This window comes from Cibotium barometz, chromosome 32, assembly GCF_041138505.1.
Source record: "Cibotium barometz isolate CiBa-2024 chromosome 32, ASM4113850v1, whole genome shotgun sequence".
Taxonomy (NCBI): domain Eukaryota; kingdom Viridiplantae; phylum Streptophyta; class Polypodiopsida; order Cyatheales; family Cibotiaceae; genus Cibotium; species Cibotium barometz.
In genome coordinates, this window is record NC_141077.1 from 5,633,776 (window position 1) to 5,704,011 (window position 70,236).

The 70,236-nt window shown below is 42.8% G+C and overlaps 2 protein-coding genes across 5 annotated transcripts in view; one reads left to right on the forward strand and one right to left on the reverse strand.

The window, feature by feature from the left end:
- LOC147619763 (helicase-like transcription factor CHR28) overlaps positions 1-6,683 on the reverse strand; it is a 13,235-nt gene extending 6,552 nt beyond the window's left edge. The window contains exons 1-6 of the mRNA XM_086825594.1: positions 6,315-6,683; positions 6,110-6,203; positions 5,120-5,976; positions 4,943-5,020; positions 4,498-4,572; positions 3,364-4,252 (exon numbers count right to left, since the gene is read on the reverse strand). Of these exons, the coding sequence (XP_086681720.1) occupies positions 3,364-4,252; positions 4,498-4,572; positions 4,943-5,020; positions 5,120-5,976; positions 6,110-6,203; positions 6,315-6,482 (2,161 nt within the window). The 5' untranslated portion in view covers positions 6,483-6,683. The remainder of the gene's footprint in view (positions 1-3,363; positions 4,253-4,497; positions 4,573-4,942; positions 5,021-5,119; positions 5,977-6,109; positions 6,204-6,314) is intronic.
- A 26,010-nt stretch (positions 6,684-32,693) lies between these two features.
- LOC147619764 (C2 domain-containing protein / GRAM domain-containing protein) lies at positions 32,694-57,148 on the forward strand. 4 transcript variants are annotated; one of them, XM_086825595.1, is made up of 7 exons: positions 32,694-32,941; positions 33,128-33,346; positions 33,471-33,524; positions 55,143-55,240; positions 56,623-56,696; positions 56,860-56,989; positions 57,097-57,148. In XM_086825595.1, the coding sequence occupies exons 2-6, from the start codon at positions 33,149-33,151 to the stop codon at positions 56,862-56,864; spliced, it is 429 nt and encodes a 142-aa protein (XP_086681721.1). In that variant the 5' UTR covers positions 32,694-32,941; positions 33,128-33,148; the 3' UTR covers positions 56,865-56,989; positions 57,097-57,148. The 4 variants fall into 4 exon arrangements, with proteins under 4 accessions (XP_086681721.1, XP_086681722.1, XP_086681724.1 ...); XM_086825596.1 differs by having other exon boundaries at positions 32,711-32,941; positions 33,072-33,346; XM_086825598.1 differs by lacking the exon at positions 32,694-32,941 and having other exon boundaries at positions 32,969-33,346; positions 57,077-57,144.
- Positions 57,149-70,236: the final 13,088 nt, after the last annotated feature.

Genomic DNA, 70,236 nt, shown 5'->3' on the forward strand with positions numbered 1-70,236 from the left:
GAGAGAGTAGTTCAGGACAGCACAATGACAGTATAAACAGTTTTTGTATTAATGAGCAAAAGCTGAACGTGTACAAGAGCTGAGAGTGATATCTCAGCAATAAGCAGAGAATGGTGATCAAGTAAGCTAAGAATCACACTCAGCTGAAAACTGAATGCACACTTTCACAAGTGAGGCACACGGCCTTTATATACATGTACATAGGGAGGTTAAGGTCTGAAGAGGTGGCTGCTCTTCTCAGGAGGTGGCTGACCATCTATGAAGGTCGCCACCATTGACATCATCATGTGCCACATCAGTATGACATCATCGTGTGCCATGTCAGCTTGATGTCAGCATTGTTAGAATTTTATGTGCATCTCTAGGGTGGGATCTGGAACGTATATTGGAGTATATGTATTTTCTCATGTTTTGGGGATTTACCAGGTCATGGGCTGCTATCGGCCAGCTTTACGGCAGTCAGCCAGCTACGTTACTTGCTTATATAAAGGCCTCCCCTCTCACTTGTTGTAACCAATCAATCCCGGCGCATATTGTCTCAAACCCATCTGCTGGCTTTTCAAACCCCTTGTAATCTCATGCTATGATAATACGACTTGATCATTGCCTGCTCTCTCCCTCTCTCTCACTCTACTTATGTCTATATGTTGATCATGATTCACTTCTCGTGCTCTTATCCATTGGATATGCTTCATAGAAGTCTTGGAGTGTTGAGATTTGAGTTTTTCAGGCGGTTTTCTTGCAACAGTGGTGTTTCTTTTGCTGTGGATATGGCTCCCCTCTATACGATATAGGAGGACAAGCTTGATTGGACACACATGGTCGCCAGAGCTTTGCGATGTCAGGTCACTTCCAATCTTTTAGATTTTGATGACCTAAGCTTCCTCCTATTGGCAGAGGAATCAGTCCTCATGACACAGGGTAGGTTAGATCTGGATCATGCCTTAGCATCAGTGGAGGAGGAGATTCGGAGTCATTGCTACTCGTGTGGGAAGACATGACATTTGTCTAAGGACTGCTTGTCCAAGAACAAGGACAAGGGCAAGGGCAAGGGCAAGTTTTCATCCAAGAAGAAGGGCAAAGACAAGACAGAGGACAGTGATACAGATACTTCTAGTAACTCATCTAGGTCTCCAAGGGCACTTCCGGCTCGGGAGGACCAAGATGGTGTTCATCTCTAGTTATACAAACAGTTTCCCCCCGTGTGCTTCCAGCCACAGGAGGCTTGTGGGCAAGAGGGAGGGCTATCAACAGCTCCTCATTTCTAGTGCATGGGAACCGTGAGGAGTCAGAGTTCCAAGCATGGAAATTCTGGCAGGTAAAGGTCAATTTTGATAGCTATGGATCGGTTGTGTTACAAATTCATTGCTTGGTGTAGTAAAAGCTATGAATTGGATGTGTTCCAAGTTCATTGTTCGAGGTTTTCTGGGATGTGATGTGTTCGCACTCCATTGTTGGGGTGAATGGGGTTCCCTGCACACTAGTGTGGGGATTCGAAGCCAAGCAGAGTTCTTTGCTATTCAGGGTGGCATTGTGTTTTGAAGAGACAGGTTGGCAGGTGCATCTTCCATAGTGTATTTAGTATCCGGCTGGTACTGGGGTGTCCATGGTCGCATCTTCTTCTTCACTTTGCTTCTTCCGACTCTTGCACACTACGAGCTGCAGAGCGGGTGTTAAAAATTTATGTGCATCTCTAGTGAGGGATCTCAACCGAATATTGAAGCATATGTATTTTCTCAGGTTTTGGGGATTAACCGAGTCATGGGCTGCTATCAGCAAGCTTTATGGCAGTCGACCAGCTACATGACTTCCTTATATAAAGGCCTCCCCTCTCACTTGTTGTAACCAATCAATCCCGGCGCATATTCTCATGTTTTGGGGATTTACCAAGTCATGGGCTGCTATCATCCAGCTTTATGGCAGTTGGCCAGCTACATGACTTCCTTATATAAAGGCCTCCCCTCTCAATTGTTGTAGCCAACCAATCCCGGCGCATACTGTCTGAAGCCCATCTGCTGGCTGTTCAAACCCCTTGTAATTTCATGCTATGATAATACAACTCGATCATTGCCAACTCTCTCCCCCACTTTTGACTCTCTCTACTTTTGTCTATATGTTGATCGCTTCCGCCTGTGCATACTTTCAGAAGCATGGCATCATCATGTGGCACATCAGCACTATACGATCTGCTTTGAGCTCTATATATGGTCCTGGAACTGCCCACCAACACCCAATGGAAAACCATGATCCTGTGCTTTTGTCAAGTGTTGCAAAATCAACCCACATTCAGGAACCAATCTCCAAGGTCCAACATAAACCAGAGTTGGTGGCGATAGCATTAGTCCAACATCATCAGATTTCATTCGAGTTCCCTCCAATGGAGGATGCATCGGATATACCCGGAGGTGTTTCTCACATTATCATGGGCAGTTTGGAAAATCCGATTTCTCGGCTTGTAGCCACATGCAGCACGCTACAAAGACCAGATTGTGATAATTGGGATGTTATGTGCTTTGCAATCACAAAAAGCCATTCCAGAACCCAAAAGCTGTAGTTGATAGGATGTGCTCTTCAACCCTAGTCTTTTCTTATAAATAATTGTAAATAAGCGATACAATTTGTTTTTGCTCCACCTATTCCATAATATTAGCAACCTGAAAACGGATAACATAAGTCACATAGCCTCTGCAATGCATGGAGTTATTGTTGAGGCTCTGTAAGCATAGTGACAGAGAACACAAACGGTTGATGTCAGCTCAACGAAAAATGTGGTCTTCATGGTCTGCTTTTAATCATTATTGGCAAAGTTGAGTAGGAATGTTGTCAATGGTATGCATTTAGAACTTCTTAAGTAGACTCTCCTGAAGTTAAGGTTTCACTATGCCTTCCAGGTTCCACCAGGCTCTTGGCAAGTTTAACTTCACAAACTCCAGAAGAGTAATAAGGTGCACACCATAAATTACTGAAGGCCCTGTACATTTACTCATCTACACACTGTAAGTAAAAGAGAATCATCCTTGGAGGGCTTGGCTGTGACTGCAGGCAAAGGACAGCAAAACTAACAGGAATAGAAATATCTAAAAATTAAAAGGATCTTTCCATATATCCACCAACAACTGTTTCTCAAACTTAATGCAATTTAAGTCGGTGTTCGCATCTTTACACATATCCCAATGATGCTGAGATTTCTGCTACTTTTTTTAATTAAAAAGACAATTAGCCGATTAACATTAGCATTAAGAGGCAGAACAGGAGTAACTACAGCATGGACTTTTAAACAAAATACAAATACTCATCGAATCAGTTTACTCTAGAACAAGCTCTGAGCGAAACAATAGGAAAGGGTAGCAGACAAGTTCTTACTCTTTGTTCGACGCAGTAAAACCTTATGCAAAATAAGCTGCAATTTTCGATAACCATAGCCAGGATCTCTTGCTATTGGTCCTTTTATTTCCGATTGAAATGATTTGTAAACAGAATATGGATCATACTTGAGAAATCTAAAATAACTGTAAAGATCATCAACTGTATTCTGTATTGGAGTCCCAGATAAACACCATCTTCGCTTCGCCCTGAGGCCCCAGCATGCACGAGCAGCCTGTGTCCTACGATTTTTGATACTCTGTGCTTCATCCAACACCACTCTAAACCATGCAACCTTTGCCAAAGGTCCAGATTTCGCATTATATCCGGTGTCCGATTCCCCTTTTTTTCCTTTTCCTACCTTTTTTTTGCTGATTACAGATGAACTTTTTTCCTCTGCCCCTAATAGACTTGTCAGGCCATACTGGGCTAAATTCCTCTCATCTGCTTCCTTCTCTTCAGGCAGAGGTTGCTTGGGAACCTCCAAGCTTACAATCGAATAGGTCGTCAAAACAATGTCATGCTTAGCAAGCTCGTATGGATCCTTTGTCCTGCTGCTTCCATGATATAAGTGCACAGACAATGCAGCTGCAGCTGTTACTTTCTCCTTCAGTTCCTGCGCCCACTGTCTCAAAACACTTGTTGGACAAACAACTAAAGTGCCAGCAGACGGTCGACCTTTTGAGCCTAAAACAGCTTTATCTAAGGGTTCATTTTCTGACGTGCAGCTCCGTCCCAACTGCCCCATCTGACAACCATCCTCATCATCAAGATCCACAGTTGAAGCTTCACAACACATTTGTTTTGATCTCTCTAATAAGAAAGGACTGGGAGCTGATGGCTTGGCTTTCAAAATCAATGCAATCGTGGAAACGGTCTTACCAAGGCCCTGAATTAATCATACAACTGATAAAATTCAGTGTCTTTTTTTTTCCATATTCAATAGAGCAAAGGAGGAGGGGAGGGCCGTGCGGGGAGGGGAGGGGGGGGGGTAACAATACTTGATCTATTCTTTCTCCAAATAGTATAAAACCCAATGACATAGATAATATTGATGAGTAACCACTCTTCACATGCATGCCTAAATATCGGCTCAAAGATATTAAGGATGTTCATTCCACCAATAGGGAATACCTGATCATCTGCAAGAATCCCACCAGCACAATCATCTCCTCTCTCCCTCTTTTCCATCCATGCAAGAGCTATCCTCTGCATCAATGCCACATTAGCATGCAAAAACTGCATCATATTTCCTTGCGTACAAAAAATAAATTTAAAAACAATATTAAAAAAAAGGCAGGCTATTACAGCACAATCACTTAGTTCAGCACCATCTAAAGCAATCTCACCGATTACAAGCTCTATCACATTCCTTAAGACATACCACTATAAATCGTATTCTATATCAGAAGATTGGATTTACAAAGTGCAGCCAAATGGTTCTCTCCTTCAACATCCACAGAAGAACTTGCTTAAAGCAACATTTAATGGAAACAAAACTAAATCTGAAAGTTTCACTTCCCATAAAGAATTATGCATAAATGTGTGAAAATCTTGATTCACACCTCACAAACAGTACCTGGTGTTTTAAAAGTGGAACTGTCATGACTCCCTCGTCTGGAAGAGCTTCTTCCTTGAATGTCGTATCATCAAGAACCTGGGCATCCAAGTGCAAGCAAGTCCTTTAGATGGGTGGTGCCACCCCTAGTATCATTCAAAGTCCTCTTTAAACCACAAAAGCTTGGACCCTACATACCTTTAGTAACCCCCTTGATGGAGTATCCCTATTGTAATCCTTTACTGTGCCCATTTGAGATGGAAAAGTACATAAGAAACCTTTTGACAATCCACCATCCTGTAATCCACCAGTAGAATGTACCCTTGCAGAATTTGAATCTGAATTGCTATAAACACCACGGGCTGGCATGGCAGTACTTCCTCTGTGATATGCTCCTTCAAAATGCATTTGATCTAAGAAATGTGGTTCTAGCTTGGCAGCTCCTGTTGAAGGAGCTGTTGAAGGACTAGCATACCCAGGGAAAGCTGATAAAAAATTGTAAGAAGGGAATTTGCCCTGGAAGTCATGCGTCTTGTTTAAATTGCTATCCAAGTTATACACCTCTTTAGGTGAAGATCGTAGACAAAGAGCCTTAGATGGCTTTTCAGTAGGTTCCTCCCACACAGGAAGTGTCCTTTTGCCAGCAAAACTCTCATGGCTCTGAGTGAATTCGCCCTCGCAATCACTATCAGTGTCGGTGGTCAAGTCGACCAATACCTTATCACCAGGGTGGCCTTCAGTGCGCTGTGCTAATGAGGCAGTGGTCGTACTAGAGGCATTTGAGTCCTCCAAGATGTTTGTAGCTCCGGACTCGTCTACAAAGTCATGCTTGGACTCATGTGCAATGCCATGCTTCACATTGCCATGAACCTTCCACTCCGGTGGAAGGAAGCAAAGGGACCCATTTTCACTCCAAGGGTGACCATGCATGTGTGTGGATAATTCCGATGATTCACTGCTGGCATCTGATTGCAAGGACTCCGAGGAGAGACCGGCAATGTAATCTTGCTGGTTCTGCTGCGTGTTCTGCCTTGCCCTAGCCTGCAGTTCGCAATCTGATAAGGCAATGAAGTTACAAAATGGAAGGATGTGAAGCCTTGGATAATGAACACCAAAACACCAAAATGCAAAAAAAAACAAGAAAGAAGAAACTTAGATGCCATTCGTTTCGATCAGTATGTGTCACACCTTGTTCGATTTCGTCCAAACAAAAAGCTGTGGAGGAGGCCTGCTCAAGCGATTGAAGTGGATGGGAGACTAGGGATGGTGCCTCTTCCTGTCTCTGCACATGCCACATTATTATTACTACTGTTACTGTTCAGAAGCACGGTACCATTTAACCGTAGACAAGACGAAGAAGCTATATCGTTCATTGATCTGGTTGTTTGTATACCAGTAAGAGAGACGGGGCAGAATGACCGACTGTGTCCGTGTGGGAGAGCTTGTTGGGGTCGGGAGGCTCCTGCATGATGGAGTTAAACATGTCGAGATCGAGATCGAAATCGTCGTCGTCGTCGTCGTGCAAGGCCAGTTGCAAAGGCTGCTCCTCCTCCACTGCCATTGCCGCTCTCACCGCTACCAATCAAACGCCGACTACTACGCACCGATTCGCAGAAGCAGAGTAATGAAAAAGAGCAGAAGGACTTGAGACCTCTTCCTAAATTAGGTGTAAAAAGGGCAGGTTCTAAACTTGACTTTTTATAATTGAGAGTCTTATCTCGAGGAGGAAATTTGTGAGTAACAACATTGTGTTAAACCTTCGGGGAAAAAAACTTCCTCACCTCGTTATATAGCACATGTAATTCCTTAACAAAATATGAGCTCCTCCGCAGAAAATTGACATGGATTTACTTTCTCTTTTTTTTTTAGCTCCACCAAGACTTTCAGCAAGCAAACAGAAGGCATCATAACTTGCAAGCTAGCGTCTCTCTAGGAAGCTCTGTAAGATATCAGTAAAATAGTTTCTCATAAGCTTGTCCTCCTCAAGACCTCATAGTTGGCCTTTTCAAGTGGGTTCAAGGACTTAAACCACTCGTCTACTTTTCCTTCAAGGCAAAGTCCGAAGCATGGTGGGATCATCAATCCTTCCCAAACTTGATCAAACTTCTCTAGGTACTCAATAGGATCGCCATTTCCATCAAAATTAGTCATCATCATTGAGATGTGGATTGGGTCTGTTTTGCCCAATTCTAAGCGTCTAGGTGCTACGTTTGGGTATATTAACCCCCTACCCATTTCAAACGCAATCCTCAGCATGTTTTCTACATATTTACACAACAATGGAATGTAAGGGAGTGGTTCTGCAAATCCCTATGTTTCAAGGATTGGGATTTCTTACCCATTCTTTTTATATTGATTGGTCATTGTTAAAAATCTTGAAAAATAGGTGTGATGATTCTAGATGTGTGTCTCTATGTGTGTGTGTGTGTGCGCGCGCGCGCACGCGCAACATACATACATACATACATATATATACATATTTTGGTGTGTGTGTGTGTGTGTGTGTGTGTGTGTGTGTGTGTGCACCGTACACTCAAATAACGTTATTTTTTAAGTGAATTTTGATATTATTAAGCTTTAATTTAATTCATGCTATTCTAACTAATAAAATAGCCACATTTAAAAGATTGTGGCAACTTAGTATAGCTCTATCTATATTTCTCATGTAAATTAACCGATGGATTTTTTCAAACGTTCATGTTTATAACAAGATCCATCATCCACTTACCAACATGCTACACAACTCTTTGTAATACAAAAAGGGGTGTTGTCTTATATGAAACAATTTATGCCGCCAACTCCCCTTCAAAAATTAGCATTTGTAACCTTAGGCTATGTACTTGGTCTCCTCTCACACTTGAAATAATTAATTAACTTTTAATTTTCCAAAAACTAGGAGGCCTTATAAATCTTCTATAGTAAATATCGATGGGGGTTTCACCATATAATATTGCCACAGCATTGGCTCAAAACCCCCTTGTGCATGCCATTTGTGGGAAAGCCTGAAAAGCCACATGGCACTTTTTTTATGGGGAAAGGCCAACCATGATTAAAGGTTCAAGAAAAGAGTAATGTTCAATTCAACCTAGAGTCAATTCAACTTATGAAAAATCCTCTTCAAATCAAAGCGAGAAGGAAATTCACTTTCTCAAAATTTCCAAGAAATGATTACCTGTCACATCTTCATCCCTATACTGAGAAGGATCAATTTAAGATTTAGCAAAAGAGGGGTATACGAGTGTTCTACATGTGCTATCCTTTCATTGCCTATACGGGCTGAGGAAGCTTGGCCTTTTGCCATGGAAGGTAGTAGTATGTTCACCTTTTGGAGCGGGGGAATAAAGAGATGGAGGCTAGTTGGGAAGGTGCACCTTAGAACAAAGGTCTACTTGACTTCAATAAAATGAAGTGAGAAACATCATATGAGGAGTTGGGAGCACAGCTTGTTGTGGACTAAATTATGGACTACCATGCTGAATGGCAAAGGCATGCTAGCTAATGCTACAAAGGAGAGATCTTAGCATGTCAGACAATCGAATGGTGATGATGATGAAGGATGTAACTCTAATAAGGTATTTGTCTACTACAGGAGTTTGTTGATAGGCAAATCAGCTTATTTGCAACCAATAGTGTAAATTCTTTTGTATGGGTAAGGTTTCCTTAAGTGGTCATTTACTCCATTTAGTTCTATGGTTATAGAAGGGGATTATGGGCATGAAATTTGTTCATATGCCCAATGGGTGACGAAGTTACATTCCAACCCCCTCTATGGCTCAGATTTTCATCCATGTATTAGGTTAGGATTCCTTGTTTGATATTAATATATGCCTACTAAAGGATTATCTAGTCTAGGTTAAGTTATGCCCCTTGGTTATGGCCTACTCTAAGGACCTGGTGGTTAGGCAACTAGGAAGGCTTATTTATGTCCCATCTGACCCCTCTCTAAGAAAAGCCTGTAAAATAAGGTGCATATTTTTCTTGGAACACCTTTAAGGAGACCTCGAATCAATGCTTTTATTAATATGTGTTCTACTGGTACATTAGAGATTTAAACCATCTTTTGGAGCTTTTCTATCGCTTATTTCCAATATGGAAGATCTAAGCACTTTGCTAGATCATCCCTAAGGGAGAAGGCCTAAAGAGAGAAGTTTTAAAACTAAAGGGGGGTGTTTTTGACAAGGGTAAGAGAACTAAGAAAGAAGATCCCAAGTGTTATATCCTATGATAGGATATAATGAGCCTAGTACTTGACCAAACATAGTTCTTATTGTAGTGTGAACTAGTTATAAGGCTATATAGTTGGGTTTGTGGCTCAATTGCGAGAGAGAGCTTCTTTGTGGAATATATATTGGGAGAGGGGGCTCTAACTTGTGTTAGCCCACTAGTTAGCCATATTAATAGTCGTGAGGATAGGGAGTCCGTGGTATGGGACACGCATGCCTTCTTGAGGGTACATGCTGCCAGGATTGTGTTAATCTCTAGCTCGAGGGGTGCTTACCTCCTTATGTGTGTGGTTTGGAGCTTCTAGTTGGGTGGCAACTAGTCGTAAGCCCCTTCCTTTTCCCTTAAACGTGTGATAGTGTGCTTATTGGGAATGCATGTGTTATAGTGGCTTAGACAAGCTTCTCGAGCAATTATATATGAGTGTCAGTCTTGGGCAGGCACACATGTAAGTGGATAAGCTTCTCAAGCAATTATTTGTGAGTGCCACTCTTGGGCAGGAACACATGTATAAGTGGATGAGCTTCTCAAGAAATTATTTATGAGTGCCAGTCTTATGTGAGTCTCAGTCTTGGGCAGGCACACATGTAAGTGGATGAGCTTCTCAAGCAATTATTTGTGAGTGTGAGTTTTGGGCAGGCACACATGTATAAGTGGATGAGCTTCTCAAGCAATTATTTATGATGAGTGCCAGTCTTAGGTGGTCACACATGTAAGTGGAACCTTACTAGATGTGTTTCGTTTTGGTATCATATCATGATTAATGCTTTGATTTTTCCCCGAAGTATCAGTTTACTAATGTATAAAATATTAGAGAGCATTTGTTCATATTTCCATGTGACTATTGTGATTAATTTCCCTGTGAATATTGTGATTCATTTCCATGAGAATATTAACTAAACATCCAATTAATATTGTGAACATTTGGTTGTATTTCCATGTGAATATTGTGATTAATTTGTTGGAAATTGAGGGCCACTTCTCAAGAGGTCACCCAGTCCAGTAGTGTTCACACCATTGTGTGCTTAACCTCCAGCCCCGTGAAAATTGGTGGATGAAGGATGAGAATGGCTCTAGTATTCTATTACTTATAGATGATCCCATTGCTTGGTACTTTATGCATGTGGGATATAGGTGGCCAAGCCACGACCTTCCAACACCCTTCCTCGACGGCCAAGACATAGGGCAACCAGAGGCTCTGATGCTATGGGGCTAAGAGGCTTCTCACACTATCAGTGATGTCACAGTTGGTACCCTTAGGATTTACCCACAGAGCCTTCTTTTTGGCTTGTGATGACACCCTGCATGTCAGGAAGCTTCTCCATCCGCTCATATGCGCATTCGGCCTTCGTTCAGCTTCGTCTCATAAGGAATCAGCAAGTCAACCAGCTCTGCTAACAACATGGTATCAAAGCCACAAAGGGCATGTTATCCCAAGTAATGGGATCATCTATAAGTAATAGAAGACTAGGGCCATTTTATATATGTATTAGAAGACTAGGGCCATTTTATATATGTATTAGAAGACTAGGGCCATTCTCATCCCTCCTCCACCAATTTTCATGGCTTGGAAGAAGGGATTATAGTGGTGGAGGTTAAGCACGCAGTGGCATAAACACCATTGAGATGGGAGACCTCCCGGGAAGTGGTCCCCAATTTTTCACATAATTTCCATGAGAAGATTAAGTAAACAACCAATTAAGAGAGCTTGTTTTCATATATAAGAAGGGGCATCCCTCGTGGTTGGAGACAATGATTCATGTCTTGGTCAAACTAGCTCTTCCCAAAGAGAAGAAACCTATTAACTATTGCAAACCTTCCAAAGAAACTCATAGAATACCCCAACCCCCTGTTGGAAAAGGAGCAAATGAAACAAGCTCAAAAGCTTTTAAGAAAGGTGCAAGCTAAACAACTAGAGCCAGGTGGTTGAGTACGAGCCACTAACTTTGCATGAGTGTATCTCCTTGACCCCATTCTAGAGTCAATCAAAGAACTAGTAAGGGAATCTGAGAGCATGCCAAAGGCAATAGCCAAACCCATTAGACCATTCTTATGATGCCGCAAAAAAGTGCCACCTCCAGAGCCTCTGCCTTTGGGAACCAATTTAATAAGCTCCCCGATTACTGGATGTAGTGAATCAGTGGGAGGTGAAAATTGGCCTTCCACTAGTCATCATAGTCACCACAATATTTTCTTCGATGTGATAGGTGACGACTACCCCATCAGAGGCACTACCTCTTAGGGAAGAATCAATGTGCATCCCTTACACATTGGCCTTTGCCTCTGGAACCAATTTCACAAGTTCTCGCATTATGAGATGCACTAAAGGAGGACTCGGTGGTAGATGCAATAAAGGAGGACTCGGTGGGTAGATGAAAGTTGGCCTTCCATTGGTCATTATACTCACCACAATATTTTCTCCGATGTGATGCGTGATGACTTCATTTCAACCCCATCAGAGGCACTACCTCTTAGGGAAGAATCAATGTGCATCCCTTACACATTGGCCTTTGCCTCTGGAACCAATTTAACAAGTTCTCGCATTATGAGATGCAATAAAGGAGGACTCGGTGGGGTAGATGAAAGTTGGCCTTCCATTGGTCATTATACTCACCACAATATTTTCTCCGATGTGATACGTGATGACTTCATTTCAACCCCATCAGAGGCACTGCCTCTTAAGGAAGAATCAATGTGCATCCCTTACACGTTAGTAAGTCCAAGTCCACTTCTAAGCGAATATAAACCAAGTGAGTGTGAATATCACCTCCAAGTGAGCGTGAATATCACCCAACAAACATAACTAGGATGACAGCCTTCTTGTCCTTGAAAGTGTGAGTCCTAATAAGTTCTCTTTTACAATAAAATTATCAACTTTGGAGAGACTTATCAGACTAGATAAAATTGAAGAGCCCACACACTTGAATTTGAAGAGGAGGAGAATGAACTGTGCCACATTGAGCACCCTCCCTCTATACCCAAGATAAAAGGAGAGCTAAAATGTGCCCACGAGCAAGCTAGGACACTATTTCAAAAGTGATGAAATGAACGATGTGTTACCCATCCATAAAGGCATGACGGTATCTACAATCGTACAAGAATGCTTGAACATAATAAACTTGATAATTAACTAAGGCTGCGAAACTAGTCTATTATAGTATGTAGGGTCGACATAAATGTGGTTCGGCCACATCAGCCAATCCACAACTTGGTCTAGAAGGGCCAATCTACTATATCACCCAACTGGGACATATTAGACTATATCACCCACCCAACTGGGACATATTAGACTATAACAAAGTCCCATAGAAACTTAGTGCAGCTCCCATGGCCATCTGCTGAGATTGTCGAGACCCTCAAACATGCCTTGTAACTCAAGAGCACTATGTCCTCAATTTTTTATCTAACACTCACTAATGCAATTACATAGCCCACACACAAGCATGCATACTACTTGGCAGAGTGCCAAGTCTACATGAGCCATCTCCTAACCATCTAACCACATTTGGCCACCATCTTTGGCCACCATCTAGTGTCTAAGCTAGGAACTATTCGAGTGCCCAAGTACTCACCAAAACATCTACTCCTCGAGAAGGGGGACTTACAAAATAGAGCACATCCATCACCCCCACAGTAACAACATGAGGGTGGAGCATTAAGAAAATGTTTTTCCATACCCCCTTTCAATGTCCACCCATAGGTGAACTAGTGTCAACATAATCACCAAGGATTGATGGGAGGCCTAAGGAAATCCACCACTTGTAGGCACAAGCTCATGATAAAGCTTGCTAATGGGAGCACAATTACCTTTGGACATCCTTTAGGATTCTAAGATTAAGACCTTTGAGCTAAGCTTCCACCATAGATTATATGATCATCAAAAGACCTTACATAAGAAATGTAAGGCTAGTTCATGATTGGGAAACCAATCACATTTTAATGCGTAAGGGTAACTAGTCCTTTAAAATAGACTTAAAAACATGGAAGACTCATCCCATGGGTCGAGGCATTCTTGCTTGTTGTGCTCGGATCACAACATCAACAATTGATATTTGTTGAGCTTGTAAAACAAGTTTTTTGTGCTAAAGATGAGGACCAAGAATATGAGCCCCTCTCAGATCCTGCCAACTATGAGGATTGGATTCACATTTTAGTGACCATGGATGAGTAATCTTCCACAGAATCTTAGGACAAGGTTTACATGATTAGATGGTGCCGAAATCACTTCCCTATTCGACTTAATGCATTTAAAACAAATCTAGTGGTGGAACCTGCTTGCATTGAGCTAGTGTCCTCCCCCATAAACACCACCTAGCTGCATGCCCCGCCTTAGTTAACACGCCTATCCCACAACATGTGTTATCTTGGGAGATGTGGACCTCAATAGCCACCTACCCCTCTCACCATTCGCAACAACAGCAACCATTGCCATGGTAAACAATTCCCAATCCATGACCGTTAGTTGTTTTGAAGTTGAAATTCATGTTGGAACTAAACCTACATCTTGCAAGTTTTATGTTACCCTCGTAATACGTACAATGAAAGAGAGCATGGATTGATGATTGTGTATTTAGTTGGTCGAGAAAAATTGCAACACTCGAACTTTCCCTATAGAATGGTTTCTATACCCCTGGTGGATAAGGACACCTCGAATCTATCAACACGCAAGCCTCGTCCTCCACTTACAAGCCATCACCTCAAGTAACCCCTAACACTCAACTCTCTCTCGCTTTGCCACATTGAATAACAACCCCTTAACCCATCACCTAAGGTAACCCCTAACACAACTCTCCTCTCGCCTTGCCACTTCAATCAACCCATTAACCCATTGTAAATATCCAAACCTTAATAGCAAAGTCAAAGACCACCCCCTAAATGATAAACTACAAGAACCCTTCATGGAGGTCACCAATAAGGAGTGGGTATCCAAGAGTATTACGGGCTAGCCAAGGAAAGTACAACGATACCCAAGCATTTAGGCAGAAGCCTACCCTTGGGTGGATATTTGCCATGCGGGAGCCCCATACAATTGAATTTTAGGCACACTCCTAGCCATTGGATCCCTATCAGGATGTTAGAAGCTCAAGGCATTTACACAATAGAGACCCTTCCATATTTAGGTCCCAAAAAACCTTGTAGTGGGGGACCGCACCCCAATCTACAAAGTTAAAAGAGAGTCAAGTTACAAGCCTCAAACAGCATGTTCGAGCCCAACAACAACTAACATTTCGTTGGGTTTAACCATCAAGCCGCCTTTGGTAATAATTGAATAAGACACTCGTTCATAGCAACCATGATAGCTAGATTAGAGTGTAGATTCTTTCCTACAAGGATGAAGAAGATATGAAAATCTCGGCTTTCTTTCGGCTTTGGTCCACCCAATCATAGGCTAGTATGTTGGCCACCACCACACTCCCCTTATTCTAGTTTTCACCCCACGGCACCTGGGCTATGGTCCACCCAACCATGGGCCACTCCCCTTATTTTAGTTTTCACCCCACGGCACCTGGCCTATGGTCCACCCAACCATAGGCCACTCCCCTTATTCTAGTTTTTTACTCCATGACACCTAGGCTATGGGGTCGATCCAACTAGGGAGCCTAAACACATGGAGGTCACTTCGCCTAAGGGCCTCTCATCGCAATAAGTTTAATGCATGACACCGGTCACTTTTGTTAACCTTACCCAAGCTAAGCCAAAGGACGGGAGTCACTTTTGGGTAGTATATTTATACATAGTTTCCTTGCCAATACTCTTCAAATGTAAGCAAACTATTACTTGTTGCTACGTTGATGACATTGTAGTAGAGGCTTCAAAGATTATGTGTTAATCCCTTGAAAGGTTGTTCATCTACATACTACAAAAGAGGATCACACTCCCTTTGGGTCTTATCTTGGCCTTATAAACCCCTTTGGGTCTTCTCTTGGCCTTATAAACCCTTTTGGGTCTTCTCTTGACATCGTAGTAGAGGCTTCAAAGATTATGTGTTAATCCCTTGAAAGGTTGTTCATCTACATACTACAAAAGAGGATCACACTCCCTTTGGTTCTTCTCTTGGCCTTAGAAACCCCTTGAGTGTCTTCATAAAACTTTCTAAGAAAAACATCCATCAATAACTATCAACAGTAAGCAAGTTTTACCTTATCTACTAGGTGCATAAAAAGATGTGTTTGGATGTTAAAAATACTCATAGAAAATTACTTGCAGTACTTCCAACGAGTCCACCCTCACTTTGTGTATGGATTGTACATTGATTTCTTTAAAAGAAATACATTTAGGTACATGAAAGCAAAAAACGATGCTAAGAGATGTCAACTTGGAAGGCATGAGTCCAATTTGTGTTCACCTTACTAGTGCATAATCTTGTAAATCACACCTCTAATATCTTATGTTGCACAACCTTTTATTACAATTGGTAGCACAAACTATAATATTATAAGGATTCATTAGTATATACAATGAGGATTTTAGAGTTGAAATTTTGGTTTAAGAGTTTAGAATTAAGGATTTAGGTTTAAGGGTTTTGGGTGTAGGCTTTAGGATTTAGGTTTAAGGGTTTTGGGTGCAGGCTTTAGGGTTTAGGTTTAAGGGTTTTGGGTGTAGGCTTTAGGGTTTAGGTTTAAGCGGGTTATGGGTTTTAGCCAAAGTCAAGAAAACACGTACTAGAGATGAAGTGGGGATTGACAACCATGCCTCTAACACTAAACACAAAGCTTAAGCATAAAAGGAGAGCAGTGGGTTTCCACCTTGACTCGTGCGCCAACACCACCTTCAGAGAAGTCGAATAAGTCTACAGATATGCTGCCATGCAGAGAGGCAATACCTTGCCCATGTGCAGTGGCTTTACCTATCCTTATTCATATCAAAGAAGAGTCACCCATGGTGCCAAACCCCAAAAAGAGGCGTGCACACACTTTTGTAGCATTGTCGAGCAATCCAAGGGCTTAGAAAGATCACCATGACCCTACAAGCCCTATGTTGTATGCTGCCGCGCTACAAAACCAACTCGCTATAGCAGCTCTGGAACTAGAAAGACAAAGCTCAATCAAGTGCACCAGTAAACCCTTTGTCTTTCTAGCTTGCTGCAAGATCAATTAAGCACACCAATAATAAATCGGTGGCATTGACTTAAAGCTTTCATCATGGATGGGCAAGTGACTCTTTGCATTCGCTTAGGGAGGCCACACAGTAAGTTGAAACCTTAAAACCCCATCATATATATGTAGCATAACTCTTCCTATTAATTGTACATACACATATACTCGGGAATGGTTAAAAACTTGAACATCAAAACAAAACTAAAAACAAAAACAAAACTACAAACACATATATGCACAGAGCACATACATACCCACGCCCGTACATGCACATTCTCTACACAAACACGTGCACCCACATGTACATGCACCCTTTACACACACATGCACACACATGATAACATACACATGCACACACAGTCCGCTCGCTAAAAACCACCTCCCCCGGCCCCCTTTTTAAAACTATCCTTCTTAGGTGCTTTAGATTCCTCCCACCTCTCCCCAATTGTTTGAAACACCCCCTCTCTTGGAGAAAACACACACTCACCTTAAAATATATATATATGTGTGATAAAAAATATCTATAAAAAAGGGTTACGTGTCACATGGCAATGTAGGCCCATGTATACCACGTGGCACTTTAAAAAAAATATATTTGAAAAAAATTTAAAAAATCATAGTTATGTGTGCCACGTGGTAATGCAACCCCATGTGAGCCACATGGCACAATCTTTCAAAAAAAAAGGTTATGCATGTCACGTGGCAATGTAAGCCCACATGTGCCACATGGAACTTTTCAAAAAAAAGGGAAATTTTAAGGTTACATGTTCCACCACATGACAATGATGCAAGTCCACCTATGTGACAAACTTCTCAAAAAAATAACTTGGAAAAAAAAAGTTACGTGTCATGTGGCAATGTAGGCCCGCGTGTGCCACACGGTGTTTCTAAAAACAAAAATCTTGATTAAAAATGTTAGGGTTATTTGTGCCTACATGTGCCATGTGGGACTTTCTTTTAAAAACCCTCTCTCTCTCTCTCTCTCTCTCTCTCTCTATATATATATATATATATATATATATATATATATATATATATATATATATACATACATACATTTTTTAATTTAATTTTAGAAAGAGAAGCAAGAGAGAGAGAGAGAAGAAAAGAGGAGAGAAGTACTCAGACACATTTGGCCATGTCCGATAAGCCCCCCATTGCAATCTACCAGCGTACATGCCATATTGGGTATCACAAAATCTTCCCTTCTCACCTTTTTGGCCAACCTTGTCACTTTTTGGCCAACCTCGTTACACATAAACACTTAATTCCATATCTCAAACCATGTGAGAGTCAAAGAAAGCAAATAAATAAGTGTCGGTGTTAGAGTTTTGACCACAAGGAGCTTTTACATGGGTAGACCTTTTACCCAATACCTATGTACGCCATCTACATGACACATGGGCTCTGTATCTAGTAGACACAGCAAACATTTGCATTAAGCCTCATCATCATCAAGACAGCCATCCAAAAACATTACTGGAAATGACCTAGTGCCCGGACCTTCCTCAAATTAGTAGTAACCTTTCGTAGCCTCCTCTTTGGCCCCACCACCCATTAATCCACTTTAGCTCCATCCCTAGTACTCACTCTAGTATTGGGAATAGAGGTGGCCTTCTGTAGCCTCTTCTGTGGCCACACTGCCCATTAAACCACATTGCCTCTATCCCCACTGCTTGCTCTAGCACTGGGGATGGTGCTCGCTTAAGCACTAAATCCCTTGAGCCATAAAGATTGCCCAATTTCGTTTGTTGTGTTTGCGACTATGGACTTAGTTCATTGCCATGCATCAACAATCTAATTATCTTGGCTCCCAAGAAAAGGGATGTCAAGTAAATGTCGAAGAAAGCAATAAAGAGTTGAAAAGCAGAGTTGGAGAAATATTTAGATGTCAAAGAAAGTAGTAAAAAGAGTGTTGAAAAAAGTAGTGGGTTGGAGAAATCTTTGAGTTTGAAGGAGAATGAGAGAACACCTTCTTCCAGGTCCCATGTATTCTTAAATATGACACTTGCTTCCATATATTCTTCTATAATACATTTCTGCATACACACAAAATTTATTTCAAATAAAACAATATTTATTGGTTAGGGTCCTCATTGTCAAGCACTCTCCAATGCATGTAGCATATCCATAAGGGAGCTTGTCATGCATGATAACTCTCCTAGCCACCTTAAGGTCCTGCACTCTAATGTAACGCTCCACCCAACTAAGGCAAGGACCTTCAAGACAATGCCACACAATTTATGATTGGCATGCACCTACATTTTATGATTGACATGCACAATTTATGATTGACATGCACCTACATTTTAAAACTTAAAAAAACACATAATGCATGTTCTCATTGCTCACCAAATCAAGGACATAAAAGAGCCAACCACCCACTCAGGCTTGCCTACGGGATAGTCATGCTATGTTTGATATGCTCCTCTCTCAATCTACTCCATGGTGGAATCTCTCCTCTAGTTTACATACACTCACATGGGGAAGTCTAGCATAACAAAGTTAGCTTCCCATTTCACCTTTCTTCCCATCTTAATGTATTCATTTGCAGGATGCACATGGCATAGACACCAAGAGAGAAATCACACCCCATCGCAACATAGTCTCCCGCCACACAACCATAGCTAGTGGGAGATCCATGAACAAACGCTACATTTGAAGATGGTGGGTAGCAATAAACATAATGGACCTCAATCTTTTACAAGGTGGTAATGTCTACACAAACCAATGCAAAATGGGGATTACACAAAAGCCAGCCCAAACAATAAATTAAATCTAAATTTAATGCTACCAATACACATAACCATGTTTGAAAACACATACCATCTCCTTTCCCATGGATCTGTTGAGTAGTGCCTACTACTGATGTTGTGGGTTGATGTTTTGGGGGTGATGATGAGTCACATCCTCAATAACCATGTGAATTGCAACATGTGAATTCAAATGCGAGCACAAAGAGACATGTAGAGTTTTGGAGAATTCTAAATGCATAGATGTTGAAGAATGAATATCCAATACTAGAATTTCGAGGATTTATGGCCAATGAGACCAATGCTATTTGGCTTCACTTGGAACTGTGTACAATGGGAACCCTAGGAAAAAATTGATTGTCAAAGAGAGATTATGTGGTTTTCAATGGGAAATGAACATGGTAGATCAAACCAAAAGATGCATCAAAAATGAGTTTCAAGATGATCATAAAGTGCTTTATAGAAAGTGGAAGAATGCATCTTCAGAAGCCTTTGCAAGAATATATAAGGAGGATCTCATAAAATGGTGGAATAAAAAACATGTGAGGAAAGGTGAGTTGTGAGCCCTACAAACATGGTTGGCTTGGTGGGATGTGAGAGTATCACATTGGGGAGGCACGTTCTTACAACAAGTAGAGAATGCAGGTTTTGTTTCCTTGGGGTGAATCTCTCTGAAAATAAGCACTCTAGTATGAGAGCAACCCATGCTCATTTAAAGTATATCTCATTGTATAAAGCATCAGCTTCAGATCTGGCAATGGCAATCCTACAAAGTGTCTCTTACTACAATGCATTTCTGATAGGAAAACACCTTGGAACTGGCCCAAGCTTAGACAAACTTTGAGAGAGAATTTTTGCACAAGAATCAACTACAACCACGAAGAAGAATATAGTTGACTTGACATATACAGTTATTGAAGAGGCACGTATACAATCACTTGAAATGAATAGGCCATTAATGGAAGAGAGAAGTGTGAGACGAAAAAGAGGTACAAGGAATCCATGTGTTATTCTAGATAATGATAGACATATACAGTTATTGAAGAGGCACGTATACAATCACTTGAAATGAATAGGCCATTAATGGAAGAGAGAAGTGTGAGACGAAAAAGAGGTACAAGGAATCCATGTGTTATTCTAGATAATGATAGTCATAGGCTAGCGTATGTGGCGACAACATAGATAAATAACAGAGATGAGAAAAAAAATCGAGGAGGATGGATGATGACAATGTTATTTGTAGTGAGTACAAAGTGCATAAAGCAAATTGGGCTATAAGAAGAGCATAACCACATAGTGAGTACAAGGTGCATGAAGCAAATTGGGCTATAAGAAGAGCATAACCACACAGTGTGGTGACATGCTTTGGTTTCATATCGTCAACAAGATCGCGTCGTGAAGCTTTGATCAATTAGTTAGGAAAGGTTACCAGAAAAGGTGTGCTGGATCCATGCTTTAGAGGCACGAGGTAGCATCCAATTGGGATTTGTGACAATATGTTTAGTTCTATAATATCACTATCTTGTACACTTGGAATATTGATCATTCAATACTTGGTATTCCTAGTAGTGATGCACCTAGGGTATGGAAGATTGCAGAAGGGACCTTTATAACAAAGGAAAAGCACGTAACCCTATTAGCTGCCGGATTTGTCTTGAGTAATGCAAGTGTAGGTTCTTTCAGCCACCAAGCCAGAGAGCTTGTAAAACAACATCACCTAGCCATGTACGACCTGCAAGAAGGGATGGAAAATCGGTAAGATGGGGACCAAAACTCAACAAAGATTTTCATGAAAGGATTCAGAGATCTAAAGAATTATAAGGTGAGGTTGCTAGGGGAATATTATGAAACCTAATGAGGTGCATGTCTGTCACTTGCCCACTTTAGGATTGTTAGAGAAGGGATTGGCATACTCTGTTACAATTGCCAAGCTCCCTCAATGCTCATGTTCATGCTCATATGATTTTTATTAGAAAATATATATTATTTGAAACTAAATTATAAAGTATTAAAATAGTAATATAATATTAGTTTATTAACATTCAATTTTGTATTTACAGGGTTATTAATAGCACATTTACAGAAATAGCTGCTTGGTTCAAAAATTACATTTTCAACGAGAGTCGATCAATTTTCTCTCTCGCTCGGTTTCAATTGCTTGGTCTTTGGTTTTCTTCATCTATAGTTAAACTGATGAACGCATGTCTAGTTGTATCAACCAAGAGTTTAAAACCTCTGATATTATACCACCTTGTTGTTGATAATACATTGTTAAGTAATGCTTTGTACTGACTTAAAACAATGGTTGGCTGGTAGTATTATAATCTTGTTCTTTTTGTATTGCTTAATGGTACCACCTTGAAAGGTAGGTAGATCAGTTTTTGTAAGTTTGCTTTCTTTTATGCTTTGCCTTTGCCTCTCCAAACTGTTACTGACTCTTATGTGTAGGCATGGAACTCTGAGCACTGGTTGCGCGGCTTCTACTTACACTATAAGGTTTGGGTTTAACTCCCAATAGGGTTGGCAATTGTTTTTGCACTAAAATCTATCAATATTGTCCACTTGCATCAAAATGTCTTTGAAATGCATTTTGCACAGCATTATTTTCACAAATCTCCATCGAAACTGTATATCTTGCACCTTTCTTCATTGAGAACACGCACCAAACATTGTTTGTCCATTGTTTTATTCCTTTTTAAACCTTTCTTTGTAAATTGTGCTTGCACAACAAGTTGTCTTTGCAATGAAATGAACAAAAAACTATTAAAAAATAAGAGATTGATCACTTATACTTCAAATTTGCACAACACCTATGTCTAGGCAAAGATTTGTAATCTGATTAAGCTCACAGAACGAGTGGTATTGCTTGCCAACACGTGCACATTTAGTTGACAGAGAGAAAGGCCTTGTTATAAATTTATGTAGCTCCTGCTTTTCAAGTTATTACCATAGTAAAATCCCATGTTGACATTTCATAAAGGGGAGATAAAGCTTTAGGTAGTTGGGAATCAATATCAACAAGTGTAGAAATGCCATAGCTATAAATCGAGGTCTTGTAGTGTCTTAAAAGCAACAAGACTCTAGTATCTAGTTACACCTAGTTTCCAAACATAGGGGCCAATTATATTAGACTTGATGTGTAAGAAAAAATTAGTTAACAAGCATAGAAATACCATATATATATATATATATATATATATATATATATATATATATATATAGAGAGAGAGAGAGAGAGAGAGAGAGAGAGAGAGAGAGAGAGAGAGAGAGAGAGAGAGGGCTTGGAACAATCATGGTTGCACGAGAGGAATTGCCTGCTAAACCATGTATATTTGAGTTGAAAGAGAGGAAGGTTGTACTATAAATGTATGTAGCTCTCTCTTTTCAAGTTATTACTATCACTTAATAATAAAAACTCATGTTGATATTTTATAAAGGGGAGATGAAGCTTTAGCTAGTTTGGGAATCAACATCAACAAGTGTAGAAATGCCATAGCTAAATCGAGGTCTTATTGTATCTTAAAGGCAAGGAGACTTTAATTTCTACTTGCATCTAGTTTAGGGGCCAATTGTATTAGAGACTTAATGTGTAAGAATAAATTAGTTAACAAGGATAGAAATACCATAGTTGAATGGACACTTGATGTGTAAAAACATGAGAGAAGAACTACACTTGATTCTTGTAAAGAGGAGAAAGCTCAAACATAAATTGGCCATGATTTGGTACCCAGTAAGGTTGGTAGATACGTGAACTAGAGACTTGACAAGCCTAGGGGCCTCTTCTTATAAATGACAAGCATTATTAGCTTCTAGATAGAACAAATACTATGTCGAATATTACAAGCCATGTGTGATGTCCCTTAATTACAGGGTGATTTAGATCTTATTATTGATACTCATAATGCAATATCATGTAGAACTTATGATGACTTATTTATTATATAGCATGGGTTCACATTAGTCTATGTGACGTCAATCTTATGAGACAAGGTGTCTAAGCATAAGAGAGCCTATATTATCCTTCCAAAGTCACATGATGTAATTTATAGCAATATCATGTACATGTCTTAAGACATTAAAAGGTGAGATCCACTAGATAATTTATGGCATACTTATGTACATGGTGAGGATGTGATGGACGGGCTAGCACACCCACGTTGGGAAGTTGCATTTGTGACTCGAAAACGTAGAACCAAACAACACTTGATTTGGCAAAGACTAAAGTAAGCTCTTGCCTTGAACATCTTTGGCGTTACTTTTGGAGAGACTAGCCTAGGGCGTAGCTTCATTTTTCATCCATTTCAAGCTATTTATTAGTGTTCATTAGTAGGTCACACTTCAAAAAATGTACAATTTTGGAGCTTTGGATTTGTTATATTTGTTGTTTTTATTTTATTTTAAAGCTTGTTTATATTAGGTCATTCTATTTGCATATCTTTGAAGGGTACACCTCTAATCTCTTTAATGATTTGCATGATTTTGAAGCCCAAAAAGTTTTGATCTTATTGTATTAAATCAATAAATAGCTTAGTAATTGTGATTAAGAGTGTAATCCATTCCAAAAACATAAGCTTTGAGATTCATTCAGTGTAATTGAGGCAATAATTTTTTGCTCAAAGATATCACAAATTTCAAACATTATTGGAATGGTAACTTAGAAGTATATAAAAAATATTCATAAACAATTTTGTGAGCTATGAGCCCACCATTATGCATGAGCCCACAAGATGTGAGTCTAAAGTTTTGTAAAAGTCCAAACCTTCAACTTATGTAAAACATCTGGCACAACCACTCATGCCTTGTAATTTTGTAAAGTACTATCAAGTGTGTAATTTATCTTGTAAACCCACTTAGTTCCAATGATATTGCTTCTTGTAAGGCAATCCTACAAGGTACCATGTGTGGTTTTTGAGGATGAAGTCATTTTGCTTGTATGGCACTGCCATGTAATTCAAATCTCCTTGCACTTCAACAAAGGTGGTGCGCTCTTGAATATTAAGTACCTCTAAGCTGATCCTCTGACATGAGAGTAGTTTTCAAGATTCAAATCTCCTTGCACTTCAACAAAGGTGGTGCGCTCTTGAATATTAAGTACCTCTAAGCTGATCCTCTGACATGAGAGTAGTTTTCAAGATTCTACAAGCCTTTTTTTGCTCATCTAACCTTGTTTAATCAAGAGCTTACCTTAGCCTTGCCAAATCACGTGTCATTGAGTCTTGCCTTAGAGTCACTTTTACAAACTTGTTCAGTCCAGACCTTACTTTAGCCTTGCCGAATCACATGTCATTAAGTTTTGCCTTAGAGTCGCTTTTATAAACTTCCTGAGGTGGGTGCACTAGTTCATCCACCGTTGCGTCCTCGCGTTGTCACACCAGAATGCTCCTTTGCTAATAGGGTGAAGGTAGAGCTCTCTATGCCTACATAGAGGCAAGAAGAGATAATCCTTCACGATAGTTCTCTCTCACAAAAAGCGGGGGAAGAAGAAGAAGCTAATGCAAGAGTGTAACCTACAAACAAACCTTGTGAGCATGCATCAACAAGCAAGCAAGATTCAATAGCATACATGCAAGCAATAAGTGAGGCGATAAGAGCTCACAAGTATTCTATTACAAGGGAATGAATGTGTTGCTAATTGACTAGTTTTCACACTAGTGTCAAAATGACATCTTATTGACTAGCTTTCACACTAGGTCGACCAAGCTGACCTCTATTACTAGGCTTAATCGAGTACGGACACAAAGTCCTTAGACATTACCTATTTGAAATCAATCTCAAGGTAAGGTCGCTTTATATATTCCAATGCTGCCTTACAAAAAGATCAATGCGCTCAAATGGGTAATATGGCAAAGTACTTTATTGTACACCTTATGGTAGGTTGGGTGGGTGAAGCCATGTTAACCTATAGAGTGGTTAACATGTCCCCTTCTTAATGGACCATGTCCTCACGTCACTCGTCAGTGGGTGAAGTTGCTACCGGGGTGGAAAGGTATGGATGGTTGAGGATACACTATGATGTTGGCATGTGAGGTTAAGTGATATGGTTTAGGATTGATCCGCCAACCGAATGTAGGGAATATTGGTGATAACCTTTGGGTAGCCCCAGGTGGTAGGGAGTTATCAAGGTGGCATGAAAGCTATAGGCAATGTAGAAGTTCATCATCATGATGCGAGGCCTCGTTCTTTTGTGAAAATGGTCACAGGACCCTTCAAAATTAGGTAGTTGGTCGAAGGATTTGCACCCTATGATTAGCCAGGACTACCATGAAATGATTTGCCTAGGTAGATGGTGGTTTGAATCTCCTTGGCATGACATGATAGTATGTCCCGATATATGCTTAGAGATTAGGCTTCTTCGTTGGGCAAATACATCAACCAAGACGAGGTTGTGTTGTATTGAATTAGGGTCAGTGGAGGAGGTTGCATGTATTGTTGGTATTGAATTGGAGTCAAAGCAGAGGAGGTTGCATATATTGAAGCTCTTCGGAGGTACTAGTAAAGATCAAAGTTTCTCCAGGTGTGATGGATCATACCATGGGCGAAGCTTATGTCTACCATGGTCCCCCCACCCCCAGAGATATACCTAGATGGTTGACGTTAGTAAGGTTAGTTGCAAGTACATGTGTGTGTGCATATCGTACAGTGCAAGATTTGAAAAAAACTTGTAATGCTGCATGTAGTGAAATATGCACGTGACGTGCTGTAATGAAGCAACAACTTAGGGTGCACATGCACTAGGGTATGGTTCTAGGCACATAGGCTTAGGACATCTCTATACATGAGGGATTAGGGAACATGTGGCCTTGGGACCATAAAAGGCACATGGCCTATACACTTTGTACCTTTTATAACCTTTTAATACCCTTTAATTACCTTGTAATCATTTGACATAATCTTGGAGCCTTGTGGCTTACATAGATTTGGGCTTATGGAAGGCTATTTCCATCCTTTTGGTGAGAGGCTAAATCGCTTAGGCACTATGAATCTGTTATATAATTAGCATCCTAATTACATACAAGGTTTCATGGGTGATTTTTCCATATCTCAACTTTATATCTCAGCTTTATTTCAATGGGTATCAGAGCTCTTGGCGTTGATCTTGGTATTTTGATTTGAGAGTGATTAGAGCACTTAATCATTTTTGTATTAGGGTTTCTATAGATTTCAGACTTTTTTTTTAGTGTTCTTGATCTTTGATCCTTTATTAGAGCTGAGTTTTCTTTCACATTTGCTTAGTTTCTGGGGAGTCTTGGCAGTTTGGAGAGAACTGTTAGTTGCTATACAAATCTTGGTGCAAACTTTATCAAGAAAGTATAGTTCTATCACAGATTTAAAAAAATTTATGTTAAGATTATAGTTTTATAGCAGGTTTAAGTAGATCTATGTAAAGATTGTAGTTTTGTTGCAGATTTATGTGCACTTGATAGTTTTGTTACAAATTTTGGTAAAGTGAAGTTTACAAGAAATTGGATGCAGATATGTAAAGTTTACAAGAAATTGGATGCAGATATGTAAAATTTACAAAGGCAAGAGTGTAAATATCAAATCTTGGTGCAAACCATAATAAAAAAAAGCATAAACAACATTTTCTTAAAGCTTTTTGAAGAAATACTGCAAGAAGAAAACTGTTGTACAAGGTTTTGATGGAAATCTTAGTGATTGAGTGCAAAAAGAAAGTTCAAGAAGATTTTCTTAGTGTTTCTTGGAGCTATTTCTACAAATCTTGAAGAGAAAAGTCAAGAAAACAGGTGTTGTGCAGTCTACAATAATTTCAACAAAACAGAAGCCATGATTGTTTCCAATCTGTGTGTGTGTGTGTGTGTGCGCGTGCACTAAAAACACTTGATTATTAACATGCTAGTCCAAAATATTGATAATTCTAGTAGGTTTATAAATCTCGCAAACTTGGCCAAGGTCCTAAGCACATACATGCACCAATGTTTTTATACAAAAACATATTGTACTATTATCGAATGCTGAGAACACTAAATATAGTGTTTACTTGAAAACATAAAAAAATAGCTAACTTGATTAAAATAATGGAGATTGGTATTTTCAAAACTTGTTTACTTTATCTATAGTTTTACGTTGAACACATTAACATAAAGAATATCTGGCTTGATAAAAAAATATGAAGACTTGCTAGATAAGGAATGCGCTTCATCTATAGTTTATCTCAATAAGGAATATGCTTCCCCGTATTATATGTGCACATGATGATAGCTTTGCTCACTTGTATGCTCTTCAACACTATCTAACTCTAAACTTATTATGGTCGTGAAGCTTTGCATTTTCGTGTCCAATGTGTTTTAGATCTCAAACTTTAAGATTTGTGCATGTTAATTATCTATACGTGATGATTCGTATTTTGTTTCATTTGAGCCATGCTTCTCAAATATCTACAATCTTACTTTAATATTCACATATAAAAATTGATTTAAACTAGTGTATATTCTGTTTGCCACCAAAGGAATGATGTATTATTAGCTTGAAATTATTATTATTGTAGACTTGTGCATGTTAATTATCTATACGTGATGATCCATATTTTATTTCCTTTGAGCTATGCTTCTCAAATATCTAGAATTTTACTTTAAGATACACACATGAAAATCGATTTAAAGTAGTGTATATTCTCTTTGTCACCAAAGTAATGATGTATTATCAGCCCAAATTAATTTTTATTATAGAGCCTTGACCAAAATTAGCTATTTCTTTACATGAAGTATTCAAGCTATCTATGTATTGTGTTCTATGGTGATGTCCAGAGTAAATCTATGTACACCATGTGTGATGCACTTTAATATTGTGAGCTTTCATTCATGTAGTGTCGTGGTGGGCATGCCGTTGAGTCTGTAGTTCTCGTAGCTAATAAGACATGCAAGGTTGGGGACTAATTGTGATTTGAATACCAATTTTCTGCTTTTATATTTTACATCCATATAACACAAAAATGTAATCACCCTTGGTAATTTTTATCTTTATTAAATGTGAACTTATTCGTAATTTTCTATAAATATTTCACATTCTAGTATAAGAGTTGCCCTCCATGGATCCAACAGCCAAAATGGACCACATGAATTGAGAATCATGCCAAAATTTATGAAAATTATATTGCACGAATATTACTACAGCACAAAGGGGTCACCTTCTACATATGTAAGATAGCATGATAGTTAATGGAGGGGGTATTTTAATTTATAGTTAATGGAGGGGGCCTTTTAATTTATGGATAATGGAGGGGGCCTTTTAATTTATGGATAATGGAGGGGTTCTTTTAATTGAAGGATTTACATGATGTAAATCCCTCGATTGATAGCTAATGGAGGGGGCCTTTTAATTGATGGATAATGGAGGGGATCTTTTAATTGAGGGATTTACATGATGTAAATCCCTCAATTGATAGCTAATGGAGGGGGTCTTTTAATTGATATTTGATGGAGGGGATCTTTTAATTGAGGGATTTACATGATGATGTATACGTTTCGTGTAGGAGGGGGATGAAACGATGTAATTCATGTGTAGATTTACATAGGGGGATTTAGAGTTCAAAATGCAAGCATGTATCCACATAAGAGGGGAGCTAAAAACTTGTGTTAAAAAAAGTAAAATTTTAGAATTAGGGGAATTCTAAATACGTGTCGGTGTGGCCGCCGCCCTGAGACCACAAGGTCACATTCCTTAACATAATGCGATACAAAAACACAAGTTCCCTTATCTTAAACATACAAATAATAGGGCAATTTTAAATACATGTCAGTGTGGCTGCCCAAAGACCACAAGGTCACATTCCTTAACATAATGCGATACAAAAGCACATGTTCCCTTATCTTAAACATACAAAAAATGCTTTGAACTAGAAAGCCAATGTTATTACTTTAAGACTTTTATCCCAATTAAAAATCAAGGAATACTTCAAGAGTCACTAGAATAATTTATGTCACTATAAAAACTAAGGTTTTTGGGTTGCTTGTCTTAATATACATTAATAACAATAGTGAAAGTTTCATGCCCAACTATTGTCATTAATTTACTTCAATAGTAGTGGTAATGGATTAGAAGTAAGTTTTGTATTTTTGGTTCTTATCAAATGACATTGCAAGACTTATGTAGTCTCAAAATGTATCTATGATGTGGTCTCATCTTTTTTATTGAAATTATGTCTTCCCTTGCTTGTCTTAACATACATTAGTATAGGTGCAGGTAAGGTACTACCCCTAGGTAATATATTATCTAGAGAGTGTTATAATGACATGCATCATTGAATGGCTTGGACAATAGTGGTAATGGATTACAAAACAAAGTATATATTATTTTTCCCTATCAAATGACATTGCAAGACTTATGTACCCCTAAAACTTATACATGATGTTGTCGTCTTAAATTACTCGTGGACGTTCCTTGCTTGTCTTTATGTGGCAATAGTGGAACTTTAATCTCTAACTATTGTTTTTTACTTAAGGTCAATAATTTCTCTTAAAGGCTTCTCCCACATTGCAATTTTAACCTAATGCCATCTATTGGCTATTGAAATGGCAAACACACCATAACCATTTTAAGATTTCCTTAGACCTCCATCCAGTCAAAGTGATAACGCAATACTTTGACATATATATCCGCTTGTAATACAAGTTAAACGAGGATAGGAGGACCCACCTCTTTGGGGCATTAATGGTGGTTTTTTTGTCAATGTTGTGGCTAGTGGCCACAACATCATGGATTGATGATCCTTCAAATGTACTAGTGCCTCCTCCTTCTTGACTTCTTCCAAAACATGTGTATGCTATCCACAGTCCTTAACCGCTTTGACCTTGGCCTTGTTTCTCTTAATCGTCACCCATTGCACCTGTATAATTGATAACTTGTTTACTTAATAGAAAATACATGCATATGGGCACTACCTTCATGCTTCACCTTTGTCCTTACTATGAAAAAGTAAAGCCTTCAAGTTGCATTTGTTAACCCATTTTAGGGTTAACAAGAGTTTCCACTATAATTCTACATCGAATGGATCCATGCTTTGATTTCCAACTTTCATTCCCTAGATCTCGAACCTCAAATTTGCACAGTAATCATGACCATCATAACTCATTATCCATGTAATGACACTCCATAGAACTAATCATTTATTACACATTTCTTCTCCCTCATGTTTCATCAAGACCAAATTCAAATGAAACCATACAAGGAAAAGAGTAATAACAAAAAATAAATGAAGGCTATGATGGGTGGACAATGACTTGGCCAAGTGAGCACATCATCTCGTAAAGCTAAAAAATGTGGGCTGATGGTCCCTAAAGTAATGCAATGTAATGATTAGTTTTAACAAAGCAATTGGGAATAATCCTTTTGATAGTTTATTATAGATTTTGAAAATGTGATCTTAAGGTCTATGCATATTCTTTTTATATGCACGTGCATATACATGTTATTAGCATCAACAACTCTTTAATATATAGCTAATTTTGATGGCAAAGACTCGTGATTTCATAGGCAATAGATTGCATAAATTCTTTAACTATTAAGATATGAAATAGTTTGTTAGCACGATCTCTTAGTTGGAAATGAGTCTTTTATTCCTTAATACTTGATGCCAAGAGGTCATAGAACCTTTAGTCACAAAATTATGCCTCCTTAAATTGTTGCTAATGGCAAAGCCCATTTTGAAAAAGGAAGCACGTAAACTCTTCACTATTGGATTTATCATTAATTGACCAAACAACATGACCTTGGCAATGGGGCACGCTATGTTGATCTTCTATATATTGACCTAATATATAATCATTTATTATTAATTAATCAAAGAACACGACCTTAGCAAATGGGGTGCCATGTTGATCTTTTATGTATTGAGCCATTATGTAAGCTTCCATGATGTGTTTCCCTATCTAATGTTTCATTACTTGAATTTATGTTGGTCATTCTTGCAGAGTGGAGAACCTTATTGGAAGAGAGAATGTGAGAAGGATGACCTTCACAAGGGTTTTTTTATATCCAAATGACTTACTTCTATTAATAAACACAACTTGCATGAAAGCTACTATGAGGTATGCATATATTTTATGAGAGTGCAAAGCATGTTTGAAAAGTCTACAAGACAAGTGAAAAATGCACCGTAGGCTTGTTTGTTTGTGTGTGTGTGTGTGTGTGTGTGAGAGAGAGAGAGAGAGAGAGAGCGAGTCAATCTAAAAATCTTTGCTCCTCATGAATCCAAGTGGCTACTTTTAGAGCGTTGATAAAATGGTTATGAAAGAAAATAATTAGGCTTATAAATATTAACAAAACAAAAACTTCTATTACCTCGTGCCTCTTTTTATTTTTATAAAACATCACTATCAATATTGACCAACCTTTTAAACAAGAATGTAAAAGGTGAAAGGTGCACATCTTCTGGAAGGTTCTCCTCTTATCAAAGTTTGAAGAGCACACAAGTGGTCCTTTACATGGCTTCTCTTATCAAAGGTAGGTGTAGGTTTTAAGGCATATAGACTTTTGTCTCTAACCATGTGTCACTTTTTCAAGTGTTGGTGCATTTTAATGAAGTCATTCAGAGGTTTGCATCTCTCGCTTATATAATGTTGACATGATGGTTGGTTTTGTTACATGCTCTTAAGAGGGGACTTGTTGTGCAGATTAGGCTATGGTTTGAGGTGGTGTAAGGGCTTGTCCCACTCACTGGGTTCTCCTTTGCACATTGCTAATCATCATCATCAGTAGGAGCGATTAATTTAATGTAATACACCATAATTGCACTTGTTACTCCATGGCCTCACTCTAGCTTGCTTGTTGGTTAAAAAAGGTTTGCAATCTTTTGTTCTTTAAATTTATTGTCCCTTGACTTATGTAAGATAGTGCTTATAAAATCAATCGTCAAATATCAAAAGGGAAGGGCCTATTCATGGCGGTCACAAAAGTGTGCTAACTCTCCTACACTAGATGTTGGATCGAGAAGCATTTAGAAGTGTGATTATATTGTATGGGGTATGTTAATCGTCTTTCCATTGATATTTGCTAAATTGTGTTCACAATACATGCCCCACATGATCCTTTCTTGTTTAATTAAATAAACAAGATTACAAACCTTAGGAGAATAGAAACCATTGAAGGTTTTCAAGATTGGTTGAACTCTATCTTCGAGGCTAGTAACATATGCATGACCTATTTGCATGCTCCATCTTGCTCTCTCTCTTAGACCGAATCGGCCTAATCTCCCTCCCTCAAATTGGCGTTGGTTGGAACATCTCTCTCCTTGTTGAAGTGACGGCACTACTATCGCTATGTCCCTCTCTGTGACCCTTTCTCCTTATTGAAGTGAGGGCACTTCTATCGCGCTCTCTCTGTCTCTCTCTCTCTCCCTCCCTCTTGGCTCAAGTCGTCTCCGCTCCCATGTGTGTGTGTGAGAGAGAGAGGAGGGGGGGAGCTCGGCTCGTCTCGTCGTGTGTGTGACACAGAGGGTGGACGGGAGCTCAGCTCATGTGTGTGTGTGTGTGAGAGAGAGAGAGAAAGAGAGAGAGAGAGAGAGAGAGAAAGAGAGAGAGAGAGAGAGAGAGGAGGGGGGTAGAGAGAGAGAGAGAGAGAGAGAGAGAGAGAGAGAGAGAGGGGATAGGTGGACGTAAGGTTAACCTAAGGTAAACTGCATTAATGAAACATTGGGCTTTAAATAATGAAACCAATTTAAAAATCTTGGTTTAAAAAAAATAAATTAGGACACTAATATTTTGTGGCCCAATACCTTCTCTGTCTCTCCGGAGAAATAATGTCGCTAACAGCCCGGTGGCTCTGTAATATTATTTTCTAAATACTGGCACACGCCTTCCAAACCACGGTGTATTTTTGATCGTCGTGGGGACTTTGATTCATTAATTTCTTACGGGGGAAATAGAGAGAAGACACGTGAAAAATTGCTTCGTGGGGATGATCTGAATTCCTGCTATGCGCCGGCTGTCGATCTGGTAAGTGCTCTCCTGTTTTTTGCTTGACTCTCCACGAGATATTCTTCTCTTAGCTCCACATAGGTAGCAAGAGTGTCTCTTCGACGTCCACTTCTGGGAGGTAGGAGCCATGTGTGCTCGTGAGTGACAGGTGCAATCGAGTTGTTTTGAGGCTATCCGAAGCTGAACATCAGGATTCTTGCTCAGGGTAACTCGGAAAATGTGACTATGGCAAGTGTACTACATCATGCTTTGGAAATTTTGGTACCCTCTTGTGGGGAGATACAAGTTTCGCTGGCTGCAGCTGTAGTGGTAGTAGTATTCTACTGCTTCCTGCAGCATGTTAATAGCAGGGTGGATGGAATGATTTTAGCTGTGGATGCTTTGCAGCCTGGCAGAGGACCCGTGGCAAGCCATTTACATGAGGTGAGATGTTGGCTCGTCGTTTGCTCTGACTTATGATGTTTGCATCATCTGTTGCATGAGTTCGGGTCACTTTGTACCAAGCTTTGATATCACGCGGCTTACAACAACCTTTTCCTTGTCATAGTTCCCTGCAGTTGGAAAACCAGAATGGCGGAGTTCTTTTGTTTATGTCATAAAGGTACAACTTGCGCTTTCCAGGTCCTTTAGAGGCCTTTTGGCTGATCTAGATTGTCTCATTTAGTACTAAGGACGCGTTTGAATAAATGAGAAAATAGCACTCATAGTTTACAAGGATTTGAAGCTTAGCAAGGCTTTGATACATCTTCTTTTCATGCCCTTTTCAATGCTTATTAAGTTAGAACATACAAACAGGCGGGAGAGAAAATAGCAAACTTGTCATGCAACATTTCAATTTGTCATTAGTGTTAGAGAGCTCATCAAAAGCTGGGATTGTAACATTTTGATAGTGGAAGACTCTAGCATAATCTGATACAAGGAATGCACTCATTACATGGAGTACCACGTGCTTGCACTCTTGAGAGAGTACCACCATGGAAGCTTGCTTGAAGCAAGAAGATGATTAATCTTTGATTAGTAAAAGTGATTAGTTACATGATTAAGTTCATAGTTATCTTTTATACTAGAGCTCTATTTCACACTTCTTTATTAATGTCCAGCCTTTTGGCTTGGCTCCTAAGCCCTATGTCCACACCATTTATTCATGTCCCATGGTCTTTGGCCCATATCTCTTAAGCTCATATGGTTATTAACATGGGTATTGATTCTACCATGTTACAAACCATCCCCACCCATAAGGTCTTGTCCTCGAAACCATAGGAATAAGTTATAACTCTTGCATACATCATATGAGTGAGTGAGGTTTATCTCCATAGAGTTCACCTTTGCATTTAGAGTAATTCACGGTTGAACTTTAATGTATGAGAGCAAACAGCTCCATCATACAATTGGTTGGCCATCAATACCTCGAGTACCTTTCTCACATGCATCAAATGCTCCTTCTCTCCTTTGCTATATATGAGGATGTCATCGAAGAATACCAAGAAGACAAACTTTTTAGAGGAAGGGTTGAAGCACTTTATTCATCAATGCTTGGAAAGTGACAGGTGCATTGCACAAGCCAAATGGCATAACCATGAAATGGAATGACTCTCTTTCCGTAAAAGCTGTCTTGAATTTATCACCTTCCTTCTTTTGGATTTGGTGGTATCCACTTCTCAATCTTGGAGAAGTATTAAGCATCCTTAAGCTCATCTAGGAGATCATCTTTTAGAGGTATTGGAAACCTATTCTTCACGGTAATCTTGTTGAGATCACAGTATACTATGCACATCCAGAATGAACCATCCTTCTTCTTTACTAATAATGGGTGAAGAAAAAGGAGATTGGCTAGGTTGAATTCCCCCATGTTCAAGAGTTTCTTAATTTGTCTTATCAGTTCCTCCTTTTCTACCCTTGAAACTCTATAAGGTGGCTTGTTAATGAGTTTAGCATTCGGCTCAAGCACAATCTCATGATCCACATCTCTCTTTGATGGTAGATTCTTTGATATTTTAAACACATCATGGAGCTCATTCAATAGTTTAGCCATGCCCTTATGCATTTCGTTCTTGTTTTCAACCATAGCATCCTCTTTTCAAAGTTGTCACATTCTCTTCAATTCCCTCTTGAGTTTGGTAGTATTGATCAACATTAAGTTGGAGCTACATGATCCCCACAAGCTGATGTTTCTTTCTTCATGCATGGTGTCACCAATTTGGTCCTCTCACGAGTCTTGAACAGTGTTTCACTCCATGTCCGGAACCAAGGTGCGAATGGGATTTTCCACAGAACAAAGCTGTAACATTTACTGGCAAAGTTTTGCCTGAAAAGATGGCTACAAAACCTGAGCAATATAGGAATTTTACCCTATAAAGTGACTTAAAGGGTTTATGAGTCAATGGGTTCACACATCACTTAAGTGTGTCCGGGCTTGTTATTATTTTGGGCATGTATATGTAGACACAAGGAGGAGCCCAAAGCAAACTTGACTAACAAGCTTGGAAAAAAAGCATAGGACTGATATTTTTGGCACATCAATTACTTTTGGCCAAAAAGTGAAAGGCTTTTTTTGGGACTGGCTGACTCTATGAAAAAGGGGGGGGGGGAGGAGGAATGCGCAAGTGGACAACAGTGTTGTCTCTGGATTCGTTGGCCGTACAGGTCCTTCGGTAGCAATCGGCGTTCTCTCTCTTTCTACGGCAAGCCGGGCAACCCCTTTCCCCTTCTATATTGTGCTAGCTGTACTGAAGACAGCAAGTTGGCAAGCTCTTCTTCCTTCTCTTGCACTGTTCGTACTGTGGACAGCAGGTCGGCCAACTCACCACCTCTCTCCCGCGTTGGTACAGGCCGTACAACAGGTGCAGGAATGTTGTTCAGTAGGTACAACAGCATCGTACAGCATGGACAGCCACCTTCTCCCTCTTCTGGGCGACTGGTGGGCAGTAGTTTGACATTCTCTCTCTCTCTCTCTCTCTCTCTCTCTCGTTCTTGAAGCGTAGGCCGTACAGTGGTACAGTTGTCCGGCGGGTTCTTCTCTCTCTTGCTCAGGTTATACAGTGGTACGGCATCTGGGCCATTTCTTGTCCTCTCTTCACCGGGTATTGGTTCAGGGGTTGTGTTTGGAGGTATCAAGAACTATTTTTGAGAACTTTTCCGGGACTGTTTTTGGAGACTTGGTACTGTTTTGAGAACCTTTGTAGGGTTGTTCTGGTACGGAGTTTGGCGTTGGATTTGACTCCGTATTGGGCTGTTGTTTTCCAGGCTGATTTGCATAGGTTTATGGTGCTGATTGGTGCCTTGATATTTGAGCAAGCTATTGCTGAGCTTTGTGGAAAATCCGGTGCAGTATTGCATCCGCACCTTGGTTTGGTTGTAATCCTTTATTCATTGGAATAAAGAAGTTCCTACAGGGGGCGGCCGTTCTGGCTCAGTGCAGTGTTTTGATATTGTTTATGGTTATTTCCACTGTGTTTTATATCATTATTTGGCATCTAAAGTGTCTGTTTATTGCTCCGGGTCCCCGTCTTGTTTCATTGGTATGAGAGTGTAGCCTCTTGTCTATCCTATCTAGACAGACGATCCTACAGGACCCAAAGTTGCGAGGGACACAAGGAGAGGATTAGAACTCTCGAGCACATGGTGGAACAATACATTAGGATCATTGATGCACAGCTTGTTCATCATAACTCTTTGACGAGGTAGCTTCATCAAGAGCTTCAGGAAAAGGATGCAAATTTGAACATGTACCGGGAAGATCCTCATGTGAGGACAATTATGGAAAGCAAAAGGGTTATGGAGACAAGTGCTACAACTGTTGTCCTAGACTTGGCATCAATGCTGGAAGTAAATCCCAGGAAGCTGGCTTTTCACTATCTTCTTCAGTAAGGGGATATTGTCCTTTATGCACGGGGCAAGTATCAGGTAAAGCCAGATCTAGGGTTGGTAGAACCTCATCAGTCATTGGTTGTAGAGGAAGCTTCCCGATATTCTTCCAGAAGAAAGAGAAAGATGGGTCCTGTTTTGGAACTACCCATTGTTCGAGGTGGAGACATGCATTCTTTCAGGGAGACGATGTCTCGGAAGGAGCACAACGGATAGGTGGAGACATGCATTCTTTCAGGGAGGCGATGTCTCGGAAGGAGCACAACGGATAGAAGATGCAAGTCTCTCTCTGGTGGAAGATAGACCAATGGGTTGTTCCAAGCCCGATTGTTTTGGGATCCAATGTTCCTACCATGAAAAGAACAAAGTTTCGGAGGAAACTTACACACTATTTTGGGTGTTGTGGACTTTGGTTTTCTCCTTGACATTTATGGGATTTTGTCCCAGAAATTTTGATTGTACATAAATATATTGCCGACGGACTTTTTTTAAATCCAGATAAGTATTTATGTTTAATGCTCTTCTTTTGTCAATATTTGGGATTTTGTACATGTTGAACTCCCTTGCTGATGCAAGTGGAGAGTGTTTCTCATATCTATTTTGAGATGTGTTTTAGAAAAAATTCTTTTTCTGAAAAGTGTTTTCGTTGGAGAACATTCTGATTTTGGAAAAGGCTTCTCTATGGTTTTGATGAATAGTTTATGGTTTTGGTCTTGTGTATTAGAGGCTCCTTGTAGTATGGGATGCTAGAATTGTCGCCTCCACAGGGATCTCATATGGGGTGTATTCTAGTGGCATGGGACGCTAGAATATGTCGCATGTGCGGTTACAAAACCATAAAATTTTATCAGTATCATGGATTGGCTGATTTTAGTCTATGAGCTGTTTTGAAGCCAACAAGGCAGGTATTTTGCGCTCGTATGGTTGGTCGAAGATATGCGTCCTGGACAACAGAGTGCCAGTTGAGCTTCCCTTGCTTGTGTGTTCATGTGCTTGTTTTGGCGGTTTTGCGGAGAAGGATTTCTCACATCTAGCGTGCCATGGTACATTCCTTTTGCATGTATGTGGATGGATCCCTAGGACTCCGGTGTGAGCCCACTAACATGTCAACACGAGTTTGTCTTTTGCATGTATGTGGAAGGATCCCCAGGAAGGACTCTGGTGTGAGCCCACTAACATTGCAAGAGAACATGTGTGGCTTATAAGGCTTGACATGACAGAACATGTGTGGCTTATGAGGCTTGACATGACAGAACATGTGTGGCTTGACATGACACAACATGTGAGGCTTGACATGACAACATGTATGGCTTATGAAGCATGACATGACAGTACATGTATGGCGTATGGAGCCTGACATGGTGTGTTTTCTGATTGTGCATGTGTGGCTTATGCAACTTGACATGACAAATGGAAGATACAGCCTGACATGGTGTGCTTTTCTTACAGAACATGTATGGCATATGCATCCTGACATGGTGTGATCTTTCTCAGGACTAGCAACCCTATTGCTCACTTCGTACTTATGTTTCGGGAAGGATTCAACATCCCTGAACATTCAAAAAAGTTGCTTATGGATTTATGAATATTTGGGACAGTTGGCTCTTGTGCCTGTTTCTGGTTATTATTAGAGTTATTGACTCAAGATATGGAAACAGTTTCTTGATACGGTTGACTTTTGTGCCCGTATCTGAATTCGGATCGTGGATCTGGGGGGGGGGAGGGGAGGGATGCGCAAGTGGACAACAATGTTATATCTGGATTCGCTGGCCGTATAGGTCCTTTAGCAACCGTCGGCGTTTTCTCTCTCTTTCTACAGCAAGCCAGGCAACCCCTTTCCCCTTCTACTCTGTGCTGGCCGTACTGAAGACAGCTAGTTGGCGAGCTCTTCTCCCTTCTCTTGCATTGGTCGTACGATACAGTGGTCGGGTGGGTTCTTCTCTTTTGCTCAGGTTGTACAGTGGTACAGTAGTTGGGCCATTTCTTCTCCTCTCTTCACTACTCCTTTCTGGGTATTGGTTCAGGGGCTGTGTTTGGAGGTATCAGGGACTGTTTTTGAGAGCTTTTCTGAGACTGTTTTTGGAGAGACCTAGTACTGTTTTGAGAACCTTTGCAGGGCTGTTCTGGCATGGAGTTCGGTGGTGGATTTGGCTCTGTACCGGGCTACTGTTTTTGAGGCTGATTTGCACAGGTTTATGGTGTTGATTGGTGCCTTGATATTTGAGCAAGCTTTGCTAAGCCTTGTGGAAAATTTGGTGTAGTATTGCACCCGCACCTTGGTTTGGTTGTAATCCTTTATTCATTGGAACAAAGAAGTTCCTAGGGGGGCCGGCCGTTCCGGCTAAGTGCAATGTTTTGATATTGTTTATGGTTATTTTTGTTGTGTTTTCATATCATTGTTTGGCATCTGAAGTGTCTGTTTATTGCTCTGGGTCCCCGTCTGGTTCCACATGAAACTCAGGAATCCTTTGATGTAAGTTCATTGAGAATGTACCAAGTGTGAAAAGCCAATCACAACCCAAAACTATGTCAATTGGGCTCATGTCCAACACTGGTAGATCAACTTTGCATGAGTAATCCTTTGAAAGCATGAAATGCACACCTTTGCAAGCCATTGTGTGATCCATCTTTGCTCCATTAGCCATTTGTATCATATGGAATGAAGATAAATCCATAGGATGTTACTTGAGCTTACACAATGAACTTTTGTTCACAAAGGTATGTGTGCTTCCACTATCCACCAATACACGTGCCACCCTTCCATTAATCTTAGCCTCAAGCCTCGAAGTGTTTGCACCTTTGCAACTGGCATAGGCATCATAGGAAAGAGTGCATAGAGTAGTATCATGCCTTGATGCATCCGTAACACAGGTGGTAGATAATCCATCATTAAGATTTGGTTCCTTCACGCATGACACACCTAGCTCAAAGAAAAGTCACCCTTAGGCTCAATATCTTTCTCTTCTTCCATCATCTCATAGCAATCATCATAATTTTCAGATTCTTCAACCACATTCTCATGGTTTGATTCGGTACGAATCATATTCAATTACAACTTCTTTGCTTTGCAAGACTTGAAGTGCTCTTTGTTCCACTTCTCCTCATAGACTTTTGCTCTTCATGTCATTGACTCTATCTTCCTTCATAGCCATGCTCTTGTTTGTGGGCTTCCCATTACCAATAGCACCCTTTTGTGGATTGGTTTCAAATTTGAAATTTGACCTTTCACACTTTCCATAGACCATAGGGTACTTTGGGATGGTATGAGTTAATGAAGCTTCTTGTGTAGACTTTCCAATGGTAGAAGCATTCACTTCCGGCCTTCCAAAAGACTTAAACTTGTATTTCTCTTCGTAGATCTCTGCCAATAACATAGCTTCTCTAAGCGTTGCGGGTTGCCTCCTGAGCCCCTCGATGTACTCGTAAGGCCTTGAAATGCTCACTTGAGGAATCCACATGTAGAAAAAGCTTCAAGAATCTATGTGATGAGGAGGTGTCACAAATGGTACAGCATGGTTCTCATGAAGAGTTGCCTCATTAATTGCAATGCATTACCACTTCATTGCCAAATAGTAAATACATTGCTCGATTCTTGTTAAGAGAGAAAAGTCGATGCTATGTGACTCTTTCACCACCTCTTCGCCAGGGTACCTACCCTCCGTCTATCCCCTTTTCCAAGGCACACTCTGGGATAGATGGATTCAAGCAAACTCTCTACCTTGGCTCCTCTTCTCCTCTAGCCAAGGGTACCCTCAACACATCACTAGTTTTTATGGATTTGAAATTGCAAAATAGAGATTGCTTAGGGTAAGGTAAGATCACTTACAATCCATTTCATTCAACAATTTTTAGCATGACTCATACCATTATTTCCCATTGGTCCATAATCTCTCATAGCTCCATGTTTCCTATCAAAATGTAAAAGCCTCTTATCGATAGGCTCAGAAGAAACAACAATGTACCCAATCTTGCTTTTTCAATCAAGCCATAGTAAAGAGAACTTCCACCTATTCTTTATCTTGCATAGGTGATAGCAAGAAAGCAATAGGGAATTTGAAACTGAACGGGAACCTGGAACGATATACAAACACTTTAGATGACAGCAAAAGATATGAAAACACAGCGGAAGAATCTTAAATAATACTATAACACCGCACTGAGCCGGAACAGCCAGCCCTCTGTAGGAACTTCTTTATTCACACAGAAGCTTTTACAAGATAGCAAGGTGTGGGTGCATACAAAACTGGATTTTCCACAAAGCATCAGCACAAAAATCTTGCCCAGAACTCAGTTTAGAGCCAAGATACAAACATAGCTCTAGAGGCTGTCCAAAACTATTCCAGAACAGTCCCCAAAAATCAGCTCATAAACCATCCATAAATCAGCCCGGTACGGAGCCAAAAGCTGCCCTGAACTCCGTCCCAAATCAGCCCCAAAACTAGGCCTCAAATCAACCCTCGAAGAAAGCCTCAAAGCTGTCCCAAAAACTGTCACAAACAGTCCCAATAATCAGCCCCAAATACACCGCCCTTTTACCTGCCAGGGCACTGGAAAAAAGACTATCCGACAAACCACACACGGGGCTGACTGTAGGGATGCTGTACGGCGACCATGTAGTGCTGTACGGCTGTCGTACTGCTGCTGAACCGTTCAAGACTGGTGAGAGGACCAAATTGGTGATAGAATTCACATAAGCCACATTTTGCATTTTCACACTTCAATTGGCATCCATAAGCATCATTACACATCCATTGGTATTGATGAAGCCAATAATTCTTGCAAATGCTTCCAACTTTACCAAGAAAGGTTGATTTACCTTCCAGTGTTGCTAATCACATGAATGTTCACCCAATGCTTGCAAGAAGCATGATAATGCTATGGATTTTTTGAAAAGTTTCATGAAACATAGCATCAAATCAAGTGCTAATCAAGCCATCGGTACTCAATCTTGCAAGATTATTGCCATTAAACAGCATTACAAGTATGATATCCGTTAATCTTGCAAAAGCTCCTTTGATTAAGCAACCCTAGATTTAGAGTTTACTCTCCAGAACACTATAGCCATGAAGCTTGCAAGAACAAGAATCCCCCAAATCTTTGCCCATTTGCCTCAAGAAAGCTTCAAATCTTACAAGAAATGACTCAAATGCTTCAAACTTGCTTACCAAAGGCTTGTAGAGTCTCAAGTGAAGCTCCGAGCATCAATAGGAAGTGGCGATCTGCAAAATGGCGAACTCGTTGGTGGCCATATATATGCTTGTACAAGAGGTGAAGCTTGCTCCCGATCACCAATAAAGGCTCACAAAAGTGTTCAAGAATGGCTCAATGTCCTTGTTGCTTAGAGAAGCATGGGAGATGAAAGAATGGCTGTAAAACAGAAAAACAGCAAATAGATCTTGCAAAGATGCACATGTGCAAAAGAACTGAAGTAGAAAACTTGTTATTTGCTGAAGTAGAGCACGAGGGCTGCCCGTAGGTGCATACAACCAACAGCAGTAGCTGAAAAAATGATGTGCTAATGATGCAAACCCAAGCCACCTATATATAGGTTGGACAAGAGTTGGTCGGCCAGTATAAAAACAGTGGGCTGGCCGACTATGCAAAAAATACTAAAATAATGTCTAAAAAATAGACAAAAACAGCAGAAAAATATCTAAAATAAGATGAATGCATGGCCTCATAAATCTGGCCAGATACAGCATGAAATATGTACATATATGCCCAATCTGGAGATGATAATGCCAACAGGAGAAGGCTAGGGTTGGAGAAAATGGCCTCAAGAAAAAAATGATTTTCACATTTGTGAAAAAAATGAAAATGCCATATTTTTGCCTCAAATTATCTAGATTGCTCAAAAAAGGCTCATCTCACTTGATCTTGCAAGGGAAGAAGTATAGAGATGGAAATGTGATCTAGGGTTCCAAGAAATTTTTAGATTTTTTTGAGAAAATTAGAAATCTCAAGAACTTAAAAAAGGTAGAAAGAAAATGGCTTAAACATATATCAAAAGCCAAGCTTAGATACCAAGTTCCAACGAAAGAGAGAAGGAATGCACTCCTTACATGGAGTACCACATGCTTGCACTCCAGGAGGTATCACCATGGCAGCTTGCTTGAAGCAAGAAGATGATTAATCTTTGATTAGTATGAGTGATTGGTTACATGATTAAGCTCATAGTTGTCTTTTATACTAGAGCTCCATTTCTCACTTCTTTATTAATGTTCAACCTTTTGGCCCTGGCTCCTTAGCCTATGTCCACACCATTTATTCATGTCCCATGGCCTTTGGTCCTTATATCCTAAGCTCATACGCTTATTAACATGGGTATCGATTTCACCATGTTAAAACCTTGTTTTTTAGGACATTGAAACAATTGCTCACATCCATAGGGCTTGTCTAGGTCCTTGAAAGCCCTCAAAACACCATGTTGCACAAGCATATACGTCAAGTCCATCTAAGGGGTTATTGGCAAGTTCACGCTCAACTACTACTTTGTCCACTTTGTCTAAAGTTCTAAGGAGCCTGAAGCTAGATCTTCATTGGTTGCACATCACCCAAAACGATCAATATCATTGGAGTCCAGTTGTCTGGCTAGAGCGTGGTCATGGCCTGATCTGGGTGTCCTGACCTCCTTGGAATTTTCCATATTGAAGATGCCATGACTAATTTAGCTATTCATTTATATATAGGCTTGGTGCTAGGACCACGACCAAACCACCTGTGGTTATTAAATATGAGAAGCAGACTAGGATTGGCATCTAGCTCAGCGCCCAACTATAGAGCCCATCATGCTGACCTCCAAGTTGGAGATTAGAAGCATCTACACTGTACAGGCTTGGCTCCATGTGTGAAGTTGTGGCGTCCCATATCACTAGGACACACCCCTCTGATGTAAGCACGTAGTAGAGGGTCACGAGTCCACGTTTGAGAAGCTCTAACTGCCTCAAAAAATGCCACCCAAAAGTCAAGTGCTATAAATAGCCCAAACCTCTAAAAAATCCTAAACCCCCCTATATTTTTTTCCGAGAAAAAGATCCTTCTATTAGTTAATGAAAAACAACCACGATGGGCTAAATACAACTATGAAGGGCTAGATACAAACTCGCCTCATGTACAAGGCGGGGATCAAATAATCAAAAGGTGGAGAAAGATGCACTTTCCCTCCGGCTGGCTGTTCTATGAGGAGAAGGCTATCTCATACCGCGGGGGGGGTGGGGGGTGGGGGGGGGGATAACCACACAGGTGGTCTGTTATGCCAAGTGGGATCACCACCTCTATCGGTGAGAAAAGGGCTAGGCCGCCAGAGCCTCAAGAAAGCTTCCTGTCGCTTCTGCATGCGGTCAGAGCCACCTTGCAACTTCCCCCACTGACCGAGGAGGGTATGGATGATGTCGAGCCAAATGCTCCTAATGGTCTCCGTAGGTGGAGTGTGGGTACTCCTGAGGGCGGCCGCACCTTGTGCAAGTTACTGGTCGGCCTCCAATGGCCAACACATGCCAACCGCCAAGCTCTTGTGTGCCGTCAGCCAAAGAAAGAGGGTAATCTTTCAAGGCCAAAAATTGTTCGAGAGCCTCTTCCAAAAATCTGAGAGGAAATGTTAGGAGAGGTCCTGTGACTGCCAATGTACTGTTGCTGTTGGGGTGCCATCAAACTCTGGCATTTGAATCCTGTGGCCTAGCCGCGCTGTATATGCAAAAAAGGGGGCATCCAGAGTCTCCTCCCGAGTACTGAGAGGACAAATGTGACAGCAACATTATGGCCATATCCTCCGACGATATCTCTTTCCCAGCTTGGAGAACTTCCTGCTGAAGAGCCTGCAGCTTGTTGATGTGCTCCCGCATCGTCGGCAAGATTCATCACCCGCATCTGTACTTCCAAGGAGATCCTCTTCATGGGCGATACCCTGTTGTAGAGAGAAGCCAAATGCTGCCATATACCTCTGGCTAGCGTCATATGCTTGATATGATAGATTACCTGTGGTGTGTAGTTGAGGAAAATGAAAGAACGGACCCTGGCATTGACACGATCATATAACTGTGCCTGTGCCTCACGTTCCTTCCGAATCGAGGGTGACTCCCCTTTCTCTAACTCTGGTCGTGGAACCCCAACAACAATGAAATCAGCAAGGTCGTAAGACTCCAAAATAGATTCCATCATTACCTTCCATATGCCGTAGTTGTTCCCGTCCAACTGACGGTCCACTGGGAACGTGGGGAGTGTTCGGGTTCCATAAGAATATTCCTAGTCATGTCCTCAAGTTTAGGGATCTCCTCCACTGGTACAGCTTCATCACCTTCACCTAGACATTCTTTCAAAAAAACAACTAATGTGAAATACAGGGTGAATCTTGGTTCTAGAGGGTAGTGCTAACCTTCTTTGTGATCTGGTAAGAACCACAACATCGAGAAGATAACTTGTAATGCTCGCTAATCCTCATTGTCTTAGAGTCCTTTGGGACTTTAAGATACACCCACATACCCTCTCGTAAAGTCTTAGGGTCCGTAGTTGGTTAGCGTGATATTGAGCACTTTTTTACGCTTTTCCTTGTGACTTCCGATATATCTTGCATATCTTGCAAGAAACCTATTGCTGATTACAACTTGACCTCCCGTAGCCCTACGAGAATGGGTGATTCCGGATGATAACCGCCGTACATAAGCATAAATGGGCTAAACCAGTAGCTGCATAATTACTCAATTTGTGGAAGATACCTTTTCTACCCAGACTCTCTTGGAGGCATACACCCTCAGCATCATATCCTCCATAGTCTGGTTCGTCCTCTCTGTCTGACTATCCGACTTGGGACGATCTGAAGATGACATGCCCATATGTGTTTTCAATTTGGAGAACACTGATTTGCGAGAATTGTGCAATGAATTTGGAATTCCGATCACTGAAAATCTCCTCAAGAAATCAATAGAGCTTATACAATTGCTCCACAAAGAGCTGAGCGAACTTGTGACTCTTACCGATGATGTGGGAGGGATAAATCTACCCATCTTCATCTTATTTGATCAATTTTGATTCATATTTCTTATTTTGATCAAGAGATTCAGTACAAAGGGCTTTTTGTGAATATATGCTCTTATGTGTGTGTGTGTGGAGTGCGTGTGTGAGAGCATATCTTGATATAGAGTTCTACACCCACTATTGGGCATTGATGATGTTAGTGGGGATGTTGTAGTTTCTAGTCCATACTATGCATAATGGAGTTGATAATTATATAGTCTTGTGGGTTGACTACCATGAGTATATAACATGCATGTTCCTAAAAGGTGAATTTGGGCGTTCCTGGATTCATCTAGGTATATAAGAGATTCTATCTATTGAAGCCCTATCATCTTCATGCTAATTTTCCTCCAACTCTCTTTTCTCACATCAATAGAACAAAAAAATCCTCTTCTTTGAATGATGTGTATGCCTTCACTATACATGGGTTTTTAAATTCCTTTTGTGTGTATTATCCATCCTTTGATGAGGTAAATGAAAATGATCAACCTATGAGGGAGAATTAACCTTGGGTTATAGGGAGAAAGACTACAAAAAGTCATTTTTGGATAGTTTTACCCCCTATTAGTAAAATGGGCATATTGTTTTACTCCGGCAACATTTTTGAGCATGGGTTAGTGCATTACAAAAGTGACTTCAATTCACATCTTTTTTTTTTTTTTTCCGAGAAAAGATCCTTTCATTAGTTATATAAAAACGCCCGTAGGGCTACAAAAGATCTCTCCTACTCATAAGAGAAATAGAGCAGAGAATACAGCAAGGCAGTCCGGGAGACTCTCCCTAGGAGCTGCAAAATACAAGCATTAGTACTAAGGACTGAGGGGCTAAATCATACAATAGGGGGGGGGAATAGCCAAACAGGTGGCCTGTAATGCCAACGGGGGGATCTCGTGTGTAAGGTGTAGAAAGGGCCGCTGCGCCAGGTGGTGTGAAAGGCCTGGCGCCGCAAGATCGCCTCGTCCGAGTCGCCCCGGATGCGGTCATACTGTCCTCGTAGGGTGTGGATCAACTCCTGCCAGATCCCCCGAACAGTCTCTGCTGGTGGCTCTAGTCTCCCCTCAAAGGCCGTGAAACACCGGGCCCTCCAGGTGAACCAGATGGTCAGGCTGCTGAGGAGCTCCCATCGTAAATCCCTCTCCGTGTCCAGCTGGTGGCGGACGAGAAATCCGGTGCCGGAACCAGGCGAGGCTGGCCCCTAATGAATCTGATGGCCTGACTGTCCTGCTCCATCTCATAGCCCATAGCGGGCCCTGTCGAAGTCGACCAAGCAGCGGCACCCCACGTAAACATTCCCTCTGGAGAGAGGGGGGCCAGAATACGCAGCATCCGCAGCCAAATCTGCTGCGCCTGAGGGCAATCCCAAAGGCAATGTCTCTGTGTCTCCATAGGGTGGCCGCATCGGACGCAGGCCGCCGGAAGACCGCTGTAAACAAGCCAGGTGCCAACTGCTGAGCCCCTGTGGGCGACCAGCCACCCACTGGAAAGTCGAGATCTTGCAGGCCTATCGACTAGCCCAGAGCCGAGCCCAGAAATCCTCCAGGAACTCTTGTGAGAGTTCCTGTAGCCACCAATGCCCCGCTGCAGCTGGAGAGACCATCCTCCTCGCCGTCAAAATATGCCTCCCCAGCCGAACAGTATACTGGAAAAAGGTGATCTCTGTGGCCTCAAGGGATGCATAAGGATCATGCCACTCGTACTCCCCTGGGTCCCACTGTAACCGGGCCAAGGGGCGCGCTGCATATGCCCATATACGCCAATCCGGGAGCACATCAGCAGGGTCGGGGTCAATATGCCACTTCCGAGAAGCGGCGGCCACTACCCGTATCCTCTGAAAGGTGCACTCTGCAACCAAAGGCGACTCCACCTCCACTCTCTGAAGTCTGCCCTCATCCTGTATCTCATAGTAGAGGCATCTGCCATCCTCAGTGCAAGCTCTGACAGCAATCAGGATCTCCAACTGAGTAAAGGCTCCCATCCGCCGTGGGGCCACTGGCTCGAAAGGCGTGAACCACTCCTCTGTGAGTGCCTCCTGAATATCATCCCTCATAATCATCCCCCCTTTGAAGTGACTCAGCCTCTCCACCTGGATCTCCTCTGGGAGACTGCAGAAGGTCTGCCAGTCTCCAAAACTACGTGCTGGGCCTGCCACTAAAGGTCCCCAGGCTAGACGAGGCCGAGAACCCAGCATATGACCCTGCTCTGTGCGAACCGCTGGGCTCCAGATGAGCGGCTGTCTGGCCCGCTCCTCAACACAAGGAGGAGGTCGCTGAGAGAGCCCCGTTCTCAGCAGCTCCCAAGCTCTCAGGATACTCAAAGCAAATCTGTCCTCCCATCCTCTACTGAGGCCTGTCCTCCTCATCTCTATGAAGATCCAGCGAATCTCTGGTGCCCAAGTGCCCCCTGCTGGGGGAGCCCGAGCCTGCAGCCGCTGCAAGAGAAGCTCTTTCCAAGGCTCAGCGCCTGGAAAGCAGCCCCCGAACAATAAGCTTCCCCAATAAGGCTCTACTCTGATCGACTGGATCTATAATGCCCAAGCCTCCCTGAGCCAGCGGAAGTGTAATAATTGCCCATGCAACCTTTGCCCGGGCTGGCTGACTGTCCCGCCCAGACCAAAGAAAGTTCCTGATCAGCCTCTGTACCTGGCTGATGCAAGAGCTCGAGAAGATCCAGCAAGACGTAATGTACCACATGGTCGCTAGCAGCACCTGATTTGCCACCACCACCCTCCCAGCCAAGGATAGTCGAGTTGTACTCCAATACAAAAGCTTCTTCCGAATGCTCAGAAGAAGCGGGGCAATCTGCTGCTCAGGTGACAAATCCAGTCCAATCTGGCATCCCAAATACCGCACTGCTGTGCCAGGAGAAATCCATCTAAAACCGGGGTCCGGGCTCCATGCCGGAGTGGGAGCACTGCTGATCCAAAAGGCCACTGTCTTGCGCCAATTGATCAATGCTCCCGAAGCTGCACTAAAAACCTGTAGCGACTGCTCTGCCCGAAGAAGATTGGCCTCTTGGCCATGCAAAAATAAGCCCGTGTCATCTGCAAACTCAGCATGAAGCAGGTCCTCCCCCCGGATTGGGAGCTGGAGTCCAGCCTCCTTTGCCGTCAAATACATGCTCATAGCCTCCGCAAAGAAGAGAAAAAGAAAAGGGGCGAGGGGACACCCCTGTCGGACTGATCTGGTCAGCTCAAAACTCGGCCCCCGTCCTCCTGCAATCAACACCTGGCTACGAGCTGTGGAGTACAGAGCCGCCACCCCTCTGATCCATCCTGGCTCAAAGCCCAGGCGAAGCATAGTGCCCTCTAAGAAACCCCAATCAACTCTATCGTATACCTTCTCAAAATCGAGAAGCATCACGACCAAGTCCTCGCCAAGAAATCTAGCTCGGGCCGTCGCCTCCCAGAAGGTAAAGATGTTGTCAAGGATACTGAGCTCCTTGACGAATTCTGTTTGGGTAGCATGAATCAACTCCCCCAAAAAAGGCTGGATCCTCAAACTCAAGGCCTTTGCCAAGACCTTGTAGACAGTGTTGAGAATCGTAATAGGCCTCCAATGCCGAATATCATCTGATACTCCCTCCCCCTTGGGGATAAGAAAGATCAAGCCCTCTGAAAAGCTCTGCGGCATCACCCCAGTCCAAAACATACTGAAAGCCCCTGCGGAGGCCTGGCCCCAAAAGGTCCCAATAGCACATAAAAAAGGCCGGCGTCAGTCCGTCCTCCCCTGGGCAACTATGTCGCGGCAGGACCCTCAAGGCCTCGGCAAGCTCAATCTCTGAAAGAGGCGCACCAAGAACTGTACGCATACGATCTGTGACCCTCCTCTGCACATGGGCCCACACAATCTGTCTGCAAGCATCTCTGTCCTCAGTGGCTGGCTCCGCCGAAAGCAGGTCTCTATAAAATGCAGTGGCAATGGCTCTGATCTCCCCGGGCTCAGTAGCTACTGAACCATCCGGTCTACCAAGCTGACGGACTCCTGCCTGAGCATGGCGGGGTCCAGTGATCTCAAAAAACTCCCCAGTCACTCTATCACCAAGCTGCGTCCACTGAGAGGCCTGACGACGATAGTAAAACTCACGTCTCTACTCCTCTGCCTCTCTAACCTCCTGGCGTGCCTGGCTCAGTTGTGACGCCAACCACTCACATGCAGGCTGCTGCTCCTGGAGGCGCTGTAGCGAGGCAAGGCTGCGTCTCAGCCGATGCTCCCGCTCGCGAATCTCTCCCAGCCGTGTCAAAGCTGCAGCGTGCAGAAAAGAGCTAAGCTCGATGAGTCCGTGGACACACTGGCCTGCTGCATCCTGGTCAGAGCACTGACTATCATGCCAGATCCTCTCAATGTCCTCAGCGAGACTGGGATCTGTAAGTACCCTCTCTGGGATCCTCAACTGCAAGCTGGGCTCCCGTGTCCTCTCCTCCAATGTCAGGATAACTGGCGCATGATCTGAAAATGAGGTGCCAGTGAGAATGCCGACGGAGCCCCCTCGCTCCCCTAACCAGTCGCCCACATAAAAGCGATCAATCCGTGATAGATTAGTCCCTCCCTGTCGGCGATCCGACCGGGAGAAACTAAGACTGTCCTGAGAGCGGGAGAAGGCCCCATGCTGCCATGCATCAGTGATCCTCAGTGACATGCAAATCCGGTCCCAAGCTGCAAGCTCCGTGCCGTGCACTGTAACATGACTGCCTCCCACCCTATCGGCCGGGTCCTCAAGCATGTTGAAATCTCCCCCGACACACCAATGTGCGGCCTCTGGCAATGCATTCGTAACCTGGGTCCAGAACTCTGCTCTGGCACTAGCATGATTAGGCGCATAGACGTTGAGCACGCCCAATAGCTCATCATGCATCCTCAGAATGACATACTGTGCTCTACCAGGCACAATGATCCCTCGATCCACAATGGCGTGCCGCCATACATCTGCAATGACCATGCATACTCTCCTCCCTGTCCACCCAAAGGACCAAACCCTGCAGACCAAAAGGTTATCCCATCTACCAGGCATCACCGAATCATATCTCCGGATCCTGCTCTCACCCAAATGGTGCTCCTGCATCATCAAAATATCAATGCTGCCACCAACGAGGCATCTCTGAAGCTCCTGCCTCAAGCAACCTCGATAGCGTATAAAATGTGCTCCGCCCAGGCCCTGTACATTCCATGAGATGATCCTCATGGATGGCCTGCTGAGGTGGATGCTGTCTCAGCCGTGCGGCGGGCCTTCGCAAGCGGCTTGGATGGAGAGTAGTCCCCATTCGAGCGGCTGCGAATCTGCCCACCTGGTGTACTGCAAGAATCACGGATCAGGCGCTAGTGGCTGTGGCCCATGGCGACTGCCTCCCGCTCTGACAAAGCAACCTCGTGTATACATACATATCCAGGGTCGCGTGCTAAGTCCGCCACTATACGCACGACCAAATGACGAATCCCTGAGGCATCCACACTCCCGGGATCCAAGAAAAAACGAGCCAACTCCCAGAGCGGGCCTATCACATCTGTCACCTCCAGATCGCTCACATGATGAGAAAACTCAACTGCCTGAGTCTTCAAAGTGCTAAGAGCGAGCTCTAGAGTCCACTCCCGGTCGCAAGGGCCACATAGAGGGAACGAGAAGGCCACCGCTGAATCAAGTGCCTCCTCCCCGCGGGCCGGAGGTATCACTACATGAACTCGGATGGGTGCTGGCTCATGGGGGCCCTCTCCTCCAAAAAGCCGAGTGAAGGCGTAATCGAAAGCCTCCGATCGGTGTCTAACACCGAGGCGACTCAGCCGACTGCGGATAGATGATATCCGTGAAGCCCGAATCGGCATGGTAGGTCTCCTGTGTGGTGCTCGAGCGAGGTCGGTGCTTAGCGCCCTCCGGACTGTGGGTGAGCGCCAGGGGACTGCCAGGGTCTTCCGGGAAGGCGAGGCAGGTGGGGGGGGCGAGGGGGGTGGAGAGGGAGCCGCTGCCGAAACCGGAGCGGGGACGGGAGGAGGCGAAGGTGGAAGCGAGGCGGCAGGAGGGGATGGGGGTGGGGGGGGTGAAGGAGGGGGTGCTGGCATCTCCTGGTCCTCAGTCGTCGCTCTGCAGGTGTCTCCTCCTGGAGGGGAGCAAAGCTGTTCCTCACGGGAACCCAGTGAGGCTGAGACTGTGGCTGCTGCTGCAGCGGTCTCTGTGCGTGTTGCTGTGGCTGTCTCCGTCGGCGGCGCCCCTGTCCAGGCTGCCACTCCGAGGTCTCTGTGGCCTGAGCAGGTGTCCCGGAGGCAGCCTGCCGTGCCGCATCTGTGGGCGGGCCATCAGGGGCCTGTTGCTGTGGTGAGGGTCGAGGTCTCCTGTGAGGGCAAGCCTTGGCCAGATGACCGACCTGCCTGCATATGAAGCACTGGTTCGGGAGCCCCGAGAACTCCACTCTCTGATCAATCCATCTCCCCCCTATCCTAGGTAGTTGAATGACCTTAGGAAGGGAGGAGATGTCAGACACCAAAACTCTGACGGAGAGTAGCCCAGCTGCTCTGGCCACCATTGAAGCTGCTGTGGGGCCAGTCTCGAGTACCGAGCCCACCAATGCTCCTAGGCGAAAGAGGAGCGGAAGATACTCCCGGCGGAGTCCAGGGAAGCAAACTGTAACATGAAAAAGGCGCTCTCCTTGCTCAGCCGCTGCTGGGTCAAAGCCATGCTGCCAAGGTCTGAAGAAAGCCCGAGCACCCCTGATGTCAAGGGGACTCATGGCAAGGACCTTGGCCACACTCTGGGCGGTCTCGAACTCGATCTGATAATGTCCACGGCCCAGTAGCTGTACGTCCAGGATCTTGCCCACATCTGCAAGAAGGCGGCCCTGGAGAAGATCCCGGATCTCCCCTCTGCTGGGGCGAGTGCCGACTATACGGCAGATGGTGGAATGAGCATGAAGGCGTTCCACCTCTGCGGTGAGGCTCGCTTCCTCTTCCGGCGAAAGAGAAAGCCTGATGGGGGTGTCCTCAGGGGCGGGTGAGGGGGCTGCGGATGAATCCCTCTGAGGCGAGGCGGGAGGAGTCTCCATCAGAGTCTGAAGCTCAGGCGTAGGCGGGGCGAAAGCGGAAATCCTGCAAGAAACGGGCTGCACACAGAGAGGCGGAAAACCGGAGAAAAAGGAAAAAACAGAACCCCCTGGGGGCGGAAGTCAGCACGAAAGGGGAGGGGGGGGGGCGAAATGGCGAAGGAGAATCCCTGGGGGGGGGGGGGGGGGGGGGGGGGGGGGGGGCGGCAGCTATGCGAAAGAGGGGCGGGGAGGAGAAAAGCTGGCGGACGGGGGGTCGGGTCGTTGCAGAGGTGAGTTGGGCGCGAAGAAGGGGGGGGGGGCGAGCAGGCGAGGAGGGGGCGCAGCAGCGAGGGAGGGGGGCGCAGCAACTAAGCAGGCGGAGGGGGGCAAAAAAGATGGGCGGCGGGCAGAGCAACGTGGGAGGGGGGCGCAGAAACTACAGCAGGCCGGGGGGGGGGCAAGAGCAAGCGCGAGGGAACAAGGTGGGGGGCACAGGTGTGCAGGACGCCCAAGCAGGGACGGGGCGGAGCTTCAGCGAGCCCCTTCAATTCACATCTTAGTTTTTGATTTGGATCAGTAAGCACAAAACTGCAGCACTCTATGTTTTTCTGTTTTTTTCTGGGACACTGTTTTCTCTTGAGTTGAGAAATCATATACACATGAAGGCCTATTTCAATAGCTTTCCAACTTGTTTTGACTGCATCTCAACTGCTTATGGTTTCTCTTTTTGAGTTTCCTCACACTCCCTTGGATCAACTAGTGCCTTTGTTGTGTAGTGCTTGGTCTCTTTAGATTCTTCGGCCCTTACCAAGTACCTTTCACTTTGGCTTTTATCCTCTGTGTTCAGGGTGGTGCATGACAGATGTGTCTTAAGGTTCAAGTACACACACACACACACGCACACCTGTATGTATGCATGTGTGTGTATGTATGTGTGTGTTTGTACATTTATGAGGTTTCTTTGAAAGAGGGGCGGGGAGGAGAAAAGCTGGCGGACGGGGGGTCGGGTCGTTGCAGAGGTGAGTTGGGCGCGAAGAAGGGGGGGGGGGGGGGCGAGCAGGCGAGGAGGGGGCGCAGCAGCGAGGGAGGGGGCGCAGCAACTAAGCAGGCGGAGGGGGGCAAAAAAGATGGGCGGCGGGCAGAGCAACGTGGGAGGGGGGCGCAGAAACTACAGCAGGCCGGGGGGGGGGGGGCAAGAGCAAGCGCGAGGGAACAAGGTGGGGGGCACAGGTGTGCAGGACGCCCAAGCAGGGACGGGGCGGAGCTTCAGCGAGCCCCTTCAATTCACATCTTAGTTTTTGATTTGGATCAATAAGCACAAAACTGCAGCACTCTATGTTTTTCTGTTTTTTTCTGGGACACTGTTTTCTCTTGAGTTGAGAAATCATATACACATGAAGGCCTATTTCAATAGCTTTCCAACTTGTTTTGACTGCATCTCAACTGCTTATGGTTTCTCTTTTTGAGTTTCCTCACACTCCCTTGGATCAACTAGTGCCTTTGTTGTGTAGTGCTTGGTCTCTTTAGATTCTTCGGCCCTTACCAAGTACCTTTCACTTTGGCTTTTATCCTCTGTGTTCAGGGTGGTGCATGACAGATGTGTCTTAAGGTTCAAGTACACACACACACACACGCACACCTGTATGTATGCATGTGTGTGTATGTATGTGTGTGTTTGTACATTTATGAGATTTCTTTGAAGGCAAGACATTTTCATGTGCAAAAGTGCCTGTCTAGGCAATTGTTTGAATTTCTTCATATTTCCAATGACAATTTGAAAGAGAAGATAGTTTCTTTTCAACACATTACATAGATGCTTTTTTTTGGAATGTTTTTCATGCGCACTTCAATGTCTGGATACACACACAAAGTACAAAAATCCAGCCTTATGGAAGGTATTGCTGTGTAATCTGTCCATTCCTTCGCCATACTTCACAACGTTGTATATATTCTGGTGATATGAAGGTGTATATTAAGAATTTCCATTTTTGTCATGCATGAAACTATTTTTGTGACGTGCAAGTTCTCGATAAATACCCATTTCTTGAATAGATTTTTCTTCATGGCACTGATATATTTGGGTGTTATGTTGTGTAGATAGATGCATCTATTACTTCTTTAGTATGCATACATTTGATTTTCATGAACGCAAGTATAAACTTCATGCGGTACTGCTAGTCTAATTTTGTCATGCTTTAACTGGAAGCAAGCACTTGCCACTAAGTAAATGGTGCCTATAGAGACTACATAAGTGCTTTGTTTACTGTTGGAAAATTTGTTTTTCCCTTCTGTATCATATCAATGATTTTGGTGTGCCTCTTGTCATATCTCCTGCATTTCCAGCTAGAGCTTCTAGCGGCTAAGAACTTGATAGGTGCTAATTTGAATGGCACATCGGATCCTTATGCTATCATGACATGCGGCTCACAAAAAAGATTCAGGTACATACAGAAAGCAATGGTTTTCTCTCTGCTTGTAATGTAAGCGGACAAGTGGCACTACCTACTCTGAAAGACTTGTATAATCACTTTGAAAATGGGTTTCTTTGGTCATTGTGCTTTGCGATACAGATTGTTGCTGAGATTCGAACTCCAAGACATTATGACCCATTTTGTGTACAAGTTTTTTGTTTTGTGAATCACTTGTTGATTAAAGATAGAGTGATGGTTTATTTTCTTGTGGATGATACCATGAGGTTATAAATTGCACTTTCTTATAAGGTGAATTTGGGCATGTTCTTGGATTCATCTAGGTGTGTATATATATATATATTACTTGTAGGTTTTACAGTTTTTCTATCCCTCCATATTTTCCTGTCTTTTGTGGTATAGTCCTGAGAATATGTACGTATTATGCCAAGTTGATTGATGCAATGAACTTTCTGTTTTCTGCCGTATCAGGTTTATATACACATATGATGAGAATGAGACCCTTTTCAATTCTCAAAATAGTTTAAAGCTCTATAGCACTGCTAAAAACACTTAAGAGCGTCCTCTTATCATTTCTTTCAGAATTTTTTATCAGAGTTGGTGTATTATCTTCATTACAGAGACTGTTGGAATGAGCAATAAGAACAAAGGTAAAGATGGCACAAACATTGAATCAAAATTGAGAATATAGCAAAGTTGTGACTAGAACAAATCCACATGGGATTTTCTGCTTGGCATCAGAAGCATCTACTTCTTCAACTTACACTAATCACGGTGGCAAGGTTTTCCATCTATCTGGACTTTGGTTCTACCTTACTGTGCAACAGTAAGGTAATAAGACCTTACTATCTGGTTCTTTGGTTCTATCTTACTGTGCAGCAGCCCATCATTCATTCAGCATTCCAGCTTGTGTGTTTGCTTCTTGAAATCAGCCCTGCCTTAGATTATCTTTCTCATCTTTTTGACCATCCAAAACTTGCATCACGAGGTTCTCCCCAACAACAACAAACCACCCCCCCCCCCCTCCCCCCCCCCCCCACACACACACCCCACCCCCCCGGTCATCTAGAAGTTTGAACTCAATGTAAATAACAAGAAAATTATAGTTTTGGGCTAATTAAAGTGTGTTCCTTTAGTGAAAAGCTCTCGCCTAGCCAGATCCTTTTGTTAGTTGATTCTATAGGAGAATGGAGATTTCTGTGCATTTTTCCTAACACAGTTGTAAATCTCCCCCCTGGGCCTCCACCCACTTAAAAAAAGGAAAAAAAGAAAAGCTCCTCCCTTCTTTTCTCACTTCGCTTTTTGGGACTGATAACTGGACTGCCATTTGGTAAGAGCGTGATTCAATCATGTATTTCTCTCTTTCCTCACTGGATTGAAATTTGTTGATGAAGTTCTCTGGTCCAAGGGTCAAGAAACCCTATGTGGGTGAAGAATTTGACTTCTTCATTGAGGAGCTTCCAGCACAGGTAAACAACTTTATGGTACTTCTTGAAGCATGCTGCTGTGAATTGCTCCAGCATTTCAGAAATTTGTCCTATGTTTGTTTTATTTCAGATGTCTAATGCAGAGTATTTAATCGTTTATTTGCAATGCCCATGGTAAATTCAAAATTCTTCTTTGCCTGCTAGGATAAAGCTAGCAATCTATGACTGGGATATTATACGAAGCAGTACCATACTTGGGTCAATGACACTTGAAATTAAAGAAGAAGGACAGACGGAACCTGATTGGTATACTTTAGACAGTACATCTGGGCAGGTATCTATCAACTCTGATTTTGTGCAAAATTAATTTTCACTTCTCAGTGGTTATGTGGATCTTGATTTTGCTATTGTGACATAGCAGCCACCTGGTATTAAGTGCAGGTTTGCTTGCGGACAAGTACAAGACGGTTATCCTGTTAGTGCTTCTGGGTATAATACTGGTCTAAAAAAGCTTGCTTATTTTTTCTCATATCGCCTCTTCTTCTAGGAATTGCACATTTTTGTTATGTTCCTTGAAAGATTCTTAGTAATCCAGGGGCCTTTTTTGTAGCCCTCCTGATTTTTATTAAGGTTCATTGTCTTGGTTAAAAGCTGAACCCAAGTTGTACTTTGGGGGCTCAGCTACTGGCTGTTGAAGACACTTCACGGCTAGCTGTGATGCCATTTGCACTTTTAGAAGACAAAGAGTAATGTTTGCAGATGCCTAAATATGACTGTTATATATATATTGCAAAAATCATCAAACAAGCATAATGCTCTACAATAAAATAGTTGTGTTGCAGTAGTTTTGCAGCCTGAAAACTATCATGCACAGAAAGCCCTTGTATATGTTGGATGTCACACGTGTACTTTGTGGGCAGCCTGCCCTTTACAAAGGTTTCTGCCCAATGCCTGGAAGAGTCTTGTCACTTATGTGATATTGAAAAGTAGAGCCACCAGTGTATATGTCTATGTTGGTGTGTGTGTGTGTGAGGAGAGAGAGAGGTGTGTGTGTGTGTTTTCTGAAGTTGCAGCCTCTGAAGCGTGCTTGAGGTGCGTGCGATCCTGCTCGCCTGCTCGACTGCTCGCCTGCGACCCAGTTAGCCTACGCCTGCGACCTTGTTCGCCTGTTCGCCTGCGAATCCCTTTGCCTTCGAAGCCTGCGACCCTACTCGCCTGTGAGCTTGCGACTCTGTTCGCCTGCGATTCCTGCGACTGTCCTCGCCTGCGTCTCCTTTCGATTCTGCTTGCCTGTGACACAACTGTCTGTGAGCCTGCAATCTCATCTCTCCCTCCTACTGTGTGTGTGTGTGTGTGTGTGTGTGTGTGTGTGTGTGTGTGTGTCGCTGAGATCTTCGCACGCCATCCTCTCTCCCCGTGCAGTTTCGCCTTCCTTTTCAGGTTTAGTTCGCATCTGCAGATTTTCTAGAGTTCGAAAGTCAGTTTCAGAATTCCAGTGTATACAGCTTTTTTTGATTCACATCAGCAGAAGTCAGTTTCAGTATTCCAGTAAACAGAGCTTTCTTTTTGATTCGCATCAGCAGAAATTTTGAAGGCTCCTGTATACAGTATACAGCTTTCATAAAAAAAAAAAAGTTGTTTAGCAGTGTTGTACAGACTTTACTCTTGCAATTATGTCTAAGATTGTTGTGACCTGTGCTCGCCGGGATAATGCTGCAGACAGTAACAAGAGGCAGCATGCTGCAATTGAATCTGTCACCATGATTAAGCAAGATTCGTCGGATGCACAGTTTGTATATGAGGCTTTATGTGAGGACTTTGTAGACAGTCGTGTCAAATGGAAGGACCCGCCTCCTTCTTTCAGTTACAAGATTAAATTGCCGACGATTGTGTCTCCTTTGCGTAGATACTCAGAGAAAGGGATTATTCTCTTCTTTCCGGGTAAAATGCCTTCTGTGCAAGAAGTAGCTCAATGGATTCAGTCCATTCTAGGTGGACCCTTTGTAGATGGAGTTCACTTTGCAGCAAGGGGTTTTTATGATGTATTACTGTCTGATGGTCAATATAAGCAGCAGATGCTTGAAACTTCTCCCCTTATGTTTGGTGTACAGTTGGTACATGTGTTACCTTGATCCCTGACCAAGGACTATCATTCCTTGATTAGGCATCGTTATCCTGTTTGGGTCGAGGTCGTGGATTTTCCAGAATATTTGAGGGAACATTTGCCAGGTATAGCAGCCACTCTGGGCAAAGTGGTTTGTGCACCTCGTCCTACAGGAAACAAAAACAGATTTTGCATCTTGTGGGATACGGACCATGAGCAACCACCTGCAATTGCTGTTGAAGTAGAAAATGTGCGTGGCATGGGTGCACGTTACTTCAAATTAAATTGGGGAGTCTTTGCAGGTGCTTGTTTCACTTGTCATAAGTTTGGGCATATGGCTTCTGAATGTCCTTCTCTGCTGCATCCTCCGCCGTTATCTGCTGTACCTCCCATTTCAGCGAATGAGCAGCCAACTCAAGTTAAGGAGATACCAACAAATCAAGCCACTCGAAATACTCAAAAGGAGAAAGAGAAAGGAAAAGCTAAAGTTACTCCACAAGTTGTTTCTTCTTTGGCCGTGCCTAATCAACCTAAGGATAAAGGAAAAGATAAAATATCTTCGGTTGAATGGAAAACTCCGAAAAAAGCTACTATGGTTCGTCGTGCTCCCGTTCCTTCACGTAATTGGACTGCATCTGCCACTATTGCACAGTCTTCCACTTCATCGACTATGCTTTCTAGAATATGGTCGGATGTAGTTCGAGGTGCTTCCTCGAGTATGGATGCCGATGTAAATGCTTTGGATATGTGTGTTGATACGAATATGCATGAGTCTCTCTTGATTCAGGGCGAGGGCTCTCTCCCTGATTCAGTTGTTGTTATGCAGCATTGATTTTGCTGGCTGTTCACTGTATATACCTTTGTACAGATTTGATGTTTGATGCTCCAATAAAATGTCTTTCGTACAATATTAGAGGACTTTGTGATCCTAGTAAATTTAGGTTGTTTTGGCACTATGTACATAAAATGCAACCTCATGTGGTGTGTGTGCAAGAATACCTTAGTGGGTCAATCAGGTCACTTTGCTGGTTATGATATATTTTATGCGGGCACTCAGCATTGTTGGGGTAAAGGCGTTATGCCCACCCTTATAGTGTGTACAAGCCCATAAGTTATAGTACATAGTACACTTAGTACTTTTAATGTACTAAGTGCACTATGTGTACTAGTGCAATATACATGTGTGATAGGGGAGTCACACACTCATGCTTTTCATGAGTTGACTTATCCCCACAACTCTCTCTCTCTCTCTCTCCCTTGCTTCTCTGTGTATGTCTCCCATGAATGAACTCTAAACCCTAATTCAGTTCCTTCTCCCATCAACTGGTATCAGAGCAAGGTCGCCTGCTGAATCTTTCTTGGAGTGTGCCTGTATCTTTTCTGGTCTCTGCCCAGCCAGTAGGCGTGGGCTGGCTCAACTGTTGCCCAGCCAGCAGCGTGGACTGCCCAGCAGCCAGGCGGGCTGTCCAGCAGCCACGAGCGAGGAGGGCAGCATAGTGGCGCAGGCAAACACGTGTAGCGCTGGTGTACGAAGAAGCGATAGGCGAGCGAAGGCGCCAGCAATAAGCGAAAGCGTGAGCGTTGGCGAACACTGAAGGCGGCGGAGAGTCGAGTAGCGAAGGGAGCCCGTCGACTTCAGGCGTGTGGAGGGCGCACGGCGAAGCGAAGCGAAGCGCACAGCACTACACAGCGGCTGGCGCTAGGCGAAACTGAAGCGAAAGTGCTTCGCTCCACGTTAGCCAGGCGAAGCGAAAGGTGCAGCAGCAGCGTTGGGCGTCCAACTGGGTACTAGGCGGATGAGTCCTTGTCCGCTAATTCTTCAGCAGCAGGAGGCCTTCTCCTCTTGAGCGCAGGGGTACCCTCTCCGGTTCCCAGGCTGCCGGCAAGGATCCCACGCCCTGGGCAAATCGGTGGTCTGCTGAGGAAAGCTACGCTGCCCAGCCCGTACAGTACTTGCAGTTGATCTAAATTTGCAGCACAGCAGGAGCATCAGCATCAACATCAGCAAGAAGTGCCCCCTCCCCTCACCTGCACAGAGCCGAAATCGACTCCTGCAAACCTCAAATTCAGCCCGAAAATCAGAAAATCAGAGGTATTTTGCTTCAATTTTGGGAATTTCTCATCAAATCAAACAATTGAGCAGGTACAGGTGCCCTAATTGCTCAATTTTTGAGCAAAATTGGCAAAATTGGGTGACATTGGTCACAATCAGGCTAAATTTGCAGGAAATTGGTCAAATCAGGATCAATTTGCAGGAAATTGGTCAAATCAGGATCAATTTGCAGGAAATTGGATGTCGAAATTTGGGGCTTTTGATGTAATTGTGCAATTAAGCACTCATACATGCTGTATGATGTGAAAAATCGCACATTTGGGCAAAATTGCAGCAAATTGCAACAAATTGCAGTGCAAATCAAGGGGCTTTTGTGCCGATTTGGTTGATTTGCATGCAGGCAATCGCATTTGATGCTGTGGTTAATGTGCTGATGCCTTACAAGCACTCAATGTGCCTGTAAATCAAGGGGCTTTCCTGTATTTGATGTATATGTGGCCAGGGGGAAGCATCGTGAACACTCTGGATGCCTTCATATGCGCCAATGTACCATGCATGATCAGAAATTGATCTCAAATCAAGGGGCTTTTCAAGTTTGTATGCTTGTTGAGCTTGGCAAAGCAGCAGGCAAGCCATTTATGCCTTGAATCCTCAAAAATCAGCTTGCAGTCAAGGGGCTTTTGCCCAATTTCTGTTTGAGACTGTTTTATGCAGTGTACAGGACTGTAAAATTCTGATTTTCACTCATTTGGACAGCCAGGAGAGCATTTATTGCTATTGTACCTGCTGGTACAGATTTGGCACAGCTTTGTGCATGTTTTGACATGGCTGTACACTGTTTTGAGTGATCAAAAGGTTCAAATTCAGCTGCTGAAATTGCCGGTACAGGTTTGGTACATCATTGGTGAGCGCTTAGTACTGCTGTACAGTACTTTGGAAGGGCAAAAGAGGACATTTAAGGTGCTGTCCAAAATCTGCAGCAACCAGATTTTGGTGTTTTCATCACAAAAAGTGGGAGAAAAGTTGCATTCTTGCTTCCGCAGTGGGAGATAAAGCTTGGGAGAACATTTGTAAGCACTTTGTGTGCTTTGGGTGCAGTGTTTGCACATTTTGGGTGCAGTGTTTGCACATCTTGGGTGCAGTGTTTGCACATTTGCAGGGAGTCAGGCATTACAGGTTGTATTTTGCTATGGCAACCACAGGTGAGAGCTCTTCATTGCTTCACATCAAGAAGCTTGAAGGCTCGCATAATTATGATATTTGGCAAACCCAGTGCTACAATGTGTTGCTTCAGAAAAAGCAACATAAGCCTATCAAAGAAAGGGGTGTAATGCCCGCTTCTCTTACAGCTGAAGAGTGGGAAGATATGGATGAGCTGGCAAGATCTACTATCATGTTGTCTGTGTCAGACTCATTACTTTTCAGCATTCGTGAAGAGAAGACAGCTTGGGGAATGTGGCAGAGATTGCAGGACTTGTATGCCCAACAAAGTGCCTCAAGCAAAGTGTATTGGTTGAAGAAACTCATAGGTCTTCAGATGAAGGAAGGGGCTTCTATGACAGCCCATCTCAATGAGTTTAATGGTATTGTCAGCCAGGTCATCAATCAAAAGTTGGCGATGGACGATGAGTTCAAAGCCACTTTTTCGTTATGCACTTTGCCAGAGAGTTGGGACACATTCAGGACAGCCACTAGCAATTCGAATGCTATGCTGTCATATGCAGATGTTGAGGGTGCTCTTCTTCAAGAAGAGATGAACAGGAAAAACAACTCTGTTCGAAAGTCCAATGCAATGAATGCACGTGGGAGATCCCAGCAAAGGGGGAAAAGCCAAGAAAGGGGAAGGAGCAAGTCTCGCTCCAAAAAGGATTTGGAATGCCATTATTGTGGCAAGAAGGGACACATCAAAAAGCAATGCTACAAATGGAAAAATGATCAAAAGGAAAAGGGAAAAGGCAAAGACAAAGAGAAGGATGAAGCCAAAGATGTAAAGCCAAAGGGCAAAAGTGGAGTCAAGATCGAAGAAATCAATGTGTCACATGCAGGTGGCAGTGAGGATGAGGTCCTCTTTACGTCTTCACTTGATGCCCATTCACTTCTTACAGGTGGTCATGGTATGCACTCATGGATCATTGATTCAGGTGCCTCCTTTCATGTCACAGGTTGCAGAGACTTGTTTGTCAGGTACACTGCTGGCAATGAAGGAGTGGTTTATTTGGGTGATAACCATGCATGCAAAATTCTTGGCAGAGGTGACGTGAGGCTTGTATTTTCAGATGGCTCACAGCTTATGCTCCATGATGTCAGGCATGTGCCTGAGATCAAGAAGAATCTGCTTTCTACTGGACAGCTTGATGATGCTGATTATGTTACCACATTTGGTCGTGGAAAGTGGAAGATTAGTAAGGGCTCACTGGTTGTTGCCAGAGGCTCTAAGGTGGACACTCTTTATTTTATGCATGCAGGTGTTTGTCACCATGCTAATGTAAATGCAACCGAGCTGCCGGAAATTTCTATGTGGCATAGCCGGTTGGGACACATGAGTGTCAAAGGAATGGAGCAATTGTCTCGTTTGGGTTACTTGCCTTCTCTAAAGTTTTCAAGTTTTCAGTTTTGTGAGCATTGTATATATGGTAGGCAACTACAGTGCCCCCATAAGAAAGCTCTTGGACAGAAAGATGCTCAGTTAGAGCTTGTGCATACAGATGTATGTGAGATGCCTCAGCTTTCTTTGGGAGGGGCAAAATACTTTGTGTCTTTCATTGATGATGCCACACGCAAGGTGTGGGTTTATCCTCTTCGTTTGAAGAGTGATACATTCTCAGTGTTTGAGAAGTTTGTTGCTCTTGTTGAGAATCAAACTGGCAAAACACTGAAGGCTTTGCGTTCCGACAATGGTGGAGAGTATACGTCCAAACAGTTTCAGGACTTTTGTGATGCTAAAGGCATCAAGAGGGAGCTCTCTACTCCTTATGATCCTCCACAAAACGGGACAGCAGAGAGGATGAACAGGACCATACAGGAGAAGGTCCGTTCTATGTTGTCGCATGCTGCATTACCTCATGGTTTTTGGGCTGAAGCTGTTATGACAGCCGTTCACCTTATAAACAGGTCACCTAACACGAGGCTTGGTGGGAAAGTGCCAGAAGAAGTATGGACAGGGAAGCCTCCGTCATACAAGCACTTGAGAGTGTTTGGTTGCGTTGCGTACGTGCACATACGCAGGGAAATGCGCACCAAACTTGATCCTAAGTCTCACAAATGCATATTCCTAGGATATGGTGACAGAGGTGAAATGGGGTATAGACTTTGGGATCCCATGAATAGAAAGATCATACGCAGCAATGATGTCATTTTTGATGAAACATGCATGTATAAGGAGCCTGCAAGGCAACAGGAGCCTGGCAGAGTCATCTTTGATGATGATGGACATCATGGACAACAACAAAGGGCTGTAAATCAGCCATTACAGCAGGAAAACCAGCCCTTAAATGGTGCTGAAAATGGTCCAAATGGACAGCCAGAGATGGCAGAAGATATCCCTATGGATATACCACAGTTAGAGGAGATACCGGGCATGATTTTTCAGCCTTATGGCATGGAACAGGAGCCACCAATGGGTGATATGCAGGCTGGACAGCAACCTGCAAATGATGGTCATTGGGTACGGAGGTCCACTAGACCCTCCAGAGTCCCTGACAGGTTTGTTCCAGGGGTTGACTACTTGATGCTCACTGACTGTGGGGAGCCCTCATGTTATAAAGAGGCTTTACAGAGGGCAGACAAAGCTCTATGGGAGCGTGCCATGAAGTCAGAGATGGATTCTCTGCACAAAAATGGAACTTGGAAGTTGGTGCCTTTGCCTGCAGGCAAGAAGGTTTTGCCATGCAAGTGGGTATACAGGCTCAAAGTTGCATCAGATGCTAAGCCAAGATACAAAGCCAGGTTAGTGGCTAAGGGCTTCAAGCAGGAATATGGTGTGGACTTTGATGAGATCTTCTCTCCAGTGGTCAAAATGACCACACTTAGAGCTGTGTTGGCTTTGGTTGCGCATGATGATCTGGACTTGATTCAGATGGATGTGAAGACTGCTTTTCTTCACGGTGATCTCCATGAGGAGATATATATGCAGCAGCCAGAGGGTTATGCAGAGAGTGGAAAGGAGAAGCTTGTATGCAAGCTGAAAAAGAGTCTTTATGGGCTCAAACAGGCACCAAGAGAATGGTATCATAAATTTGATACATTCATGAAATCTCAGAAATTCAGGAGAAGTGACATAGATCACTGCTTGTACACCAAGAAAGCTTTGGATGGCAGTCTCTTGATTCTCATTTTGTATGTTGATGATATGTTGATTGCCGGGAAATCTCGTAAAGAGATGGATGCTTTGAAGAAGAGGCTGCATGAAACCTTTGATATGAAGGATTTGGGTGATGCAAATCACATTTTGGGTATGCGGATACTTCGGGACAGAAATCAGCATGTGTTGTATTTGTCTCAGAAGGAATACATTGGCAAAGTCTTGCAGAGGTTCAATATGGACGGGGGGAAGAAAGCTAGTACTCCTTTGCCTCCATATGTGAAACTCAGTGCTATGGACAGCCCACAGTCAGATAGAGACAGGGCTGATATGGCCAAGATTCCGTATGCTTCAGCTTGTGGCAGTCTCATGTATGCCATGGTTGCTACTAGGCCGGACATTGCATTTGCAGTGGGAGTGGTTTCTAGATACATGGCCAACCCTGGCAAGAAGCATTGGGAAGCAGTGAAAGGTGTCATGAGATACCTGAAGGGCACACAGGATTTGTGCATTTGCTTTGGCAAACAGGATGCATTAGTGCATGGTTACACGGATTCGGATTATGCCGGTCATCCAGATAACCGGAAGTCTACTACCGGTTATGTATTTACATTCACAGGAGGTGCTGTGTCATGGATATCCAGGATGCAGAAGTGCACTGCCTTATCTACTACAGAGGCCGAGTATATTGCAGCCACAGAGGCTTGCAAGGAGGCATTATGGCTATCTCGGTTAGTGGTTGATTTGGGCTATACAGGGGATATTCCATTGTTGCATTGTGACAGTCAGAGTGCCATTCAGTTGGCAAAGAACCCTGTCTTTCATGCAAAGACAAAGCATGTGGATGTGAAGTATCACTTCATCAGAGAGGTGATAGAGAACAAGCAAATTCAGCTTGTTAAGATTCATACGGATGACAACCCGGCTGATCTGTTGACGAAGAGTTTGCCTCCGGAGCGGTTTGCTCATTGCAGACACTTGATGGGCATTGGATGAGGCCATTTTCAGCCTTGATATGGCTTTGTATATTATCATGTACATGCTGATTTTTTCTTTTCCTTTACTTAAGGGCACTTTGCCTTTAAGTGGGAGGTTGTTGGGGTAAAGGCGTTATGCCCACCCTTATAGTGTGTACAAGCCCATAAGTTATAGTACATAGTACACTTAGTACTTTTAATGTACTAAGTGCACTATGTGTACTAGTGCAATATACATGTGTGATAGGGGAGTCACACACTCATGCTTTTCATGAGTTGACTTATCCCCACAACTCTCTCTCTCTCTCTCCCTTGCTTCTCTGTGTATGTCTCCCATGAATGAACTCTAAACCCTAATTCAGTTCCTTCTCCCATCAAGCATTACTCGGGAGTTTTTATGCTTGTTAAGCATGATCTGCAACCAATGTTGGCCTACAATGATTCTGCTGGCAGATGGATGGTCATTCAATGTTTATTGTATGGACAAATTTATGAATTTGCAGCAGTTTATGCACCACAAAGCTCAGCTGACAGGGCAAATATATGGTCACAAACGTTGGCTTATCCCTGGCTCCATAATGCATTCCTTTGTGGAGATTTTAATAATGCTCCATCTCCTGAATTTAATTCCACTGGAAGAACTCATATGCTTGGAGCTGAACGCAGAACATGGAATGATTTGCTCTCTTCCTGCAATATTTTGGACCTATGGCAGCATGTATTCCCTCGTCTGCAAGGGTTTACTTTTAATCACAATGCTTTTCCACATATCTGGATCGCTGGTACTTATTACATGCTGACCAATACGATGATTTTGTTTGCAAACTATGGATTGATCGTTCCATGCTACTCTCTGATCATTCTCCTTTATGGTTAGGCCTTTATTTTGATATGCCACAAGATGTCTCTATTCTTCAGAAACATAGGCTGTTGCTTTTAAACAACAGTTATCTTGTGCATGCTGATTTCAAGGAAATGGTTTTGCAAGCCATTGAGCCTTTGCCCCTTCAAATGCATGAGGATATTGACATTGCTTGGTTTCAATTTGTTCAGCGCATGCAGGCTGTGATCTGTGATTATGGTCGTTATTACATGGCCGACTTGCGGGATCGGATCTTGCAGGCTAAAGAAACATGTCAATCTATGGCTGATCTTGCTCAGTTTCGGGTTTTAAATACTAATGAACAAGAATCTTTAATGCAGGCTAAGCATTTCCTCATGCTAAATGATCAGAGAAAATTGCAAAAATGGTTGACACGTTCGCGACATCGAGCTATCATAGATAAGGGTTGCTCTTCCAAAGATTTTTTCAAAAATCTACATGCTTCAAGACAAAAGGAATGCATCAGAAGGGTGAAAAAATCTGATGGTCAATGGACTCATTCTTTGTCGGAGCTCTCATATATTGCTAGTCAGCATTTTGCAGCTCTTTTTGCTAAACCGCCAACTACTTCATCTGACATACTTAATGCTCGTTATGCTTTATTGCATCATGTTCGGCCCATTATTTCTCCACAGGATGCTTTGGAATTAGAATCTCCGTTCACTGATATTGAACTTAAAGATGCTTTACGTTCAATGGGTCGATGGAAATCTCCCGGATGGGATGGATTGACAGTGGAATTTTTCCATGCTTTTTGGCCTCAGCTGGAACAATCATTGCTGTATATGATCAATGAAGCTTGGGCAAATGATGTACTACCATCTTCTTGGAAAGAAGGATTGGTTAAGCTTTTCCCTAAACGGGATCTTTGTGAAGCTTTTTCTGATTGGAGGCCCATTACTCTTATGCCTGTCATCTATAAGCTTCTGACTAAGATGTTGGCAAATCGTATTAAAGGATTTTTACATGATGGTTTGCATCCTGCGCAATATGGTTTTGTGCCTCGGAGGCAAATCAATGATAATTTGGCCAATGCTTATATTGCCATTGAATATGCCAAATACACTAAGCAGGATGTACTCATTTTGCAGGTTGATATCGAGAAAGCTTTTGATTCTGTGCATTGGGACTATATAGCTATGACTATGAGTTATCTTGGTTTCGGTGCGAAGTGGCAAAATATTGTGTATTGGCTCTATAATGACAGTGATGCTTCTTTGATTTTGAGCTCTTCTCTATCGGATTCTTGGAAATTGGGACGTTCAGTTCGCCAGGGTTGTCCGCTTAGTTCCTTGTTGTTTGCTATTGCCACACATCCTTTTCTTTGCTACTTGGATTTTTTGCAAGCTACTGATGAATTGCATGGCTTACAGCTTCCTGCTGGGCATACTTTCCTGGCTTAGGCTTATGCTGATGATTCTTTTTTTATGCCCAAGAATACGCAACAAGATCTTCAGAGATTAATGGAGGCTTTGGAACTTTTTGGTCTGGCTGCTGGTTTGAAAGTGAATTTCCATAAGTCTACCTTGCTTGCGCTTAACGTACAGCAATGGCATCATGTATTGTGGCCCGGTGGAATACCTCCTGGTGGACATATCGTTCGTCATTTGGGTTACCCTTTGGGTTGGCAGCTGTCATCTTCACAAATGATTCAATGGGTTATGCTAAAATTGAATCGCAAAATTGATTATTGGCAGCTTTCCACTTGGCCTCTTCATGTACGTCTCAGGATAGTGCAGGCTATTGTAATGGCTTACATACAGTTCTTTCTTCCATTGATTATGTGGAGGAAAGCTGATATAGATCGGTTTATGTCTCTGGCAATGGCAATTGTGTGGAAAACTCAACATCGTAAAAAGGGTCTTCGTCTTTTGTCAATGCCAAAGATGTGTTCTCCAAAGATACATGGTGGCTTGAACATATTGAATATTCATTTTCATGTGCTTGCTCGTAAATCCACTTTGCTGTTGGAATTTGTACATCAGCGCCAGCCATGGGCTATTATGTTGGGTCATATGTGTATGTCTATGTCTTCACCTGCTTTTGGAAAGTGGACTGTTACGTATTGGGATGCAATTTTCAGCCATTTCGATGGAAAAATTGTCGGCTGCCCTCTTTCATCTAAGTTAATTTTTGCCTGGAAACAGGTTACGCAATATCTTTTTTGGAATCCCAGGCTTAATGCGCAATCTTCTTCGCTTCGCCTTGAGAGTATTCATTGGTCAAAGGCTTTTGATGTACCCTTGGCTCTACGAGAGCCTAGGAAGGCATATTTCCTTTCAAAGAAAGGAGTTTATCTTATTGATGATGTTTTGGATGCTGGTGGCCATGTGCTTTCTTTTGTGGTTGCCGCCAGAAAATTTGGTCTGGGGATGCATTATAGATCAATCTGGCAGCTTATTCGAGAGCTTCTTGCTCCTTTTGAACCAATTGCAGATTTGGATCGTTCTGATCGTTTGGTTGATTGGAGCCTTAGAAGAGAACAACCTGCACGAGGCCCTTTATCAATGGCTAAACTTTCGGTTCATTCGATATATCATCTCTTGTTGCCTGCCTCTTGGGTTCAAGAACATGCGAATCAGATTTGGCATCTTCATAAAAGTCAGGGTTGGTGGAAACATCGGCTTCATTCTCTTTGGAAATGCAGTCTTCCTTTGAAAAGTAGACTTTTTTTATGGAGATGCTTGATTGGAGTCTTGCCAGTCGGCCTTTTCTTGGCTAGGCGACTTTTGGCACCTTCAACTTGTCATAGTTGTGGTGCTTCTCAAGAGACAGTCTTTCATCTTTTGTGGAGTTGTCCTCTGACCAGGACTTTATTGGATCGGATTGCTGCACGTTTGAGAGCCCGCTTCCGACAGGCACCCTTTGGGAAATACTTTTGGATCTTCGGTCTTCTCCCTTCACCCCTTAGATCCTGTAAAGTCTTCTTTGATTGGGTTCGCTACTGGGCTTTATGGACTACCTGGCAGTCTCGCAACAGGATAGTTTTTGCTGGGCCTTATTTGGATGCTTACTCATTCTTCCGTTCCTCTCTTCAGCAATCTTTATATGACCGTCTCTCTCTTCATGAGATTGACTCATCTCTGTATGCTCTTTTTACAGATTGTTTTTAGATGTTTAACTATGTTCACACTGAACATAGTGAACACTCTAGTAGTCTCCCTTGTATATGGTCTTTTTGGTGGGTTTTCCTCGTTTTGAGGTTTCCCACCTGTAATTAATGACATGAAGCTTTACCAAAAAAAAAAAAAAGTGTGTGTGTGG

Bases quoted from the DNA above. Each gene is read 5' to 3' on its own strand.
- LOC147619764 (XM_086825595.1), top strand. From the start codon at position 33,149: ATGGCAAGTGTACTACATCATGCTTTGGAAATTTTGGTACCCTCTTGT. The intron at 33,347-33,470 runs GTGAGATGTTGG...TCCTTGTCATAG, and splicing joins TGGCAAGCCATTTACATGAG to TTCCCTGCAGTTGGAAAACC. The intron at 33,525-55,142 runs GTACAACTTGCG...CTGCATTTCCAG, and splicing joins CTTTTGTTTATGTCATAAAG to CTAGAGCTTCTAGCGGCTAA.